At 37.3% G+C, this 72089-nt stretch overlaps 1 protein-coding gene across 1 annotated transcript; it reads right to left on the bottom strand.

The window, feature by feature from the left end:
• Positions 1-20482: 20482 nt before the first annotated feature.
• On the bottom strand, positions 20483-59396 carry Cxadr (CXADR cell adhesion molecule). The gene is made up of 7 exons (XM_026411862.2): positions 59354-59396; positions 33946-34112; positions 30606-30810; positions 23741-23896; positions 22560-22682; positions 21803-21941; positions 20483-20748 (listed from the first exon to the last, which is right to left on the bottom strand). Exons 1-7 carry the CDS (start codon positions 59394-59396, stop codon positions 20484-20486), a joined length of 1098 nt encoding a protein of 365 aa, XP_026267647.1. The 3' UTR covers position 20483.
• Between the last annotated feature and the right edge of the window lie 12693 nt (positions 59397-72089).

The following is a 72089-nucleotide window of genomic DNA, read 5'->3' as shown; positions in this document are numbered from 1 at the left end:
GTTCTAGTGCCTTAATACTAAAGTATTTATTGCTTTTTTTTAGCATAATATTTATCTAAAAGTATTTACCTTTTCAGTAAACTATAATTTATAAGCTAAAAGAAAGCATTTATGTTGAATTCTACTAGGCCATCATGTTTTGATAATTTCTTACTTGATGATTAAGAAAAAACACACGGACCCCATACATTTTACCTCGCAGAGTAGCCATTCTATTTTACCAATAGTAAACTGTAAACTTGTTTTTATTACTATGTGCCAAAATTTTGTTCAGTCCTCATAATAACTACCATTATTTTCCTGGTTCAGCTAAGGTCTCTTAGAAAAGTTAAAAATGCCAAAGATGATAGAAAGCTAAGTAACAATTCCTGATTTAGAAACAAGTTGGGTTTTTTTTTAAAAAGCCAGTGCTCCTGCCTTGGCACCATGTTGTTTATTATCTACAAAATTTATCAACTCTTGAAACTTGTGAGAATGTTCAATATCAGATCAATATTTCATCCAGAGGAATGAGAAGTTATGCTCCATTTGTGTACAATGTCAAAATGCATTCTACTATCATGTACAACTAGTTAGAACAAATTAAAAAATAAGATTCATCATATTTGGAAAAAAAAGAAAAAAGGACTGATGCAAAGGTTATATTGAATGAGAATATGAGACACAAAAGTGTCCATATTACTAATAACAGTTCCTTATTATAAAATACTCTGGTATTTCTGGAAAGGAACTAATAACTTGATAACAATTTTATTAACTTAAACCATAAATCAAATTGCAGTATAGCCCAGTGGACAAGAATTGAAATAAGAAAGCCAACTCTATAAATGATTCATCAAGGGAACTAGTAATTCCTAGAGATCTAGTAATTTTTGTAATATCCAAATTTATCAATCTTTAACTTATTTTTTTAAGTTATCAAGTATTTTGTGATTTAACATTGTGCAGTTTCATCCTGCTTATATTCCAGTGGGTGAAACAATAACACTGAAGTTCTTAGGGAAACACAATATCTCTACATTACAGATGGCATGGTATTGACATATTGTTCTGGCAAGTTGTCACACAAGCACAAGGAATAGGAAAGGCTCATGCAATTCCAGTTTAAAATGTGTACACTTTTTCATTGCAGAAACCATTACCTTCCCAATTTCATAGCTTTAGGCCATCTTCCAGGATTCTTTCATGTGTAATTTTTAAAATAACATAAGGACCCAAAATGGAAACACAGCTGGACATTGTGGCACATGCCTGCAGTCCTAGCTGCTTGGAAGTCTGAGATGGACAGATCACTTGAGCTGGAGAGTTTGAGATCAACCTAGGTAACAGCAAGACTCCCATCTCAAAAAAAAAAAAAAAAAAAGGGAAACACACTTAACCCTTAGGAAAAAGCATTAGGATTTGTAGCAGATACATCATTGCAATTAGAGTGATTTGGGATTTATTTCTAAAGCACACAATCAGCACAAATAAAAGTATTGAATTTCTTTCTTTCTACTCTCAAGAAAGGAATATCTAGCTGGGCATAGTGGCAGACACCTGTAATCCCAGTGATTTGGGAGCCTGAGGCAGGAGGATCACAAGTTCAAAGCCAGTTTTAGCAACTTAGCAATACCATAACTTTGTGAAATCCTGTCTCAATTTTTTTTTTTTTTAAAGGGAGGTTGGTGATGTGGTTCAGTGGTTAAGCATTTCTGGGTTCGATACCTGATACAAAATAAAAGGACTATCTAGCTACAGAAAGGACTTTCATATGAATTGGAAACAATCAATTTAGCCATAGCATGGCAAAAAAAAAAAAAAATTACCATGTTTTTATATGTAAAATATAAAAAATTTGTAAAACATAAATCTACAAGCTTAAAGTTATTTCAACCCATGTTAAAGTTTTAATATATTATTTCTGGACATAATTTTAGTGTTCTGGCCAATAAATATATCCTCTTCACTAGAAATTAAATACAAGTTAAAATAGAGTTGGTAATCAGAATAATACCCCTCATTTAAGAATACCCATTGTTAGGGTTAGGGATATAACTCAGTGGAGTGTTTGCCTTGCATGCACAAGGTCCTGGGTTCAATCCACAGCACCATACACACAAAAAATAATACACATTGTTTAAACATAATACATTGTGTACATGTATTGGAACACTACATGGTTTCCCACAAGTATGTACACTTCTATGTTTTTATCTATCAGTTAAAAATAAATTTAATTGAAAAATAATAATCTCCGGCTGGGGATGTGGCTCAAGCGATAGCGCGCTCGCCTGGCATGCGTGCGGCCCGGGTTTGATCCTCAGCACCACATACCAACAAAGATGTTGTGTCCGCCGAGAACTAAAAAATAAATATTACAAATTCTCTCTCTCTCTCTCTCTCCTCTCTCACTCTCTCTTTGAAAAAAAAAAAGAAAAAGAATAATCTCATTGCTGGTGAGCATATGTGAATTAGTATTCTCTTAGTGTTAGTGGAGATTTAAAGGTATATAAACTTTTTGAAGGAAGTATATGCTTTAACCAAGCAACTGTACTTCTAGAAACTTGCCTATGGAAGTACTCAAATAAGGGGGCCAGTAAATATGCTTATTGAAAAAAAATTTTTTGATGGCAAAAATAAGTAACCACCAAGATAAGAACAATTAAATAAAATATGCACATGTATTCAGAAATACTGTGGAAAATACCATGTAGCCATGGAAAAAGGAGAATATAACAATATATAAGGACTTAGAACAAAATATTGCAAGTGGGGCAATGAAAATGCTATGTCTAGAATAATGTCTATATACTATCAGAAGAAAAAATATCAAGTTTACAGTAGTTAATGTCTCAGGGCAAAGGGGACAAGTGCAGATAATTTTATTTTTCTACTTTGTACATTTTAATTTTTAGATTCTTATAATGAGCGTTATTACTATGTAACTAGAGAAGACAAAGACATTTTTTGAAATGCTTAATACAAGTTCAGTGGATTTTATTTTTAGAAAATGCAAACACAACATATCACTGAGTAACCTATGGAAATACTTTCACAAAGATATAAAAATTGGCATGCAAGAATGTTTTATGGGGCTGGGGCTGGGGCTGAGAGATAGAGCGCTCGTCTCACCTGTGTGAGGCACTGAAGTCGATCCTCAGCACCACATAAAAATAAATAAATAAAATAAAGGTATTGTGTCCATCTGCAACTAAAAAAAAATATATATTTTTGTGATTAACTTTTTAATCCAATGGTACAATGGTAAACGGTTTCCCTTCATTAGTATTTTGCCTAAAACATACAGTAATGGCATCATCTGACCCTAAAAAATACTTTTAAAAAAGAATGTTTTATTGCAGCATTTGTGACAATAAAAGATTATAACTCATTCATACTATGTAAGAGAATGAATCAATAAAAGAATGCTTTGTGTCTACTGAAGTGAAAAGATGTCCACAATATTTTATGTGAGAGGTGCAAAAGAGGAGGGTAATAATAGTTATAAGTTTATTGTAGAATGAAATGATTAATGTAAAACTGCAGTACAGTAAGTATTACATGCTGCATGAATTTTATTATGTTTACAGAAGGGGTGAAAATGAGTATGATAAGGATAGTAATAGAATCCACCTACATTTATCACAGGCTAATGTTACCATTATGGTTCATCTGTGTACATACAAATAAGAAGCATTTTATCTAGTGAATTAAGTACTGCTAAGTGCTTTTCATTCTATGGTAAACCTTTGTATATTAATCTTTACAGATGAGGAAATTAAATATTCAAATAACTTGCCCCTCATGCTCTAACCCAGCATTGGTATTTCAGGACATTGGCTTTTAGAAGGTAGGTAGAGGGGTTGTGAATACAGTTCTTTCATTGTTAGTAATGGTTACAACTTAAACTATTAATAATAGTGCATGATCATTATTTTTGTCATTTAGAAAGCAATAAAATAGATACTATTTTGGTATTTTCTTGGTTTAGACCAGATTTCAATGAAAAGAAAAATTACCCATAAAAATTACAAACCACAAGAGGGCATCAGATATTGTTTTCCAACTTCAAAGCATCAATATGAAAAACATTAGTGGTGATATTCTGAAGCACTGTGTTTTCAATAGTTTTAGGATGTTGTAGTTATTATATATCATAAATGTTTCTTTATTATTTTTTCTATTAAAAATACACAGAAGCACAAAGGAAAAAAGTAAAAATTACCTATCATCCCTTCAGAAAATGTAGCTACTATTAATATTTTAAAGAACAAAGGAGAGTTTACTTCTATATGATCTTACACTGTGTGTTATGCTATGAAAAATTCATTTATGGTCATAATTTGAAAATATGGAATATTTTTATATAACTGATTTCTTTCTTAAATTTGAGTTTTCATAGTATTCATATATATGTGCCTTAATTTATTTAGTCAATCTTTACCAGTAGACACTAAGCTATAGATCTCTTTTGAAAAAGTCTTTTCATCAAGTATCTCAGTATATGCCATCTGGGGTGAATGGGGATTATTCATTTAAGGTCCAGAAATGAATGGACAAGTTGATCTCATAACAACTGCAAAATTTTTTCAATTTACTCATAGAAAATATATGCATAATACATTTATTAGAGTCAAATTAATATGTAAAGCTGTAAAATTCAACAGAAAAAATAGGCAGTGTGATTGTTTGATTAAATTCAATGGGAAGCAAACATTGTTTTGCAGCAATATAAATCATCCATCAAACACTTCTAGAGAGGTAGTAATAAAATATAATGATCAAAAATGAAAGGGTAGCTGAGAATGTAGCTCAGTGCACTTGCCTAGCATGTGTAAGACCCTGGGTTTGATTCCTGGCACTGCAAAAAAATAAAAAGAAACTACTAAGTGAAACCTATTTCATGTTTCTTTTGTCTGGTTAATTGCAACCTGTAATTCTTTCTGCTAAAGAGTGTAAGAGAGGGGCTGGGGCTATGGCTCAGCAGTAGAGTGCTCACCTAGCAAGTGCGAGACCCTGGGTTCGATCCTCAGCCACCACATAAAAATAAATAAATAAAGTATTGTGTCCAACTACAACTAAAAAATAAATGTTAAAAAAAGATGGCAAGAGATTAAGAAAATTTCATTATGATAATCAAATCTTTCTATAAAAATTCTGATAGACTGCATTGCTGAACTTTTGCTTGCTGTGTATAAATGTATTCCTGATGTTTATAATTTTTTTGTATCTTTAAAAATAACTACACCTATTTAGGCTGATATATTAGTAAAGCTGCCATTAGGGGAAAAAAAGCACAAATATTTAGGACATAAGGTGAATAAAAGGGTGGGGATGTAGCTCAGTAATATAGCACCCCTAGGTTCAATCCTTCTGATAAAAGTGAGTGCCCAGTGATAAGATAGATTGTATTTTAAAATTTGATATTGGTAACTAAAAAAGATTATTTGGCTGAAAATACCATATCTAGAGAAAAACATACATAAGTTAAAATGCAGGATGTGACAAAGATTTGCCATGCAGGTTTACACTACAGTCCCTCTTCCCTGATACAATCAGGCAATTAAAAAAAAATGTAGATGGGGATCCATTAGATACAACAAATTCCTTAAATATTTTAAATGTTTAAACACATCAATATAATTTTAGTCACCAATTTTTGTTCTACAGATGCTCCTTATGATCATGTTACATCCCGATGAACCCATCATAAGTTCAAATTATCAAGATTTTGAAAAGGCATTTAATATACTGAACCTACTCAACACCATAGCTTACCAACATAATATATTATAAAGCATCATTTTGAGACCCCAAGGCTGACTAACAGCTGTGGCACACTGCCACTGCCCTCCATTGCCAGGGTATCATATTGCATATTGCTAGCCCAGGGGGCAGAAAAACATTTTAATTCAAAATATAGTTTCTGCTGAACACTTAATCAATTTTTGTGGGTTTTTGTTTTTTTGGTTTTTTTTTACCTATCACTTTATGATGACACCATCATAAAGGATGCACCATCATAAAATTGAAAAGTCCTAAGACAGACCACCATAAATCAGTGGCTTGCTGTAAAGAATGTTTTGGGTCTAGGCATATAGCTTAGAAGTACAATGCTTGCCTAGTATGTGTACAAGGCCTAGTACTTCAAGTAAAGGGGGGGGGTCTATTGTTAGAAGTTTATCTGTTTTTTTTTCTGTAATCTCCATCCATAACATGGATCCTCACTTGAAGTTTGGTTTCTTTTAGGTAGAGTGAAAATTTAATATACTTTTAAGGCAATATGACAGCACAATCATGTTCCCCCACCCCCAGTGCTGGAACCAAACCTAGGACCTTAAAGCACTCTTACCACTGAGCTATAGACAGCCCCATTCCCAGAATCAGAATTTTATTTTTCCTTAGATATGCTGTCTTCATCATATTTAGCATAGTTGATATGTACTATTTACTTATATTATGTAATTATAACAAGTATAACAATCACAAGCAACTGGTACCAAAACAAAGGTTACTTTCGTTATATACACCCCACTGAGGCCACCACGGATATCAGAAGAGTTGGGTTCCTAACACTCGATGTGTCCAGGGTAGCAATGACCATGTTTCAAATAGGGGACAGTAGGCACCAGTTATGAGGGTCAGCTGGCCTTCTCTCTGGCTGGTTTTGGCAAGGGGAACTGTGAGAGGAATCAAGAAACCTTACACTATTCCACTCTTTCCTATCAGTTTTCATAGGGACTAGTGCCAAGAACTCAAAGTTCCTAGGAAAATAGTAGACTAGAAATCAGGAGACACGGATTCTGTTTCTAACTATGTGGCCTTAGGAAATCAAAACTTTTCTAGATCTTGTTTTTTTTTTTTCATAAAATGATATTGAACTAGAACAATATTATATAGTAGTTTTTGTTACTATATCATTCTTAGTGATTTCAACTTCTCTGTATCTTGTTTGAAAAACAAACCTGCCTCTAAAATGCCATTTTTCATCAAGTAAGCATTTTCTTTCCAAAGCATTTGTTCCCTACTCTAGCTTTGTCATCTTGGGAGCAGGAATTTTAATTTTCACATTTGCAAGTCCTTCATGGCAAAATCTGAGAGTCTGCAAGATAATGACCAAGGTAATGAAAGGATGACACAACATGTACATTAACCTCTGCCACAGTACTCTATTCTCTTAGAAGATTATCTTCACATCCCTATTACGGACCAAAACAAGTAAGATAAAAGCTAAAGCTTCATCTTTAATAAGAATCACCACATATTAATGGCAAACACCAGCTAAGTGCTATGCTGGGCACATTATCGTATATATATTCATGAACAGCTAGTTACTTATCTTCTCAATGGCTGAGCCAGGATCCACATTTCCTGATCCCTACCTCTTAACACTTATATTTATTGCTTCTAACTGAATCCTTTGTAAGTCACAGGCAAGCATAAACCTTTCCCTTCCAAGTTGATTGCATTTAAAAAACAAAAAAGCCAGGAATAAGGCCAGGTGCGGTGGCACACATGTGTAATCCCAGCAGCTCAGGAGGCTGAGGCAGGAGGATTTCGAGTTCAAAGCCAGCCTCAGCAAAAGGGAGACATTCAGCAACTCAGCGAGACCCTGTCTCTTAATAAAATACAAAATAGGTCTGGTGATGTGGCCCTCAGTGGTCAAGTACCCTGAGTTCAATCCCAGTACCGCAATCCCCATCCCCGCAAAAAGCCAGGAATATGAATTTCTCATTGGAAGCCTTGAAAAACTCCAACTTGTAGCATGACGAAGCCCTTTCTAGCACAGCAAAAACAAAACAAGTTAAGATCTAGGTGAAATGCTATACCTATGAGCAGCCCTAATTTCCTTGGAATCCATTGCAGGGTTTTTTAACAGATGAGACAAGATCTTAATGTCTTTTTGGTTGCTTCTGTAAATTGTTCTCAAAGAAAGGATCCAAAAAGGATTCTCATGAAATAATTGGGGTAGTGCTGAATTTTTAAAACAATTTTCTTTGAGCAAATGGGAATGGAAGAGATAACTTTATTTCTTCATTAACATCTGAGTATTTTAACATTAAAATAGTCTTACTTTAATTCTGCAGAGCCGAATGAATTTTAAACTGTGTGTCAGCATACCAAATCATCTGTGGTTACTTTGGAGAAGACACTGTATTTTAAATATTGCTTTGGTACCAAAGTAGATGTTGTGTGAACACATAAAATGTCCCCTCCTAGTCAGATTAAAAGACTGGTGAATGTTGGGAGATAGTAGTTTTCAAACAGTTTACTGTTTTTTACTCAGTTTACTGGTTTTAACTATCACACTCTGTCCTCCCAGAATTGTAGGGTCATTCTACTGTTCCATAGAAATGTTCTTATTGTTGACAGTTCTAGGACTATGTGAGAGGAAAGATGTCCTACTTCGCAATATTAGAAGAGCACAGTGCCAGCAGCCAACATTCAACTTGGAATAGTATATGACAGCTGACCTAACACACGTGACCTAGAGGCATCTTCTTTTTAGGTGTAAGAAAATTTATTTTCTTCATTAGTTTAGTACTGATTCCATAAAATTGTTTTAGGTGAAAACTCCTACAGCTTGAAAAAAAAAAAAAAAAGATGAATGAGAGACACTGCGATGTGATGGGGATAATGTGACAGTAACGTAATAAGTACATAGAACAAAGCTGTTAGAATTATCAACAAAGTTTACTGAGAATCTATTATATATTGATATTTAGATGTAAAGATGTCTCCATCTTTGAGAAGTCTGACATCTGCTCAGAGAATTGAGAACCTCAGTTTCCTTGAGGGTACAAGGAGGGAGAAGTCAGATTGAATCAGAACAATATGGAAGTAGCTTCTTCGGTAGTGGGATTTAGGGAAGAATTAGGATTGTGTGGTCAAGAAAGGGCAAAACCATAAACAGCAAAGTAGAAATAACAACCTGAGGGAGAAAAAATTAAAACTCCTCCAAGTTAGCAGAATAATCATACAAAAGAAAAATGGGCAAAGGATACCAAACCAGTTCTCCAAAATAGAAATACTGTTCAGACAAAGGAAAAATTGATCAAGTGAACAAATACATAGAATTTTAGACCACAAAATCATTATCTCCTGAGATCAGGAAAGATCAGAAATTTGGGTAGAATATTGATAAAGATTGGAGATAAGCACTCTCATCCACTGAGACCATAAATTTCTACCACACTTTAGGAGAGTATTTTTACAATCAAAATACTGTACTTATTACCTCTCCTTTCAGGCATTTATCTTAAGATATTTTTATATATATGTAAAATGATATATTTCTTTTTTTTTAAAGAGAGAGAAAGAGGGAGAGAGTTTTTTTAATATTTATTTTTTAGTTTTCGGCGGACACAACATCTTTATTTGTATGTGGTGCTGAGGATGGAACCCAGCGCCGTGGGCATGCCAGGCGAGCACACTACCGCTTGAGCCATATCCCCAGCCTGACATATTTCTTTCTAAAGAAAAAAAAAATAAACACAGGTATGTGCAAGTGTTAGGGCAGAGTAAGTATGAGAGTGGAGTCAGTTGTAAAAGTGAAAAGCCAAGATAAGGTTTGGACTCTAGGGACTAAACCCAGGAGCACCCTACCACTGAGCTGTTTCCACTCCTTTTCTTTTTTTTTTTTTTTTTTTTAATTTTGAGGCAGGGTCTCCCTAAGTTGTCCAGGCTGGCTTGAACTTGCAGGCTTCCCTTAGCCTCTCAAATAGCTGTGAGTATAAGTATACACCACTGCACCCAGCAAAGGTTTGGACTTTAAATTAGAAGTTAGATAGAAAAGCTTTTGAGCAAGAGAGTGCACATAATGTTTCAAGAAAATAAACCTGGAAGCAACAGTTTTAATCAGCTTTCATCTAGGAGAACTTATATGTCAAATAGTCATCTATTTGCTTCTATAACCAGGTGGGGTTCTAATTTCTAAAGTGGTCCATGGCCACTTCATGCCTTCCTAAAGTCATATGCTTCCAAATTCTCCATAAACAGTAGAAAATGAATAGGAAAGTTTGTTACTATTTATAAAATAGAAGGAATGAAACAAATCATGCCTTTATACACTTTTATCGAGCACTTACTCTTTGCCAGCAAAATGTACTATGCCCTGAATAGGCCAAGCCTAATGAATTTATGATCCAAATCTTACCAGCATTCTCAGGACCATTCCACTGGAACTTGTCTGTCATGAGTGATATCATTCTCAAAATAGTTTCTTTTCAGTTCTCTTGTGCCCTGGGTACTCACTTGGGTTCTCATCTCACTCTACACACTCATTCTTGACTATTTAATCCTTCTTATGGATTTAACCTGTGTCTTTAACTTTAAACCATAATTTAAAAACCATAAATTTTCACCTGACACCTTTAAAAATAAAGAAACAAAAAGCCCAAAAGATAAATGTTGATAAAAATATGGAAATTAATGGAACCCTTGTACACTTTTGGAAATGTAAATTGGTGTAGCCATTAAGGAAAACAGATCGGAGGTTCCTCAAAAAGGTAAAAATAGAACTACCATATGATCCAGAAATCCCACTTCTGGGTATTTTTCCAAAAAGAAAACGAAATCAAAATCTCAAAGAGATATTTCCACTCCTTGTTCACTGCAGAATTACTCACAAGAGCAAAGATGTGGAAACAATCAAAATGTTAATACATTGGATAAAGAAAATGTAGTATATGCATACAAAGCAGCATTATTTGGCCTTAAAAAAGAAATGTCCTTCATATGTGACAACATGAATAAACCTGGAGGACATTATTCTAAGAAATCAGTCACAGAAGGACAAATATTGTGTAATACCATTTGTATCAATTATATAAAAAAGTCACACACACACAAATTGTAAAATCATGGTTGCTGAGAGCTGGGGAGAGGGAGAAATCAAGAGTTGTTATTCTACAAGTAAAATATTTCAGTTATATATAAAAGACAATTAAGTTCTATTAGATAACAGCTGTACAACACTTCCTATAATTAACAATAGTATATTGAACACTTAAAATGTTATTACTACTGTGAATTCATGTTAAGTGTTACCATAACTGGGATGGGGAGGAGTGGGGCAAAGAAAAAAAAAGAGAGAGAGAGAGCCAGACTTCATTTTTCTCCTTACCAGGTTCCTTCAATTGTGGTGTACAGATCATTGCATCAATAAAAATGTAGCTTGTCTAATTGTCTGGCATGTTGTGAAAGCATGGTCCCCAACATAGCAAGGTACAGAGGTAGGCTTTTAGGCAGTGATGAGAGTTATAACCTTATCAGTGGATTAATCTGTTTGAAGGATTAATAGTTGGGACTATTGGGTGGTAACTACAAGTAGACTGGGCATGGCTGAAAGCTGCAGGTCACGGGAGGTATCCCTTTTGAGATTAGATCTCATCCCTGGCTACTGGTTCTCTCTCTGCTTCATTTTTTTTTTTTTTTTTTTAATGCCATGAGCTGAGCAGCTTTCCTCTTTCACACCCATTTGCCATGATGTTCTGCCTCAGATCTAGAACAATGGGGTTGGCTGACCATGGACTGAAACTCTAAAATCATGAACACAAAATAAACTTTCCTATTCTACATTGCTCATCAGGTATTTTGGTCTCAGTGATGAAAAGCTAACATAATGTTAATGGGAAAAATCATATATACATATGCATATATGTATAAATCATACACTCCAGTATCTCCACCTACATACTCTAATAAACTCAAACTCAATATGATCCTTTGTTTAACTTTCACACATTAGAAGAATCATAGCTCTAATTTCTTTGGTTCAAGTCTGTGATTCACCTGCCAACTATCATCTTCCCTAGATTCTAACATTTTACATGTTGCAAGGTTATAACAGGACTCTTTCTACTTTAAAATTTACTAATCCTATCTTTCCCACCTCAATTCTCTACTCAATTGCTCCAAACAAAAACCTAATATCCCTTTATCCTTCATGAGCAATCCATTCACATTAACTTTTTAACATTTAATAAATGTTCAGGACAAACTCAAAAACACAACGTGTGTGTGTGTACAGAACATCCCCAGAAGGATAAAATACGATTGATCATACTTTTCACAATATATTCATACTTTTGAATTTGTGTTCTGTGAATAGATAACCTATTAATTAAACTTAAAAAACAATTTTGTTATGCCTTTTGAAGGGCAAGTGGTAACAGAAGCTGAAAACATGAGTGGGGAGGGTAACTTACATTCCATTCTATACTTTGTGCATTATTACCTTTTTGAAATACTAAAAAACTATAGAAAAATATTTAAATCTATAAAGTTAAACCTATGAATAACTTTAAAAACCTATGAATAACTTTAAAAACTTCTTGAAAGCTGTCCTTCCCTGAATAAGTTTCACTGTGTCAGCAAGATTCATAAAAAGAAGTTCATAACCATCAACTACTCCTTTGTCACTTGACAAGCAGATTCGAGGTTTAAAAAGTGTATTATAGTCATCTATACTTGAAATATAAGCAGGATACTCCTAGAGTGAGGAGGAGACAATTTAAGGTCATGATGTAACTTCTGGTGTTGATATTTTTTTAAAAAATATTTTTTAGTTGTTGATAGACCTTTATTTATTTATATGTGGTGCTGAGAATCGAACCCAGTGCCTCACACATGCCAGGCAAGTGCGCTATTGCTGAGTCCCAGCCCTAGCCCTGGTGTTGGTATTTTTATTATATCACTGAAAATTAAACAAACAGAAAACTATCTGGGTATGTGTTCCACACCAACTTTCACTATTTTTAGTCCCTCTTCATAATTTGTACTCAATTACTGTTGAGTTGAATTGTCCCCACCATCCTAAGTTCCCATATTGAAGTTTTAATCTCCTCAGTAACTGAAAATATGATCTTATTTGAAAATAAATTTGTTACTGATACAACTGATTAAGATCAAGTCATTAAGGTGAGTCCTAATCCAACACAACTAGTGTCCTTAAAAGGAGGAAAATTTGGACAACTTTCATAGAAGGAAGACAGTGTGAAAAGAAACAAGCCATCTACAAGCAATAGATCCTTCCCTCACAGTCCCTTGGAAGTTACCAACCCTGCTTGATTTTGGACTTCTAGCCTCCAGAACTGTAAGACACACTCAATTTCTGTATCTAAGTCACAAAGTTTGTGGCAATTTCTTATGGTAGCCCTAGCAAATTAATACAATTACACATAGAAATGACTTGTAAATGAACAGTCATTTCATATAATTTGCCATTTTAAAAGACTTGAAAATAACTGATACAATACTGTTGTTTTTGAAAACTAAAAATCTTCTAAGAAATGGTGTTTCAGGATATCTAAGCAGGTTTCCCTAATTTCTGATACCAAAAAATATTACTCTACCAAAAATTAGGCAACAGTGTGTTTTTCTTCAAACATACTACAAATATAGTCAGATATGTTTGCAAGAAAAAAATATTTTGCCATTAGTGACTGAGCTTGGAAATCAGTTATCTGAATTTCTTAGATCAGTCAGAGGTTCCCAAAGTTGCAGATATTGAAATAATCTGGCAGAGAAGAGTTATCACTGACTTCTCCCCAGACCTACTCGGTTGTAATATCTAAGGAAGTCTTTAGAAATCTGTAAGATACTTCTCCAGATTTTGTAGTAATAAATCCTATTTTAGTGACAGCTCCTATTCAATCAGATCACCCCATTCTATATTTGGGCAAGTTCACCTTTTAAGCCAAGTATAACGTTTTCCCCCTATGTGTACTTACTCACCCTTTTTTCTCATGAAATCGCCTTTTAGAGACCAGGTCAGGCATTTTGCTGACCCTATGACACCTAACTTAATAAATGAATGCCTATCCCTAAGTGTTCATTTCCTTATTAAAAATCAATTCAACATTAACTATGCAATTTGCAAGTCATATGGTCAGGCATTGGGGGCTGAGGTACATAAACCACTTTCAGACTCCTGAGAGGTATATTAAGCATGTGGAACAATTAGAATGCCAAAGACTTTTTGTGAAATAGAAGACTTCATTGGCAATGAAGAGGGCCCAGAAGTTCCCCTGCTTTAGCTATGGGCTCAAAAAGTAGAGGTGTGAATCAGGAAAAATGACTCAAAAGAGTATTTGAATTTAAAAGTTGCAGGGCAAATATGCAGCGGGCAAGAAAAAAAGAAAAGGATGCTACCTGGTTGAAGAAGTTGCATGTTCACAGAAATAAACTATAGCCCCTTAGCTATTGAGTACGACTATCACTCAGTTCTATGTGGACATGTGGAGAAAATAAACCATAGAGAAACATAATGAACTGTGAGAAGCATTTTGTGTCATGTTAAAATGATCTTGTCTTTAATATGATCATGTTTACCTTTTAATACAATCTATCCACTAGGACTGGGAAGAATGGCTGAGGACAAGCCAAGATCATAACAGCTTCTAATACATTGTTTGGAATTGACATCAAACTCCACAATTTCCTGTATTTTTCTCACCTCTCCCATTCACCATTACAGTTAGAATTTTCATAGCTCAGCAATAACAAAGAAACTGATCAAGAACTTAGTCCTTGGTTACCTAGATTGAATATTTAATTCTCAGCTTTTCATTAGCTTTAGAGATTCTTCTTTTAATAACCTCTTTTAATAACCATGATCAAGAACATAATATCTTCTCTTTCTGTGGTTACCTTAGGGTGGCAACTCTTTTCCCCCCATAAATAATTAATAAAATTAAAATTTTTAATAACTTAAAAAATAATTTAAAATTTTAAAATATAATTTAAAAATAATTTTAAAAATTAACACTACAGTGCATTTGATTTATACATGAGCTTAGTTTCGAGGACTGGTTTCCTTATCTTTTCATGGCTGTCATGATTGCATCTTAAAAATTCCATTTAATTATGTATGCCTCTGACATACACTATAATGACAAATTACTTCTTATTCAATGTCATCTCAATTTAATCAGCTTTGCTATTTGTTACCTAATGAACCAGAAATATGATCTGGTATAGAGCTACGAGACTTTTAACTATGATCTAAATTAATGAAATTAAATTATACTCAGTAATTTCACTTAGCATATTATATAATCTTGATTCTTTTAAGTCTCTGTCATTCACATTTCAGCTATCAGGAATAAATACAAAGAATTTTCCTTATTACACTAATTCTGTCTCTACAATTTTTTAATGTCCCGTGTGGTTTGGTAAATGTCCTTGTGTTATAGATATTTTTATCTATGTTTTAAACACTGAGAAACTGAAGTAAAGCAACTAGTAATAAGCAATTTTCAAACACTTCTAAGTCCTGTGCTTTTCATTTCTTAATCCCAGAGTAGAAAAATTTCACATTAGTGTAAGCCACTGGCTCTCAAATGGAAGTGATTTGCCTACACTGGGGGCACATTTTGACAATGTTTGGGGACACTTTTCATTACCACAATTATAGGAGTAGGAACTAGGGTGCTACTAGCATCTAGTGGGTAGAAGCCTGAGGTGCTGCTAAATATCCTATAATTTACATTACAAATAGTTCCCTACAGCAACAAAAAAATTATCTAGCCAAAAATGTTGGTAGTGCTGAGGCTGAGAAAACCTCATATGAACAAAGCCTTCCTGAAGATGTCTTCTTACAGAAGCATTATTAATATTCCATCCTGGGTTGTCCTGAAATCAGTGTTTAAAGTCAATCAGAATAGCTTAATTTAAACTACAATGAGATGTTGCTATGGTCTGAATGTTTTAGTTATCCCTAAAACTCTTATGTTGAAATCTTAATACTCAATGTGATAGTATTAAGAGATAAGGGCTTTGGGAAAAATCAAGTCACAAGGGTTCCACCCTTTTAAATTAACATCCTTACATAAGAGACTTGAACCTTCTGAGGACACAGGAAGTGGTGCCATTTTTGAAGGAGTGAGCCAAGCCCCCACCTGACACTTAATCTATGCATGTCTTCCTTTATCATGTATCCCAGTAAATTTCTGTTCTTCAGTCAGGCAACGCAGCACAAGCCTGTAGTCCCAGCACCAGCTAGACTGTGGCAGGAGTATTACTTGAGCCCACAAGTTTGAGACCAGCTTGGGCTACACAGTGAAATCCCATCTCAAAAATGGAAAAAAAAAAAATCTGTTATAAATTACCCAGTTCAAGAGATTTTGTTCAATTATGCATTAATACATAACTGTGTGCTTATTTTTAATTCAGCTGAAAAACTGAATTTATATTATAAATTCTGAAGTGACATAACTTTGGAGGGTCCATCTCAAATATATACATACCATCATATAAAGACACAGGGGTGAGAAAATAAAAATGTGTATTTGACACATATTCACTGATATATGGTTGTTACAATCTTTATTCTTCCTGTTTAAAGGATACATGGGGGCCGGGGAAAGGAAACCTCCATGTAGAAAAGTAGGAAAAAAAAAAAAATAACATATTGAAGCTTTAGTACACATTTTGAAAAAGGCATAATAAAGCCACACCACAAGGCAGAGAACTGCTTTCTTGGTTTTATTTCAAAAGTACACAAGGTCACAAAACTATAAGAGCAAGTTCTTGGTTTTTTAAACAAGTTTTGTTCTTACAAATTTCAAAATCTGCACCATTGGATATGTAAGCCAGAAATTTTAAATACAAAATCTGCAACTGATATTACCAATGCTCTATTTTGCAAATGTGAAGTGTCAAAATAGTTCTCAGTAGTACAAGTGTATTTACCATTAAAATTCACAGTTAGGGACAAGAATAAGTGCATCAGTGAATTGTGGTTCTCTTAATACTTGTGTTGTTAAAACAAGCTGGCAGAAAACAGAGCTCGCTCTTCTTTGATGGAACCTTTAGAGTCCATGATGAAAACCAAACCCAACTTATAATCGATGTCTTCTTAAATTACAAAATAGGATACATATTTTGTAAAATTGGATTTTAATTAATAGACCAATGTTAATATCCATAAGATAAATGATCAGCCTTCCCTTAAGAGAAATAAACAGAACCACAATTCACAGAATTTATTTATCATTCTTCCCTGCTTCTATAACAATTATGAAAGGAGTTTGTGCTCAGTTATAGACTATTTTAGTATTGAAGCAGGCAAATAAGTATGAAATCCTATTGCAGAACATGTTGCCTTTATTGCTGGAATATCCAAAGGCGTTTGAAATATTAAAACTTGCCCAGAACATTTATACTAGTGAACACAGAAATGTTATAAAGATATATATATATACATATATATAATATATGTCACAAGCCACTGAAAATCTAAAATTGTGCCAACATTTTCTACAAACTACTCCATATGTGACACACCAAAGCATTAACCACAAAAAATATGGACTTTTCCTGTTTACACTAGAATAAGGCATCTGAAAGCCCTAAACACTGTTGAAATGAGAATTAGAAAAAAACTATAAACATTCACATGTAACTTCAAACTTACATGCTGCACACACACAAAAAGAGACTGAGAAGTTATTTTAATAAGCCACATATTACAGAATTTGATAGCCAAGTTCATGCAATGAGTTTTTCTTATATTTATATTTAATCAAAATGTTTACTTGCCCCTTTACTTGATCCAAATTTCCAGAACCCATTCTAAATTTTTTTAAATTATCTAACAGAAATCAGATATTTCTTTGTATCTGTAATCTATATGGATTTTTAAGTTTTCAATTAACTTCCCCCTATGATACACTCAGGCTGTGTTTCTACTGTAACAAATCCTTGGCAGACAGCTTAAATATAAAGAAAATTTGCCCACAATAACTGGTAAATATAATCAATGAGCCTTTTTTTAGGTGGGTAGGCTTTCTAAGGAAAATATTAGTTACACTTGTCGATAATAATAAGAATACCTATAAACTACTCCATATTCAAAACACAGAACCATATTAATCCACAGTATCGTTTCTCTTCAAATTATCCAATGTAACTTATTTAAAAGATGGTACTAAAGTCTCTCAGGAATAAAGTGGAATCAAACAGTTTTGCTTTGAAGATGCAGTGTTGTCCTTGACTGATATTACTATGCTCCTAGTTGAAATAGTCTAATAATTTTTTTTATTGAACTACTTGATCATCATGAGTAGTAATTCTAGAATAAATAGTTGATATCTGGTTCAATTAAAATTTAACAGTGAGAATTATTTGGGAAATTACTAGTACTATCTGACCTTTAGATCAAGTGAAATTTACAATAAAAGTAAATAAAGAAAATATCAAGCCTAAAACTGAGCTGGGTCCTCTAAACCTAATCATACCTGAAAGGTTTGTTCAGGTTACACAAGTGATTTTTCACAAGCTTGTTTTTTGGATTACAGTTGCTATGGATCTAAACTAAACTACTTTTTGGAAGAGATTCTGATTTACTTACAGTTAAATCCAATACAGAGTTTAATATAAGGAAAACCTTACACAGGTATACTTTCCATAATAATTTTTACTTTGATTAATAGCATAATTTTCACTATTTAAAAATCAGAAATAGGACAGGCCAAAAATCTTTTGTTATTAAAGTCTGTGTTCTGTTTTAGTCTCCTAATGTCTTTAAAAAACAAGCCAAACATCTAGCATTCAAAAATAGTTACTGTTTCAAAATCAGAAACACAGTCAAAGAGTATTGGGGATATTAAAGTTTTTAAATTTTTATGAAGAATACAATTATTTAAGTTACTTTGAAAAAGAGAAGAAAGGAAGAGTCAAGATTCAAAGAATGAGGGTAGAAAGGTGTCACAGTGATGTGTTTTCAGAAACAGTACCTTCACCTCTAAGCACCTTTCAGGTAGGTGATAGCTAGCTCATAGGCACCAGATCATAATAGAAATTAAATTACCCAAAAAGGCACAGATGAAGATGTTAACACAAGTATAAAAAGCAACTTTATGTAAGGTTAAAAATCTACTTAAAATGTTTCCAAATATGTAAAACTGTACACTAATCCATTATGCAGACATTCAGCTTAAGTTTACTATTAAAAAGTATACACAACACTCTTCCTAATTGTGAATACATGCCAACATTAATTCATAATGTAGCATTTACCACCACAGCACCCAAAGAGATTAACAGAAACCAACTCCCTACTAAAATCTAGGGAAAAGGCTTTAGAGCTAATGAAATAATTTATTACAGACCTTATATACTATAAAACTGTTGGCTCATTCTACTATGTGCACATTCCCTCACAATCTTAAGGGAAATACAATAAATCCACTTTCTTCTACTTAAACATTATTGAACACATTTGGCAGGCAGGAGTATTCCCTTTACTCCATTTTCTTTTCTTTTAAGAATAAATTGCTCTCACAAAACTTAAGACTCAAATTTTTTCAAAGCTCAACTTGATTTGCTGAAACTACACGATGACATGTTTGGCCACACAACAGCAACTGTACATCCTCCAAAGTATGCAGTACAGAATTGATGGAGGATCTTTATTTGTGTAAAATGTATTGAATCTCTGAGTCTATGATGAAAATACCCTCCAGGAATTGCATTCAAGAAGGTAAGTATATATAATATGCAACACCATCCCCAAACAAAAAATACACCAAAACAAATGAAACACCACTTAAATTTTAGTATCAATAATTAGGGAATTTTCATTTATAACTGTCAAATAATAAATGAATTACAACATTATCTTATTAGAAAAACATCACCTAAAGTGGAGAGCTAGTGTTTAGTTGGACAATGTGAAATACATCTGGATCTGGTCACCACATGCAGATGGCCATAGGCCTCAAGGCATCAGACCATTCAACACTTAAAATCTGCCCCTACTATTAGACCAACGGTGCCAACTCTATATGTAGCTGAAGCAAATGTTCTAACTGAATCTGTTGATGCTTCTGTTCTTGAGCATACAAGAGAGGTTATGATGGCCCTGTTGCCTGTAGCAGTCTATCAATTAAAAATCATTTCCTACCCAAGGCTTATGAATAGCTTAGCAGTAAAACTAGTCATTTCTAAAATACTGTAGTGTTTTCCATTATTGGAGATATTCCAAACATCTTTAGTGTTTTCAAAGAGGCTAGAAAAACAAGTATAAACAAACATGAGTATTTTTGCCATGGGTATTTCTTTACTAATTTGGGAGACATTGTTGAGTCATAAATAAATGAGACAAACATCTTTAAAATAATGGTAGAAATTATAAATTACCACTTTCAGATGATTCAAGTATCAATCTAGTATACATGTATGTTTACGAATTTCTTCACCTGTGACTTAATATTCAAAGTGCTTATATATTAATACTCAGATACCTTTGAAATCAACCTCTTTAAAAAAAATCCACCTTTTCCAGATGATGAATTCGTCTTTACTAACTATATTAACTTTATTGTTTCAATATAACCAAACAAAACTTTGTGAAGCATATTTCTTACAGTTTCTGGTTAACTTTTTTTTTTTTTTTTTTTTTTTTGAGGCTGGTAACAAAATTTAGACTAGAATAGGTTTTACTATATCAAGAGAAGAAAAGAAACACTGAGAACAAAGAAGAGAGGTAAGAGGCTCTATACTATAGACCCGTCCTTGCTCTGTGCTGGAATCATCACAGGAACCGCTCCCATTCGACTTAGATTAGGGGCAGCTACCTTAGCAGGTGGAAGAGTCGGACTCTGAGGAGCACGTTCAAAGTCTTCGCTTGGTACTTGATTATACTGAGTCTTGGAATATCCTTCCATGTTGGAAGGAGACATAGATCCCAGGGATGAATGATTGCTGCCAATGTAGCTTCTGGCAGTAGATGTTCGGCTCTTTGGAGGAGGCACATCTTCCCTGGAAAGCAGAGTCCGCAATGCAAGTTAAATAAACAAGTTTTTAAAAATCTACTGTTGTGTAAGATATGAATCATGCGGAAGGGCCTCTGTTTAAATACAAAGTATATAAAATTGTGTGACACACACACACACACACACACACAGAAAAAAAAAAACAGAACAAGGCACAATGTCATGAACTGTGTATTTGAGCCTAACTGATACGCTTTATTGATTAAAGAATGTATAACTTCACAACATGAAATGTGATTTCTACACAAATGTGTATGCTTTTATAAGGCTCTATTTATTAAATCTTGAATAGCTCCATATTCTAGTATCTATGATGAAGAGAATCTAATTATAGTGATATAATACTTTCTAAAAGTATTAATACCACAGATATAAATTTTATCCCCTAAAAAAAAGGGAGGGAAAAAACCTTTTAGCTATGAAAATTGTCTAGCTGAAAACCTTGCAAATCTAAATCTGTAAAACCTGGGAATTGAGACTTAAGAATTTTCATACCAACTACCAACAAAGGACATATATCTGAGTAACTTTTAATGTACTTTAAAAGTGTAAGTGCTCAAACCCCACCCCAGACCTACCAACTGCAACTTTAAGGGTGTTAAATTATGTCCTGTATTATTATTTTTTAAGTTTCTAGAATCCAATATGTTATCTACTGGTTAGAAAAATAAAATTATACTACCAACAGTTCAACAAACTATCCATATCACTTGATATAATTAGGTCAAACCTCAACATCTGCTCCATTCCTTAAAACTTCATTCCTGCCATCTTATTGTGAAAAGGCAGGCAAGGTAGTCTTGATATTTTGCAGTAGTTCTCAAAATGGGATACAAGAAAATCTGGGCAGAGAATAATGAAATATGGTTGGGCCAGTATATTTGAAATTCAAAGTAAATGCTCTGAAATGTGTTATGGGAGGAGCCAACACTTTTACTCAATTTTCAGAAAGAAATAGCATGCTGCAGATGCTTAAGAGAACTAATTCTTCAGAGATACAGGTGATATAAATCTGTCAGCCCCTCTTTTCACTTAATTACCTGATATCATGGTGAACTTCCTTTTCATATTTTTCTTCTCTGCGCTTTTTACGACAGCAAAAGACGATGAGACTAATGAGCACGAGCGCAAGCAAAATTCCTATGACAGCTCCTGCAATTGTTCCAGCTCTATTTGAAGCTAGAATGAGATGTTAATAAGAATATTTAAAAAAAATCTATTGATATGGAAAATGGGATATATATATATACACACACACATATATATACATGTATATATATATATACATATATATACTAATTGATTGATTTTGTTGCATATATTAACTTTTAAGAGACAAACTACTTAGCCATTTGTGATCCACCAGGAAAAAATCTATTAAAAGACTTTTCTTCTGAACTGTATATTTCGAGCATAAAAATGGTAAAACCAGACTAAAATAATATTCAAAATTATCTTTGTTGGCATATAAGAATGTTCTAACTGGGCATGCTGGTGCAAACCTGTAATCTCAACTACTTTGGAGGCTGGAGGATCACAAGTTCAAGGCCATCCACGCAACTTGGCAAGACTGTCTCGAAATAAAAAAATAAGCTTGGCTGGGAATGTAGGTAGCTCTTCTTAACATAAGATGCAGGTTTTATCAATAAAATGTACTTTCCCTCTCCATGGGCTAGAAAAGGTAATAACCCAGCCAAAGTGTGTTCTGATCAAAGTTAGCATCCCCATGCCCTCAATACACCCTTGCTGACAACTAAAGAAGAATGTAAAAAAATAACAAAACAGAAAGATACTTACGAGGGACAACATCTAGGCGCAGCAGGCACTTATCAGAGCCCACTCTGTTTTTGACTGTACAGCTGTATGTCCCAGAGTACTCAGAAGTGGCATTTTTTACAGATATAACAGGTGAAGTCATTTCTATGGTAGAGTGGTGGGGGGGGGGGAGAAGAAGAAGGAAAAAAAACAGTCTTTTTCTTTGCTGTGCTGGGGATGGAACACAGACCTAGGCAAGAGCTCCACCACTGAGCTACACCCTTACCCACAAGCAAACTCGCGTTTACAGTATGTATCACTCTGACCTTTTTAATAAAGTTAAACCCTACCAAGTTTGACAATCCATCTGAAAGGAAGACAGAAAATGCTGGGCGCAAACAAAATGCCCTGAAGCCACATGCACATCTCTAGAATTCAAATAAGCATGCCTGACACTCCTACAGCCAAGGCAAAAGTCTCCACAATCCCTCATCCACAGAGCCTCAGCTAAAGCAAGGGTGCTGGTCTACTGTGCAGCAGCGACAATCCCATTTTGGGTCACATCTGATTATTAAAAAAAGAAACAACTTATTCCACAATGGCTCTTTCATTCAGCAGGAAAATATGCAAGATCTATTTTATCGCCCTAGATGGAAGAAAAACATACACATGAAAGTCAGAAGGCATCATTCACACAGTTTGGCCTCTATTTTGAAGAAAAAAAAAAAAAAGAGAGAGAGAGAGAGAGAAGGGTAGAGAAAACCTACTGGAGATCAGAGTGTGGTGGAAAGGAAGAAGGTAGAGCATGGTAATCAGTTTGAACTAATAGGTCAATTATAATAAACAGATGAGCAATCAGATTTAGACCATTTGTAACTTTCTGGTTTACTGTAGCATCAACATGAATCTAGGCAAAACACTCCAGATCCAACTCTTGCTGTACTTACTTTAGCCACTAAATAATTTATGGTCATGAACATTTACCACCAATTAAAAATAAAATGTACCAATGTAAGTAATTATAATATTCTAAAAAGTAAAATCATTACAGAAATTATTTCTTCATTTATGACACTAGGCTGTCATTATAAAGCACTGAATAATTCCCATGGAAAATTTGTTCTGGACAGAAAAGGGAATTAGTATGTAAATACTCATACAAACCCTACTGGATTTAAGTCCAAATCAGTGGCACATGGTACAGTTTGTATCATCAGCAGTACCTGCTAACCATGAAGTGGGCATTTTCTGGGAGTCAGATAATTTTTGCCATTCATATCGCAGTGGAAGTGAACCTTCTTTTGGTTCACATTTTAATTTAAAGTCATTTCCAATTTCTTCTGATCCATCAATGAAACATCTTGTACCTGAAGGCTTAACTAAAAGAAAAAAAAAAGAAATTACAACTTTATACAAGAGAAAGGACATTATCTTGATAACATGACTTAAAGCACACAGCATGGGGTGTACAACCACTGACTCATCAGTTGGTCCTGGGTTCAGAAGTGACAAAAGAATGAAAGATCACAATAGGCTGTCAGCACAGTTTATCCAGCTCTATCAAACACAAAACAGGTAATAACAAGCTCGGGAAAGCAGCCATTGCATGAGGAGGTCGGGCAACATCTCAGGCGCAGCTTGGTGCCCTCCATTCCATGAGGCACATTTGATAAAAAAGCAAGGATGATGCGGGCTGGGCCACTTGAGACTCTAGAAAGCTCCCACTTCCCTCCTTACCTACTCTCCGTCGTGCTTGAAATGTAGCCCTCTTGGAGTATGTGCCAAGTCACATCTCTTGGTGCCGTTACCCGACAATCAGGGGATTTATAATCAATAATGCTGATAACAGGGACAATTCACTTAGTGCAGCAGAGACATTTAACAGTCTATATTTATATTAGCTCAGATCCATTGAGAGAGCAGTGTTATAAAGGTAAATCAGAGGCTGTCATCTGTATCTCTCTAAGTAACTCTTTAAAGTAGCTGCCAACCCATTACCCCAAACCTGGATTAACACCCTGGCATTACATGCCCTCCTGCTGAATTGCATTAAGGCATAATATTTAAATAATAAAATTAACATGTGTTAGTCATGTGAGTTTAGCACATTTAGCAAACTTTATATACATCTATAACTTGGTACCTGTGGAGGAAACTGCTTCCAGAACCCAGTGTAGATACCAAAATACTACAAGACTCAAGTGCCTTATATAAAATAGCATAGTATTTGCATATAACCTTCCCCTGCAGACTTAAATCATCCCTAGGTTACTTATAATATTAATACAATCTAAATACTACATAAATAGTTGTTATAATATATTGATTAAGGAAAAATGACAAGGAAAAAACCCTGTATGCTTTCAAAATTTTCTTCAAATATTTTCAATCCATAGTTGTACAATCTGAGGCTGTGGAAGATACAAAGGACCAACTGTATACCCAGTCCAATTCTCTCCAAAGACAGTTCCCTCATGCTGACTGTAGTCGATCTCAATTCAAAACCCTGGTTCCAAGGCATCCCCTAATTTGATTTCTCTCCTTATAGATTAGTTCTGCTTCTTCTAGAATCATTCGAGTGAAGAATAACATTACAGTATGTACTTTTTTATCTTACATCTTTTGTTCAGCATGTTTCTGTGACTGATCCATGTTGTTGGATATGTCAGGAGCCATTCTTTCTTACTGCAGATTAGACACAATGAATGGCTATAGCGCATGAGCTCTTTCATTTACCTGCTAATGAACATGGTTTCCAGTTCGGGGGTTACTGTTTAAGTCTAATTGGCCAAACTGACCAGGAGCAAGTGTGTCATCTGTCAATATCAGAATGACCAGAGAGGAAGGCACTAGGAGGCTCTGTGGAATGCTACTTGGCCAGAGGGGAACCTGTGGATTTTAAGGAGACTCAGGAAAACAGCAGCTCTTGATCAGCTGTTCCTGAGGAGCGATTAGAAATGGGAACCAAATGTGGAATGGATGCTGTCAGTGGGTAGGACCCTTCAGTAATTAGCACCCTAGTGGGGGATGTGTAGTGCAAAGGGAGTCTGGGAACAACATTAAAAAAACAATTATAGTCAATATTTTGCTGCTGCTCTATGACCTTGAGAGAAACGGTGTTTCTTGTAAATTCTATAGTTGACTTCATAATTCTTCTTCCCAGCCCAATATCTGCTAGGAATGCTTTTTTTCTTTTTCAGTCTAAGTTGGCTTTTGTTCTTACAGTCCTGGAAGCGTTTTTATTCCTTCATTACTATGAAGAAAGATGAATGGGGTTTATAGTTTTGCACGATTATGAACACCACTGCTTGAACACTCTAATATTGGCATATATTTTCCTTTTTCTTGGCAACTGCTTGAGTCATATGGTGAGTATATGTTTAATTGTATAAAAAAAATGCCAAAGTGTTTCCCAGAGGCAGACAACAGGATGTCATGGTCCCAAGGCATGGGACCATGCCAGTGGGGTATCTTCAAATAAGGTTGTCAATCATGATCAAAATTTCTTACTACTCTTAGCAAATTTGATTTCTCCCTTTTATGTCCCTTTCACTACTCATATTTTTTAATTAATAAGAATCCACAGATGTACTTAACTGCATTATTAATTTTTCTAAAGTGTTTTTTTTTCCCAGACTGATCAGTTACTCTAGAGACTATATCCATTGAACTTTTAAATAAGTTTGGTAAATTATTTTATCCTGTGAATCTTCAATGAAATGAGTCTTATTTGTCTCCATTTCTTTGAACTATCAATGAATCCTTTATTAGAATATACTAACAGAAAATAAGACATTAAAGCAATGTTTTGCATATCAAACAGCTAGCGGTAATACAGTATTAAAACCCTAACTCAAATCCTTATCTTTTCTATGGTAAACTTTCCTCTTTGATATACCAACACTTCCAATAATAGGTGGCTATTTAAAGTGGCCATTTAGGATATTCAGTGTCTCTGAGACAGTGAATCAAAAAAAAAAAAAAAATTTTATCAACAGTGGTTTCTGAGCTTTACTTAGGAGTGGCCCAACTCCTTTCCAATGGAGAAGAAAGTCTTCTTTTATGCCAATTCCCAGTCCTTACACAACAGGGAGAATTACCTCTTCACACATGACACTCGGCACTGACATGGAAGAAAGAAAACCACAAAGGCAACACAGTTAATGTCTTGCCCTTTGTGTGGTCTAGGCTTCCAGAATATCTGTTCATTGTCCTTGGAACATTTGTCTCCATGACTGTCAGTGTGGCCCTAAGATCACTGCGACCACCAAGTTGCACTTGGCCATAGTATCCCATCAACCTAGTAGTGCTGTGCTCTACACTGGTACTGAATCATCCTCCCATGTTAGTGGCCACCGTAGCCTTCAGGAAATACATTCTAAAGCCTTTCATGGGACAAATTACACTTTTATCTTACGTCATCCTTCTAAGAATGCCATTTCTGCTTGATTTAAAAATATCCAGACTCTAGGCAAAAGTCATCAATGCATACTAAATTCAATAGGCAAAAATTAAGAGAAACAGGATATTTATTCACATAGTACCCTTAAGATATATATATATATATATCTTAGTATCCTTAAGATAGAATCCTCTATCTATCTACATATATTTTATATTTTAATCAGAGAGAAAAATAGCAACTTTATGGTGGAGAAACACATCAGCTAAAACCTAAACCAAGAAACTATGATTAACAATAACATATGACATCATGTACCCCTTGACATGACTGGAGGAGATTAGGAGTCATAAATGCAACATGGATTCTAGACTTCATCTTAGTATAAAAAGGACATTAGTGAAAAACTGTGAAATTCAAATTAGTCTGTATTTTAGTTAATAGTATTATATCAATGTTAATTTCTGAGTTTGACAATTGCAAGGATTTTGTAAGATATTAACATTGGGGGAAATTAGATGATGGTTATATTCTCAGAAACTCTCTAGTATTTTCCCAACATCTCTATTAAATAAAAATTATTTCAATTAAAAAGAGTTAGGGAGGCCCTGGCCTGTATCAATGGCTTGCAAATCCTCCAGGGCATTTATGGTCAGAGTTGACTGAACCACTATACAAGCTACTGCCAGTGAGTTGATAGCATGGTATTGTTTATTGTTTACATCTAGGAGACCATCAGTTATGTTTACTATACTCTTAAATAACTCTTCATATAAAAAGATCTCCACAAAAGACCTTTCCAGAGCTCCAGGGGAAGGCATTAGTGATATAAGACCACAATATCAACCTTTACCTCTGTGATCATTACCCATTTCAGCTTCTTTACCTTATGAATTTTGTGGCTATCTGAAAAAGCAGGGCAGGCTCTGGTAATGTGGTTAAGTTATAGCAACATGCCACCCTTCACATCCAGTCCAACTAAGTCATGATTCACATGGTTCACGGCCACACAGAATACAGGTTCAGTGAATGAACTACCATTACACCCTGTGAATGTCATGGTGGCGATTCCTTCAGAATCAAAGGATTAATAGGCAGAGCCACCACCAGCAAACCAAGTGAGAGCTCCTATGTACTACCACTTAGCTGGGTCACTACAGGACACTTCATTTGTCCACTGCAGAATTTTCAGGCAAAGCTAACAGCTAAGCTTCCTTCTAGTTCTTACTTTCTAGAGAAAACAATTCTGGTGGTTTCTCCCAGCAGAGGTCATGACTCATCTAAAAACATGCAAGAAAGAGTTATGAGAAGTTCCTCTCTGGATCTGTGACAGCCTCATGAGATCACAGCATTAGTCATCCCTGCTTACTTTCAGCTACCACTTCCTTCTCTCTCCTCATATCCCCAACTTACCCCCTCTCCATGATTTGAATTCAAAGGTTACTTGACTATAATAATCCTCCACAAAGCTAACAGGACAGTTAGTGCTTCTCACTTAGCCATTCTGAGGAATCAGATGCTGATTCCATAACCAGGTATGATCTGCTTGTATATCGTGAACCAATTAAAAGACCATATTCACCTTCATGTTTCCCAGAGAATAGTAGTGAAAGAAGGTGTGGTCAGAGTTATAATCTCAGATACCTCTAGTCCTAGGATAAGAGTTCAGACCACGGCTAAAGAAACATTCACCTGCTTACACATTTATTTTAAAAACAAAAGAAAAAAAATAAGGTTACTACATGTGTACAAAATACAGACCGAGAAAGCTAGGATTTCCAATGTTACCCCGGACCTTCCTTGGGTTTCTTGTTCAGTTCATCTGCTTTCATACCACAGGAAACATTTTAACTAGTGCCATTTAGTATAGAATCCTTTTTACCAGGAACCCCTTAGATGTCCACTCAATGAGGCTGCCAGCAGAAGCCCACCTTACCGACCAAGACAATCCCTGTTCTGATACTCATTCTTAAGAGCTGGTGTTCAAAAGGAGTTTGGCCCCAAACACAACTATTTACTTCTCTATCCTACCCCTAACCAGATCTTTTTTTTTTTTTTTAATATTTTTTAGTTTTGATGGACCTTTATTTTATTTATTAGTATGTGGTGCCAACAATCAAACCCAGTGCCTCATGCATGCTAGGTAAGTGCTCCACCACTGAGCCACAACCCCAGCCCCCCTAACCAGATCTTTAAAACAAAAGAATATGGTAACATTTGACATGGGAAGACACTCCCTGATTTTTTATTTTCTGGGTATGCTAAACAATTCTAGCAGTCACCATTTCTTACAAAAAGTAGATCTCCAAATGACATCCAGAACAAAATTAGAGGTCACAGAACAGGAGGACTGACAGGCTCAGAATAGAGAAATGGACAGCTGTATTTTTCTACATGGTAGCCATCATACATTTTGTGTAAACAAAATTTTACAAGTTTATTTATGCGCTATAATCTGAAATTTCAGAGTTTCTCAATCTGAAGAGATTAAAAATGCTTACACACATTATCACACAATCTGGAGTCTTGGACAGTTTAGAAAGTAACTTACATTCACCTTCTTACCAAACAAACCTCAAGACATTCTAGCAACTGTCTAACTCCTCCACCTGAAGGATGAAAGACATTGATACAGGGGGTTCAAAAAACTACCTGATGTTTAATGGCCCTGCTCTAATTCAGTACTCCTGCTACCATACTGCATTATTCTCCAATTATTCATTATCATAGAAACCTCATTTATTCTTTGAATAACAAAGGTAAAAACTTTAAAGCACAAAGAAATGACTTTGAACTGAATGAGATCTGATAGACTTAATAATTAAAACTTAAGGAAATGTGCAGGTTCTATTTAACTATGAGGACAAGGCAAAAAAACTTATATCTCTTAACTCCTGGTTTAGGGTTTGTCTTAGTCTGTTTTCTGTTGCTGCAACAAAATACTTGAGGCTGGATAATTTATAAAGAAAGGAGGTTTATTTAGCACACACATTTCTGAAAGTTCAAGAGTATGGCATCAGTATCTGCTTGGCTTCTACAGAAGGCCTCATCGCAGAAGGAAAATGGGCATCAGAGGAAAAAAGGAATAGGGAAATGAAGATGACCCATTTAACAACCCACTGTCATGAGAACTAATCCACTACCATAGGGAGTACCTGGGGAGCCTCCATGACCTAATTAACTCTTAAAGGTCTACTCAGCTCTCACATACTGTTACATTAGGAAATTAAGTCTGTGAGTTTTGATGGGACTAACCATATTCAAACCATAGAAGAGTTCTATCTCCTGGCCACAAGATACTTCCATTGATTGAGCGATTGACTGACTGACTGACTTGCAGTATTGAGGATCAAACGCAGGGCCTCACATGTGCGAGGCAAGTAATCTCCCAATGAGCTACATCCCCAGCCCCTTATTTTTAAACTCTTAAGAATTTCACAAGTAAGTGGGACACTTGTTATTTTCCTTATCCTAAACAAAGGAAAAAAAAAATGAACAAACCAAAAAATCCAATACTGGGTTTTCTGTCTTAGGTTCTTTGAGAACTAACATTAGAAGTAGTTCAAATGTTTAAAATTGTTACTCTGTGAAACTTAAGCTTTGTCTCACATAAATGCTGCGACTACAATACTATAACCACTGACTCTAAAACCAAGTAACCCGTTAACACAAATAAAGCAACTTACCAAGAACTGTCAGCAGAAATTTCTTATTTGCAACACCAGGAGCTTTCTTCACTTTGCACTGGTATGTGCCAATATCCGACAACTGTAAATTTGTTACATTTATTGATGCATCACCAGATTTGAGATCACTACTTGTAAAATGTACTCGTCCTTTCAGATCTTGATAGTAGTTGTCATATATTTTGTCTCCAGAATATAAAATAATCTAAAAGAAAGCCAAAATAAAAACAGTGGGACAAACACCTGAATCATTAAAGGATCTCTGCATACACTATGACATTGTAGGATCCAAGGACAGAAAAAGAAGAAAAACACTGTATTAAGACAAAACTGAACCACCATCCAAATGACAGAATGAGGAAATGGAAAGAGATCAATGGGATCCTTGAATATAGTCCCATGCTCCCATTTTAAATGGAGGAAAGCAGACTCAACATTACTATATAACATACTCTTATGCAAGAAAGAGATTTAGTGAAATTGCAAAAGGGTGCAAATTTGTTCCTTCCTATGTACTCTATTTTTCCACTGCCTCGAAGGTTAGAGTGCGTCAGTTTAGGGTACAAATCAAACATATACCGCCCCTTCCCCAAAAGATTTATCATAATTTACCTGTAGAATCTAACAAAAAAGAAAACTGCTTTTCATCTTAATAGTTAAAAGCACTTGAGGGTTCTAGACTCTAATATACAAAAATCATAAAAGGAGGATGAGATAAGTGGACCCAGGTTAACAGGACCTGGCAATGAATCTTCTGTGACTAAAAGCAAAGACCATTTCCTATGACATTGCATTTTCAGAGCAATGCACTCTTATAGGTTTTATTTATTTTTTTTAATTTTTATTTTTTAGTTCTCGGCTGGCACGACATCTTTGTTTGTATGTGGTGCTGAGGATGGAACCCGGGCCGCACGCATGCCAGGCGAGCGCGCTACCGCTTGAGCCACATCCCAGCCCCCTCTTATAGGTTTTAATGGGAACCACTAAAAGCTAGATTTAGAAAGAAAATCTGTGTTAAATTTGGTTTAGAAGCAAACTGTGGTAACCAACTCAAATAATCTCTAAAATTAGTTTAAAACATTTCATAATTTTTCACATTATCACTTGGAGGAACTAATGAATTCTTTCTTTTAGTCACGTGAGACTCAAGGGCCAGAGAGCAGAGAGTGCCAAACTCAAATAATAATCAAGAAAACAAGTATAACTACCCTGCAAGTAATTTTTTTTTTTATCTGAGATGCTGATTATAGGCAGTATAATCAGAATAAATGCCATTTAAAAATACCTTGTTTATTCTTTAGGAACCTCTTGAATGGAGGAATTTGGATTCTTTTCTGTATTTTCACCTCCCCTACCACAATGATCCCATCCTTAATCCCTTAAAGATCTTTTACTTATACACCAAGTATCTGCAACTAGGATGAACTCAAACCAGTTTGCTAAGTAAATATAAAAATCAGGTGGACGGCCCCCAGCTGGCTCATGCTGTAAACACACACGATTACTTTATTCGCTCCATCCTCCTGCCACACCCAGTTGTCAGCAGCAACACTGTGAATCCCACAAATGGACTGCTCTAGCATCCTTTGTATTAAACTACTGGCTTATTTGCTGTGAAAGGCCAAAAAGTTCAATCTATTCTACTTTCAGTAGCTCATTTTGCTACATGCACACTTTAGTAAAAGGGCCTGGCAAACAAGATGTGTCCTCACTGGTAGTTATCTTGTAAACTACCTTAGTATCTTCCCAAGAAGGGGTCACAAAGTGAGGAATTAATATTTATTTACCAGGCAATTTTACATGTCCTCATGTATTAGCCTAAGGAGAGCTAGGGGCTCGCACACACCAACTTCTACCCAGTAACACAGCTAAGATGTAAGCCTGATCTATTTGATGTGGCACAGTACACAACTGACATTTCTGGATCAGCCCACAACATGCCTGTGCATACAGTATCTCAAAACAGCCTTGAAATGGTAGGTATATCTGTCCCTGTTGCACATATGAAGAAACAGAGGTTTATGTAATATGGGAGGCAGGAAAGGCCAGTGCAATAGGTTTTTTAAATAAGTGCAGGTGTGAGAATAACAGAGACCTAGATTAAAATCTCTACCGTATCTATGGTCACTTATGTGACTCTGCGCAGGTTTCTTCAAATTTCCGGGCCCCTTTTTCCTCCTTTTCATATGTACAATAATTCTCACTTTAGGGCTGGGGATGTAGCTGCATGGCAGAGCTCATGCATGAGGCCCTGGGTTCACACCCAGCACGGGGAAAAAAAGGGGGAAAAAAACCAACACGACAGGGCATTGTTTTAAGGCTTAAACAATATAAAGTCACAAACTACATAACAATATTTCGGTCCACCAGAAGTGCATATACACAAAGGTGATATCATCAGATTATTTTACCGCCATCTCAAGTTTCTCGGAATATATGCTAGATGGGCAGCCATGAAGGACTGTACAGAGCATATCAACCCCTGCCTTGCATGCAGCTCATGCTAACTGCTAACTGAAGTAACTGCACAGGAGTAAGGATGAAAATTTCTCCAGCCCAGTCCTCCAAATTCTCATCTGTAACCATTGTCTACTAGCTTAAATAAACAGAGATACACATTCAGCTAACATAATATATACCTGAAATTCTTAATAATTCTTAAATTATTAAGCCTCTTCTCCTGCAATCGCTCTCTAACCCTTCCACTTTTCTTTTAGTCAGATCTTACTGTGTTTTAGGTTTGAGGCTAGGTTTTTAACCCAGAAATGGACACACTAAAGGCCGAGCACCCAATTTCACACCCATCTCACAACTCCTGCGGAGAACAAGGCTGTGTCTGTCACTCAGCCAGGAAGAGCTGGGTCTTCCTTCCATGAGGACACTCCAGGCTCAGGTGACGCTGTGCTTTAGTCTCTGCACACACTCGTCACAGGCTTCCCACATGTTGTGTGCCTCAGACAGAAGCCCCGAAGCCCACACTCTCCTGTCTTGCCCACACCATCAGAGCAGTGGTCTGCCTACCCCAGGCACCTCTCCCTATGCCCTGCCTCAAACCCAAATCTCTAGAATTTTCACAAGTTCCTCTTCCTCTCTGAAGCCTTCTTAAAGAAATCTAGTGACTGTCCCCTTGTGTAATCTTAGGACACTTATCCATTCCACTCCATTTCAGAAGTCCTCAGTGTCCACCAGTGTCACCGCCTTCCTCATCTGCACCCAGTTTTTTGGGCAGTTAGGGGCTCTCTTCCCAGCTGCCTACACCTCATCTATGTGATAAGCAGTGATGGACACAGGAGACAGAGGCACAGACATCCAGTAGCAAATAAGCACATATCAGACTCACCACTTGATCCACCTTCTGATTATCGGATGGGGAGAGCAGCCATTCAATATCCAGTGGTCCCTGGTCTTCTGGACTAAGGGTAAATTTGCATGGCAAATATGCAGTTTCCCCTTTGGCTTTTTCAATCGTCTGTTCAGGAGTGGTGATACTCAGACTTCTGGTGAAATCTGTATAAAGAAACACACACACAGAACTGAGCATCTGTGATGATTCTGACATATGGCCTTGCAGCCACTGAAGGGAGCACAGTGATGTGAGGGACACAGGACAGGGTTTGGGTCCAGAAGGATGGAGCTCAAATTCAGCAGTGCCATCAGAAAAATGGAATGACACTATTAATATTATCTGACACCATACAATTCCTTGAAAGAGCACTGTGAACTTTGCAGCATTGTGTAAAAATTAAAGTTTCTACTAACAGAGGGTCTCTACACACCAGCAGATGTTTAAAAATGTATTTAGGCAGAGTATCTGAAAGGTCAGTTATGTCATCCAGATTCAAGGCTACATTAATTCATGTTTGCCAAACTGCCGTGAAGCACTGAGAACTCATTGTTCATGGGGCACAAGCTGATAAATTCTGACACATTTTCTGCCTTATTTAATTCTAAAATTTTATTAAACTCGATTATCCAGTTTCCATTAAATGCTTAAATATTTACAAGCAAGAAATTCCAATGAGGACAATTCAAAATGAAAGGAAACACTCGATTTATACACAGTTATGCACTGCCATAACTATTTTAGTCAGGTGGGCTGCATATCTGACAGTGGAGCCATAAGATTATAACACAGCTGAAAAACTCCCATTACCTAAAGTATTTTTACTGTACCCTTTCTATGTTTAGCTACACAAACACCATTTTGTCATAATTACCTACAGTATTCAGCACAGCACTATGCTATACAGGTTTATAGCCTAGGAACAGTGGGTACAACATATAGTATGGGTCCATAATGGACTGTACCTTTCAGATTTATGTAAATGCACTCTTCATACAATGACAAAATCAACTAAGAATGCATTTTCTCATAACATACCTCCATCATTAAATGACCCATCACTGAATTTTTTTTAATTTGCCAAATAATTAACTTCAATATTATCTTTAAGACATTTTGTACTGTTCCCCCCTTACTATTTCTTTCTAGAAAAGCTACCAATCATATTTAAAAAGACATCTTCAAATCCCATAACGTATTCTGAAATTTGTATTCTACAAAAATTCCATTTACATCCTAATTAAGAGAAAAATCAATGCTAGATGGCAACATTTGAAAAATATGTAAAATAAGATATCCTAAGCTACAAAAAAAATTACCATAAACGTTTTTCCAGTTAGCTTCGTTAAAGAGGTCTTAACCTGCAATTAGGCAAGATCTCACAGTCTCCTCCTTGCTAATAGTTTATTTTATATACATACATATATATACATATATGTATGTATATATATAAATTATTATATGATAGTTTGTTACAAGTGTAATATATTATTATATATAACTACTGTATGTAATAGTTTATTATAATACTAGTATATCTTAGATGCATAAAGTGTAGAAATAAACTATAAACAAAATTATTCTAGTTTTTCATCTATAAGAGAAAAATAGTTTAATAAATTCAGTTCTGTTTTACAAAAGAAAAGTAATTCAATTCATATCAATTTGCACTTAAAAATAGGTGTGCTCAATACCTATCTTCAAACAAGATCAAACATTTGAGCAAGCGATATTTGATTTGAAATACAAATTTAGTCTATCCATGAAATCATATAAAACATGTATTTTTTACTCTTTACAATATGAAAGTATGCACAGCACGAACTGTCACATCTATGGTTCCTTGTCATAACCTAACATCTTCTTAAGTATAAACTCAAGCATCTAATGTGTACAGAACCCAAAGTTCCATCATTTTCTGTTATTAAGCAGCACTACCACTTGGACCGCCTTGTAGCCTGACACCGACATTCATGGCTGGATGATGAGCTGGGAGAGGCCCAAGGGATAAGCTGATGGTATGTATGGTTCCCTGCCTCTCTTTCCTTCCTGTCCCCCTGCTTCCACCCATAAAAATAAACACATCTGCTGGGCACGGAGGTGCACTCCTATAATCCCAGTGACTTGGGAGGCTAAGGCAGAGGCATTGCTAGTTTGAGGTCAGTGTGGGCAACTTAGTGAAGTCCTAAATAACTTACTGAGACCCTGTCTCAAAATAAAAAGTAAAAAGTGCTGGGGATACAGCTCAGTGTAAAGTGCCTCTGGGCTCAATTTCCAATACCAAAATAAAATAAAGAGTCTGACCTTGCTTTAATCAATAAATAGATTGTGGCCAGAGTGCTGTGTGAACTGAGACTTCAGTTCTCAAGAGCACTTTCTGTGCTCATCCTCCCCTCCTCGGACCCCAGCCACTACGTATCAAACCACATGGGAAAGAACTGCAGTCTGACCAACAGCTTCCCCCACCCAAATGTAGCCACCCTAGAACACGCAGCCCCAGTTCAGTTCACTATCTGCAGGTCCCACGCATGAGCCCAGTACTTCCAATTCCAGCCTAATCTAGCCGAGCATTGTGCAAGATCATGAATACATGACTTTCATGTAAAGCCTCTTAAGATGGGGCGGGTTTGTTATACAGCAAATATTGATGATTCACCATCCAAACCCACTGGTTCAGACCAAATCACTACCAAAAGTCCAAATTACTCCATCTCCTCTTCATACCCACATATCTTATTTAAAATTATGTTACTTTATACTTATGTGTGCAATTGCAAATGTTTCTGAACCAATATTTAAACCTCTGAATTAATTCTTTTTATCATTTCTAATAAACTTAGCTCCATTCCTACCATATTCTCTAGGCATTCGTCACTCTCCACCTGACAATGATTTTCTGTCCTTCCTTCTATGAATGCTCACAGTACTTTACAACATCTGGGTCACCTATTTGGCACTTAGCATATGGTTACTTGGATTCTTCTCCCCTCCCCCACATTTATCAATTTTATGGTGAAGTTGACTTTGATTGCATCCAGGGTTTTGTCACATCTCCTAGATGTTGATGAGCTTATCTTCTTCCCATTATCTTCCTACCTTGTCTTCTTAGGAATTGGTTTGCCATTAAATCATTAGCTCCATTAAGGCTGGGAGAAATCATGGATACATCTACCTATTAAGGTGGTTCCCTGCATTCAGTGGAAAATAACTGGTAACCAGATTATATAAGTTTGATAAATTTTAAAAATGTTTTCTAAAAGCATTAACATACCATAAGAAATTCCCGCTACTTCAAGTCCTTTTAATAGCTACTAGAATTTACTGTCTGCATTTGTCTAGTATTAATATGTACCAAGTAAGATAAGAATACCATAAGTACACTCCAGAATAAAAATTCCCTTTCAAAATGAATCAAGACATAGTCCAAAAATATGAAGGGAAAAAACCACATAAGTGAGAATGCCAAATTACTATAAATAACAATTAAAACTTCATGGTCACAATATGTTTTTGGAGTTTTCATTTTATAGAAATCAAATAGAAAATTTAAATGACATCGATTAGACATCTAAATGTATAACCGTTCAAAGTCTAATTCATGCTCTCAGTACTTAACACTATACAAAGTCATCAGAATAAAATGCAACCTAGTTTGACATTATCTTTCATTCTTTCTTGTTTAACGTAGAGAAAATACTTTTATTTTGTACAACCACCTTAAAAAAATATTATGTGTGTGTGTGTGTGAATTTCCCATTGCTGTAATAAAATACCTGAGATAAACACTTACAAGGAGAAAAGATTTATTCTTATGGTTTTCCATGGTTGCTTTGGGCCTGTGGTGTGGCAAATCATCATGGTGAGAAACACATGGTAGAGCAAAGCTGCTGACTTCATGGTGACGAAAAAGAGAGGAAGCAGCTAAGGTCACAACATACCCTTCAAGGGGACGTCCCCAGTGACATAACTTCCTTCCACTAGGCTCTGCCTCCTAATATTTCTACCACATCCAAACAGCAACAGAGTCTAGCCAAAAAGCTTTCAATTTGTGAAATTACGGGGAACACTCCAGATCCAAACTATAACAGTATCTGGATACAAATCTGTAAAAATATAGGCTGAACTGATTACAGCAATTAGTTTTGAGAGCTGAGATTTTGAGAAAGGGAAATGTCCATTTCTACTTTTTTGTGAAATTTTATTTATATACAGATGACCCTCCACCTGTGGGTTTTGCATCCACAGATTCAACTATTCTTGGATTGAAAATATATATTTTTTAAAATTACATCTATACTGAATATGTGCAGACTTTTTTCTTATCCTTATCACTGAAACAGTTTAAAAACTATTTACATAGTATTTGCAGTGTATTAGTTATTATAAGGAATCCAGAGATGATTAGAGTCTACCAGAGGACATGCTTCAGTTACATGGAAATACTATGCCATTTATATAAGAAATATGAGCATGTGTGGGTTTGAAAATCTGTGAGGGGGTCCATTGGACCAAACCCCCACAGATATCAAGAGATAACTATACTGCTTAAGAAATTGTAAACAGATTTTTAGATGATTGTCAGGGTTTCTTTTTCAATGTTTAAAACATTCTACTGCTCTTGTGTTGAACTAAAAATGAATTGAAATCTCAAGATCGTGCAAAACAGTTGGGTTTCCTAGCAACAATGAAAGGTCTCTTCTCACAGACACACACACACACACACACACACACACACACACACATATATATATATATATATATATATATATCTTTTTTTTTTTTTCCAACAGTCACTAGTTGTATGAGACAAAGGGCAGACACTTGGTCTCATGTAGTGTCCTGAGGCTTCTTTCCAAATACTGCCCAATTTTATTTGTGCAGCAAATTCAGTGATAATTTAATTTGCAAGCCACTTGCAGGTTCAAACATGACTTGAAAACTAAATCAATTATCAAATCTTATATTATTATTCAACCTCACATTCAGAATGTGATGAAATATGTAGCACATACATAAGCTATGTGTATTTTAGAGTCCAGTTAATAAGTGGTTCATATTGGAGTATATAAACAAAGTGAACCACATCCCACATTGGCAATGGTTAAAATAACATCTACTGGTTTTCTACTTGCTTTTTAAAAAATCTCAAAATACCAAATCATTTGGCTCTCTAGAACTACTCTGCTGTCTAGTCTGACTTCTATCTGAGCATCAAAGTGACATGAGTCCATCAAAGAGTATTTTTAAGCCCTTAAAGTCCCCTCCTACTAAGACCTTAGAAGCTTGGTTTCTAAACTAAGAATAGAGTATAACCTGGGACAATGAAAGGAGCCAGTCCTCTGGAAGGCAGGCAATATTCTGAACAGACAACAAGCCTTGATTTCTTTAACCTGATTTTCCAAGTTTAAGTTACTTGTTAACCTAGATGATTTAAAGGATCTTTTCCTTCCAGCCTTAAAATCAAAGTAAGTTTGGCAATTATGGGTTATAATTTTAGGAATAATTTTAATTTCAGGAAATTTTGTGGTTGCTTCTTAAAAAAGAGACCTCTTTGTGATACATCTCATGTGAGAATTTTTAAGCGTTTTGAGAAAAGTAGAAAAGAAAAAGACAAAAGGAACCTATGAAGGAAAACCAACAATCTGACTATGATAAACACTTTCAATTAGAAAATCACCATTTAGCAAAATCATAGTTATAACTGCTTCAAGCAAGATGCTGAAAATTAGTGTGTAAGAGTATCAGAAAAAGGATGTTTTACACAATGTCAAAAAAATCTCACAAAATATTTATCAATTACAGAGAGAAAAGTAAAAACTTCACAACATGAAATTCACGTAATCACCACCTTAACCAAATGATCAAAGTTACCTTCAGAACAAATGAACATCATGTGCCTCCTAATTCAAACTTATACTTTCGTGGGAATGCACACCAAACAAAAAAATGCATAATCTAGCTATGACGACATGAAAGAATCCTAAAGTGTATGTTACTAAGTGAAAAAAAAAAAAACCAATGGGAAAATCCTACATTCTGTTCAATTACAACTATACAACATTCTAGAAAAGGCAAAACTTACAGACACAGTAAAAAGATCACTGGTTGACAGGGGCTAGAGAGGAGAGTGGATGAAAGGTGGAGTCAATGATTTTTAGGGCAACAAAATTCTTCTATATGACACTGCAACAGTGGCTACATGTCACTATGATTCATCCAAATCTATAAGAATCTGCAATAAGAGTGAACCTTAGTGTAAACTATGGGCCATGGGTAATAATAATGTGTGGATACAGGTTCATCAGTTCTAACAAATGTACCCCTTGAGAGGAAATGTCAATGAGGGAGGCTATGTGTAGAGGTGGTTATAAGGGGTTATAAGAGAATACCCTAGACTGTCTACACAATTTTGTAAACCTAAAACTGCTATACAAATTTTATATTAAAAAAGACAATGAGAGAATATGCAACCATATTCATAATTGAAGAAATATAAATTCAAACAATGTAATATTTTATTTCTCATATAAAACTCACAGTGTTTAAAAATTTTAATAAGTCAGGCATGATGGCATTGTCCTGTAATCTCAGCTACTTGAAAGGCTAATGCAGAAAAGTTTTCTAGTGAGATCCTATCTCAAAATAATAAAATAAAAAGCCCAGTGTTTGGCTCAATGATGATGATGATAATGATGAAGAAGAAGAAGAAAGGCAACCTTGGCAACTCTGTTGGAAACTGTGGCAACATGGAAAGTCAATCAGTACAACCCACTATCAACAGAAGGCCTGGGGAATGTTGACAGTTTTAGCACAACTTGACAATTGTGGACTGAACTCCCATGATGAAGAGTTCACATGAGTGAGGACATCATTTACCAACACAGTCTTATTTCCTGATATATTCTGAAACAAACAAACAAACAAACAAAAACAATCTAAATTTCAAATAACAGGCAGGAAAGTTAGGGTAAAAATAATCCAAGCTCATCTTCCTGTGATAAAAACCTAGAATAACTATATCAGGGTAGAACTCCTCTCTTCCAGCAAAAATTTGGCTTTTGGCTTAAGCCATACAATATACTTCCTTCATATTAATGGAAGTAAGACAAAACACTGCCACTTATGATTTACTTCCATTCACCTGACAACAAGATGAATCATCTAATTAAATTATATCTTTCAAACAAACAAACAAAAAACACATGGCCTTAAATATATAATAATGTGTGATAATAAACACACTATTATAATAAAAATACTTATGGGAGAGAACTGTGTTATGGGCCGAATGCCAGATTCATATATGGAAGCCCCAATCCCCTACATGACTGCATTAAAGATATGGCCTTTCACAGGAGAATTGCATGTTAGAGGCCTGTTTGAAGAATTTAGTGAGACCCTATCTCAAACTAAAAAATTTAAAAGGGTGGGGGTATAGCTCAGTGTTAAAGCATTCCTGGGTTCAATCCCCAGTGCCACAAAAAATTAAAATTAAAAAAATATATATATATGGTTTTCAAGTGATTAAGGTTAAACGAAATTATAATGGTGGAGCTCTGTACTGACAGAATTGGTGGAAAAGAAGGCACCAGAACTCTTTCTCCACCTGGAGAGGACCAAAATGAGAAGGCAGCTGCTTAAAAACAAGAAAGAAACCAAACTTGCTCATATCTTGATCTTAGTCTTCCCAGCCTCCAGAATTATAAAATCAAGTTTTTTATTTTTAAATTATGTAATTTTTTTATTACAAAAACCAATACCATCCAGTGTATGGTATTTTGTTATGGCCACTTGAATAGCCTAATATACACTACCTTGTGTATTAGTTCCTTGAAAGAGGTATACTGTTCAACAGGACAAAAACTCTCAAGAGGATTTAAACATATTGGAAATTCACAAAACAATGGGGAAATGTACTTATCAATCCATAGTCAAATCAATCCACAGCCAGTAAAGATGACTGTGAGAGAATTCCTTAAATAAGCCTTCCAGGCAAGGAAGTAAAAATAATTGATAATTATTAAGGTATAGAGTATATGAAAATTTAAATTTACCGCTTATGTGTAAGTAGGCACTATCAAGGAGCCTTACATTTATTACTTCATTTAATCTTTTTTTATTTGTGCTTTTTAAAGATATACATGACAGTAGCATATATTTTGACATATTATAGGTACATGGAATATAACTTAAATACTAATTAGGATCCCATTCTTGTGGTTGTACATGATGTGGAGTTTCACTGTCCGTGTATTGATACATGAACATAGAAAAGTTATGTCTGACTCATTCTACTATCTTTCCTATTCCCATTCTTCATTCCCTTTATTACCCTTTGTCTAATCCAATTAACTTCTGTCCTCGGCCCCCCACACCTTCATTTAGTCTTTACAAAATATATAAAATAGGTATTACAGACAATGACACCAAGGAACTGTTCATGTGAAATCTGGGTAAATGTTGAATAACACCAGTTACTTATTCCAGACCCATAAGAAGGAGAAAAGGGGCGTAACAGATAATAAAAAGTCACTGGTATAAGAAAAATGAGAAAACAAGGCAAGAAAATTCATAAGCAGGAAAAAAGCAAGAGTGATCTTTGTAGATCCCCTAAGGATCTAGGATGAGGAAAGCGCAACACCACCAACAGTTTTAAAAATGGGCTAGAAAGGGCTAGGGATGTGGCTCAAGCGGTAACGCGCTCGCCGGGCATGCTCGGGGCGCTGGGTTAGATCCCCAGCACGACATAAAAATAAAATAAACATATTGTGTTCACCAAAAACTGAAAAATAAATATTAAAAAATTCTCTCTCCCTCTCTCTTCTCTCTCTCTTAAAAAAAATGGGCTGGAAGACCCTTTATGGTGTAAGAAAATGAGGTTAATTTCAGAACTCAACCCACAGACCTGACTTGGGGGAAAGGGGCCCAGTGACATCAAGTGTTTTCCCCCAGCAAAACACTGAATCTCCTTCATGCCCAATCTTGGTGATGAGACCTACCACCATCACCAGTGGCAATCAAGCCCTGGGTAAGATCATGGATACAAGAAACATCTGCATTACCAATTGATTTGCATCAACCTGGAAATAAAATTAAAGGGGCAGCAACATTCACTTCCTTTTTCACTCTACCAAATATTACATCCTGTTAATTCTGCCTTCTTAATATATTCCAAATCCAACCACTTTTATCCACATGCAGTCCACTATCACCTCTCCCACAGCCTCAACAGAGCCTGCTATTGGCTTCCCTGTATCCATTGCTTCTCATTCAAACCTATTCTCCATACTACAAAGTGTTCTCGAGTGCTTTGTATGTTTGTTTTTTAAGAGATGTCACTGTCATGTCTGAAAACTTCCAATGGCTCCACACTGCTTCAGGTACTTGACTTCTCCTCCAATGCCCTGTGTGATCTGAAACTCTCCACCCTTCGTTTCTTCCTACTCCCACTCTCACAGTATGCTACATTTCATTCCCCACTGTGCATGTGCACATTTTTAAGATACCTCCTCTGTTCCATCCTATCTTTGAGGATAACTCCTACCACCACAGCCACAGTTCAGTCTTTTCTCAGAAAGCATCCCTTGTGCCATATGTGACTGAACTAGGTGTTCCATGTACTCCTCAGGCCAATGATAATGCCACCATCACAAATAGAGATCTCCAAAAACTGCTTTACTCTGTCCACCTCTAGTGACCATTTCACATTTGACTGAAATCAGAGACCATGATGGTCTTTATCATCCCTGTTTTCCTTTGGTACAGAAAAATTTCAAGTACTCAGCTAGAAGTCACCAAATACTTGCTGAATGAAAGTTTTCTTTGTTTTATCATAAGGAAACAAACAAAGGAATGTTTGGAAACATTTTCTATGTTTTTACCTATCTAATCAAGATACTAAATGGGAAATCTGGACAGTGATGGCTTATGTACAAGGATTTTAAAGAGTATATCATGTAGAATTCAAGCAGTGACAGGTGACATCTTTTCACCTGGGTGCAGAAAGGGGCTATGAATTTTGAGATAAGCAACTATATAACCTGTCTCGAGAGCTAAGCAATCAAGACAAAGTGCTTATTACAACAGAATAAAACAGCAACCAAACAATTTTGAATGTCTAGAGGTAAGCAGATAACACGTTTGAAATATGTTGAGGGAAGAGAAAGCAAAGCTTAAGTACCTTCATTAAAAAAAAAAAAAAAACAGAAGATACACTATAGAGATGAAAGATGAAATATTCCAAAATGGTGGGGAGGAAATTAACAAGATGAAATGCAACCAAAAGTAGACAAGAATAAGTTAAGTCCCTTCTCTACTAAAGCTGTAACCACAATAATAAAAATGTTCTGGTCTAGGTCCTATCTTTGAGGGAATAAATCAGAGAAAGCATTAAGGGAACAAAAATAACTAAGTCTATAGTTGTGGAACACCCATGTTGGTATATGCTCTCTTTTTTAGGTCTGAAAGGTCTATTTTTTCCTTGCTCTGTCTTCTCCAGCCATTCACTAAAGTACATCAAACCTGTCTTCTCCCCTTTGAAGTTTCCCTGGTTCCCAAAAGCAGTGTTAACTGCTTCTTCCTCTGCATTATCAAATTTCTCCATTACAGGTAATTGTTTCATATACCTCTCATGAAGCACATATTTAACAAGGTCTTGGTAATATTGTTAATATTGCCGAGTTCACCTCTCGAGGGGGCATGTCCTAAGCCTCATTCAATGGGCCTGTGGACCACGCAAGTGGATAAAACTTCTAACTAAATTGCAAATGGAAGGAAGGAACTCAGAGCAAAGGGAAGGTGAAGTGAAGGAGCTATTTGAAAGAGGAATGGGGATGGCAGAGAGGACCATCAGACCTTGCAGGGAAAGAAAAGAAATCAGTCATGACGTATGGCTCAGAGGAGCTGAACAATCCTGGTCACTGCTGCCTGCTATACATGGAACAGAATACTTACTATTTTTACCAATAGCTATTTTTAACAGGAGAAATGTGTTAAGAAAAACGTTTGCATGAAGTTATTCTAAAAGCACAACTACAGATAAAGAAAATTTGTGTGACTCTCTTTCAACTATCTCTAACACAAAATGAAGCACAAAGAAAAAAATTTTCACATTTATGCAAAGTATCTAGTTATCCCAAAAATACTAGCAAAAGGGAAAAAACTAGAAATAATAATAAGAGAACTTTACATTCACATTCCAAAAGTCTTGCATATTTTTTTTCAAAAGGATGTTAGAATGACTTCAATGTCAAGTTTTACGTGAAACTTACTTAATATTAAGCTTTTTGAGACATGTCAGAGCATGTCATCAGTGTCACTATTTTAGAGAGGACACATTCAGTAATATTGCTGAGTTCAGATCCCAGAACTTATCAACCTTAATATCAAACCATAATTGTGAAAAATGATTCACCAGGGAAATTTTAAGAAATAAATTAGAAAAACCAGGAACTAGTATTTTTAAGGGACTGATAAGGACAAGGACAATTTTGTGTGCGTTTGACTACAAATACTATAGATGTCTAGGTTGGCAAGTTGCAGACATTCCAAACCTATGCAAAAAGAAGCACAGCAGTACTATGTCCTTTCCCCCTCAACCATCTGTGCCAACTTGCTCCTTACCAAATTTGCTTTGGGATTAGATATTTGTGAACGTTACCTAAATGGCAAATGCTCCTATTTCTATTAATCAAAAAGAAAGACACTTTAAACATGTTAATATAATTAACTACTCCAACGTGGCCTCTAAATATTTTTAAGGGAGATAAGAAAACAAGGGTAGGTAGAAATTAGGCCCTCTGCTGTCTAGGAGTTTTAGTGGTTTAATTCCCATATGTACAATACTAATATGTGCTCAGAACTAAGAAAATTAACAAGTAAATTACTAACAACGAGTGAAATGCCACAAGGATAGTTTTTGTTTTTCTATGTACTTTTTAAAAATGTCAACTCCTGGCTCCCTATCCACAATGAGAATCAAAAAGCAAGTGCAACGGGGCCAGGATTGTGGTTCAGTGGTGGAGTGCTTGTCTAGCATGCGTGGGGCACTGGGTTCAATCCTCGGAACCACATAAATGTAAAATAGAGATTCTGTGAACACCTAAAACCCAAAAATAAAAATATTGAAAATAAAAAAGCAAGTGCACTAGAAATAAGCTGAGATGGAAGTGGGGAAACCACCACCTCAACAACAAATAGTAAAGCATTTTTCAAAATACCTTGTTCACACTTCTTTCCATTCTCATAATGACTCCCTGAAAGATGTACTACTGGTATTATTCCCATTTTAGGGGGTGGAAAAAGAGACAGTGAACTAATGGAACAATATTACAAACCCAGGCAGACGACTCCTCAGCCACATTCATCCTGGGTGTAAGAGTCAATCGGTGAACACCCCACAGAGATTTCATTTCTGAAATCACTATAACACTCAATGAGTACACCATTAGAAACCCCATTCCAATCACCATAGTGGAGGAAGGTCTAGAGTTTACAGCATTTTTCTTCCACACTAGATTTCTAGGTAGCAATTTAGGTAGAGTTGGGGTAATAATTCTTTTCTTCTTCTTCTTTTTTTTTTTTTTTTTAAAAAGAGAGAGAGAGGGGGGTGGGAGAGAGAGAGAGAGAGAGAGAGAGAGAGAGAGAGAGAGAGAGAATTTTAACATTTTATTTTATTTTTTCTTAGTTCTCGGCGGACACAACATCTTTGTTGGTATGTGGTGCTGCTGAGGATCGAACCCGGGCCGCACGCATGCCAGGCGAGCACGCTACCGCTTGAGCCACATCCCCAGCCCCTCTTCTTTTTTCTTAACAGAACTAAATATCAGACTAGAAATCTATTGTCAAATCGATCACAAACAAACAAACAAGCTCTGAATCATTTTGGACAAGCTGCTTCTCTAGGGCTCAAACATAAATTAAGGGTGTTAAGCTAAACTACATATTTCAGACCTAAATATGTTCTAATTCTAGGCCATCAATCAGTCAACTAATAAGAAGTCTTTCTGACACTGTCTCTTCCCCTGCCCTCCACACATCTCAATGGCATTAACAGCCCTCTGAGTCCCCTTCCCCCCAAATGAGAACTTTTCTTAAATACTGGCATCCTGAATTATGGGAGCAGTTCAGCCCATTAGGAGTGTGGGTTTGACTGGCTGTGCATGCCTGTAATCCCAACAACTCAGGAGGCTAAGGCAGGAGGATTGAGAGTTCAAAGCTATCCTCAGCAACTGCGAGGCCCTAAGCAACTCAGTGAGACCCTGTCTCTAATAAAATATACAAAAGGGCTGGGGATGGTTGCTCAGTGGTTAAGTACCCCTGGGTTAAATCCCTGGTACCAAAAACAAATAAATAAATGAAACTTAAAAGAAAAAAAAAGAAACAGTATAGATTTCTAAGTCAGATCCGAGTTCAAATTCAAATTAAACATTTGGCCACTGGCAATTTCTAGCCTCATTATGACCACGTGTTTTCTTCTGTAAAATGAATACCAACAGAAGGATCACAAGTTCAAAACCAGCCTGGACAACTTAAAAGACAAGAAACCTTTAATTAAGAAGAGGCTGGGGGCATGGCTCAGTGGTAGGGTGCTTGCCTAACATGCTCAGATGCCCTTGGGCTCCACCCCCAGCACTCTAAAACCAAATAAATGAAAAATACTAGAGGGAGAGAAGGACCTAAGGATTGGTACAGTTATGATTAAGTTCACATATTGGGGTTCAAGAAATTAAGGGAATTTATAGCTGCAAAGCTCTATTTTCTCTGTGACAAAGGAGGCAAACTATATTAACTTAGAATAAAGAGAGCGAAAACTCCAGTCTCAGGACTTAGTGGTGTCTTAATTCTGTCTTCCGAGGCACCATCACAACATCTTGGCTATATGTTTGTGTTATAGTACATATTTACCCTGGAACTTCCACAGGGACTGAGGTGGCTTCTGAGAAATATTTAGTATTTCTTAGAAAGCAGGACTAGTGGAAATGTAAACCCTAATGGAAAGCCAGAGAGGGAGTTAAAGTACACAAGCAGACAGATTTTCCACAAGCATCTCCTGAAATGGAGATCCACCCCTTCCCTATTTCCCCGGAGCAGACATAAATCTGAGGGAAGCATTCAACTCTCAATTCCAATCCAAATTATCCTAGTCCTTCATTTCAATCTAAACAGTAATATTACCTCTCCCTTGGCCTCTCATACACAGATGCTAATTTCAGAATTCTCTCACAAAAAAGAAAAAAGAGAAATGCAAATATGGTGCTTTGCATTATGGGTAAAGCAGACCAGTTGCCATGGTGAATATTTTCATCACCTTCATAGAATATGTATCACTCCATTTTAGGAAATCTTCCTTTGCTTCCTTGCTCATAAAAACCTCAGCTTACTTCTCTTCTTTTTTAATTAACATAAGAGAAAAAAGTGACTTTTTGCGCTCCCTGCCCCCAAGGAAAAATGCATTCACATAAAATAAGTATCTTATAAATCACAGAAAATAAGAAACCTCAGAAATAGTAAAATGAGTAAATAATGTGTCTCCTTATAAAAAAGCCTGAAGTCAACACAGAAATGGTTACTTACAATAAGAAAATCATGCCCACTGGGAGCATATCTCAATTCATTGCTTCAATCTTGGTATAAATTCCTTTTTAACATACTATAGTGAATTCAAATCTCCTCAGCAACCATTAGGAGGGCCATTCTATCCTGTTTATTTTGCACCTCTACAGAAATGCATTTTCCCCCGCTATGGTCAAGTTAAAAATACGATTTCTGTGCACAGACTTATTTTTTTTTTCTGCCTTATACTTAAAATGTGAATGTTCCTAACTATTGATAAGGACAGCTGATATAATTTTGTGTGCATGTAACAAATTCTCTCATGATTACAAGAAACTAAGAAATGATAGACTTTAAGCTCACTGCCAACAAGGAAATACTATATGACATGAATAATCATTTTAGAGAACCCTCACTACAACAATTCCAAAGGCATGTTCCATTGGACAAAGCTGTTCTGAAGGCACTGTGCACCCATGCCTTTTCAGATTAGACATTCTAGGACTAAACAGAAGTAAAGCTCCAAGTTCTAGCCCAATGCTGACCATTAAGGCAGCTGCCCAACACTGTAAAGAGGGCTGTCAAACAATAAAATGAGCGGTTTTAGCCAAGTAAAACACTGACCAGATTTCAAAGATAGCATGAAAACTAGAAACAGCTCAGTGTTTTTAATTTGACTACTTATGTAAATATATATATCTTTTGTATAAATTGGGTTAAACAAATTACATTCAAATTAATTCACCTCTTTCCTATGGTCTTTTAATGTGGCTACTAGAAAATGTTAAATTACACCTGTGGCTTGCATGATACTTATGTAGGACAACATTGCTTTACACTATTGCCACATCATGTTGGACTTAGGTCTTGGCTTCAGAACATGGCTTCAGAATGTTCAATAAGAACATTAGACTGTGTCATTCTTGCCCTGAGGTTGTTGAGTGGATTCAAACATGATTTGTATGAAATCATGTTAAAAAAATAAATAAATAAGGTCTGTTAACTGCTGAGCCCAGACTTAACAGTTCATTCTAGAAATATCAGATTTCATATTGTACAACTGACTTAAGTTAGAGTCTTCTCTATTCTTACTGAAGAACTACTCTGGCACAAAGTCAAAAGTTTTTGTCTAGTCCATTAGAGAAATCCTATTTGAGAATGTTCTGGTATTCAACAGTTCAAGACACTTTCTTGTAAAGACCAAGGTGGGTCAGCGATAGTCACACTTTGGATTTAACAAAGACATGGCTCAACAAAGGTGGTTCCCTGTATCTGGATGTCCCAAGGGATTCCTCGAGAGAACTTTTGTCTATGCAGACTGACCATCTTTCTTTGAATAAGTCTGTAAAGCTCACATAGAAAACATGTCTATACCACAGGATGATACAAAAGTAACCACAACTTTTTGTTTCTTTGAGAAATTCAAACATATTTTTATTTCTTAGAAGTAAATGAAGTAAAAATCATCCCCAATCCAATTTGTAAACTACCTTTGAAGACATCAAAATGATTTAATGGTTTCTGAAGAAATTTGCCTTTGCTCAGTATATAAACATGTTGTTCACTTAACTGTTAATCCTTCTTCTCACCAAATACCAAACAACAAACCAAACCCTGCCACTGATTTCATACCTACCCTAAAAACAGACTGTTGTTATTACCTCCCTCTCTTCTCCTATCTTCACTTTGCCCACAGAGCAGGAAACAGTCTTTTTCTCCTATAAGCACTCTGCCAACTAAACTGCAAAAACTGCTGACTTAAGTTACCTGTAAGACTTTAATTGCCTAATTCCTTATTCTACATCAGAATGGGTTAGGCTGTGAGGTGGAGAAGGGTTTTTAAAAAGACAAATGGAAACTCACAGAAGAGCTAAAATGTTATTCCATTACCATGTTGTCACTGATTACAGAAACATGCTTAACTTTTTCTTTTGCAGTACGAGGGATTAAACCCAGGGTAACTTAACCACTGAGCCACATCCCCAGCCCTTTTTAAAGTCAGCCTTTTTGCTGCTGTGACTAAATGACACAACCAGAACAACTGGAGAGGAGGAAAGGTTTATCGAGGGGCTCACAGTTTCAGAGGTCTCAATCCACAGGCAGCAGGCTCCATTCCTTGGGGCTCAAGGTAAGGCAGGACATCTTTGCATAAGAGTGTGGCAGAGGGACATGATTCACAATGGCAATTAGGCAGCAGAGAGCAAGATCTCCACTTGCCAGATACAAATACATACCCAAAGCCACGCCCCCAATGCCCCGCCTCCTCCAGCCACACCCCACCTGCCTTCAGTTACCACTAAATTAATCCCGTCAGGTGATTAATTCACCGATTTGTTTAAGGCTCTGATAATCCAATCATCATCTTTCTGAACCCTGTCGCATTGTCTCACACATGAGGTTTTTGGGGACACTTCACATCCAAACCATAACATTCCACCTCTGGTCCCCAAAAGCTCACACTCATCTGACAATACAAAATACATTTAGTCCATTCCCAAGAGTCTCCACAGTCTCAAAAGTTCCAAGAATTTGCTCAAAGTTCAAGTCCAAAGTCTTCTCTGAAATTCAAGGCAATCTCACATTGTGAGCGCCTATGAAATCGAAAGCAATTTACAAGTATACAATATATAATAGCACAGAGTAAATTTTTCCATTCCAAAAAACAGGGGTATAGAAAGAAGTGATAGGACCAAAGCAAGACTGAAATCCAGCTGGGCAAACAAGTCCTGTAGCTCCATATCCGGCACCTGGCATAGTCATGTTCTGTCAAAGGGGCTTCTGTAGCTCCACCCCTGTTGCCTTGCTGGCTGCAGCCCAATTGGCCTTTCTATTGGCTTTTCTCTGATCAATTCCTGCACCTTTCCTAGGATGACGTCCTACATTACTACTGGCATTAATCTTGGGGATCTCCACTGCAGCTTTGGCTTCCTCCTCACATCTTCCTGCTTCACCCTCTCGTAGGCTACCTGCAGGGACTTCAACCCTGCTGCACTTTGTCTGGCCTCCCAGGCCTTCCTTCCTTTGAAATCTTGGTAGACGCCTCCAAGACCTCCTAACTCCAGCATCCTGTATTCCAGCAGAACCAGCACTATGTGGTTGATGCCAAGGTCTGCCACCATCTTGAACAGAAGTCAAGGTTCCAGGGACCCTGGCTGCACCAGCCTCTGAGTGTCTAGGTGTCTGAGCACTTTGAAAAAACTTCCCAGGCCCTCAGTGCAAGATGGATTCCCCACTGGTCACTTCTCAAGAGGATTTTCACTCTTACTCCCTCCATCTTGAGATGGGTGCCATCTTGCTAGCTTTAGAGATCCCCTCAAGCCAATCTTTCCCATTGTCTCCAGGCAAAGTCTTTAGCATTTTTTTAGTGACAGACCAGTCTTTAACAAATGCAACTACTTTAGCCCCAGTTTTACTCCTACCTTTAAAGTCTTATGTTTTCAAATCTTTCTGCTCTGCTTTCTGCTCCTGATTATCACAATAAATTTGGCTAAAAGCTTCCAGCCAATATTCATGCCACTGCCTGAATTCTATGCTGCCTAGATATTTCTTTCGCCAAATTAAGAAGTCCATTGCTTTTAAAATCAGCCTCACAGAAGGTCCCAGGACACGGGTATAATGCAGGCAACCCCTCAGCCAGAACATAACCCAAATGGCCCCTAGTCCAAATTCCAATAGAGTCCTCCTGTGAACCCTCTTGAGCCCTTTCTTCAATGTCCACAGTCCAATTGGCATTCTTATCTTCTGAGTGCCCATCGGAATCATCCATTAAGCTCTGCTTACAACAATCTAAAATATTTTCTGCTTTCACTGCTAAGCATCTCAAAACTCCTACCACCAATTCCAAAAAAGCTCAAAAAGCTTCTCAACCCCACGGTCAGGTTAGTAACATCAATGACCCCAACTTGGTACCAATTTCTGTTTCAGTCAGCTTTTCTGCTGCTGTGACTAAAGAACCCAATAGAACAATTGTAGAGGAGGAAAAGTTTTTTTGAGGATTCATGATTTCAGAGGTCTTAGTCCACAGAAGGCTGGCTCCATTCCTCAGGGCTCTAAGTGAAGCAGAACATCATGGTAGAAGAGTGTAATGGAGAGAAATGGCTCACAAGATGATCAGGAAGGGGTGGGGGGTTGGAGGGAGAGGGAGAGAAAGAAAATATATCTCCAGTCTTCAGATACAGTCTCATTAACTTACCTAGGGCCTCGCTAAACTGCTGATGCTGGCTCTGAACTTGTGATGCCCCTACCTCAGCCTCCTAAGCTGCTGGGGTTACAGGTTGTGTACCATACGCAGCAAAAACAAAACAAAATTCCATGTTTAAATTCTGAACATTTACAAAGCAATACAAATAACAGAGCCCCATACAGACTACCAACACAAACCATGACGTAGGTGCCAGCTTCTTGAATGGATCTTCCCCATGCCAAGGTGACTTTCTTCCGTATCCCTCACATACTGCCATCTGTACTTCCAACCCCACTGGAGAAATCAAGTAGAAAACGTTAAGAAACCAGAACTCAAAAAGGTTATTCCTCTTTACTTTCTTCTCTTATGTAGCACCACAATCCATAGAAAACAATCTAAATCCAAACCAATCCAACAGTTATTATTCTAGAGTATGAAATTTGTTTACTTAAAAAATACAAGTTAGATGAAAATCAGATAAAGCCCTAAGGTCATTTTGGTTAGATAATATTTAATTACTTTCTGTATACCTTTAGTAATTACTTTAAAGTTCACATCTACTACTTGCTGGCCACCAAATCAATCCAATCCAAAACACCCAGCCCCTATTATTTTCTTTAATTACAGAAAGGATCAATTTTCACCCAATAATGACTATGTATGAAAGAAGAAATGCTGAGAAGGGGAGGGAAGAGAACTGACTGCAAACAGGAGATTAAAATTTGAGACTGGCATTGAAATGTGCATTCACTCCTTTCCTGAACCCCTGACAAAGCCAACGTACACAAAGCTGACTGTGCATGATACAGAGCCCAGCCTTGCCCATCTCTTCCAAGATGTGCCTATTCTTGATCTACAAATGTTCTTTCCCCTGTAGATCCTTTCCAAGCCACAAGCATATAGATTCCTGTCTAGCACACCTCTTCCCATACATTCAACGAACATCACTGTGCCATATGCTGGAAACAAAATGTAAACAGTCCCTGACCTAATGAAATGTAGCATATGGAGAGAGAAAACAATTACAATAAAGGCATGTTTGATAAGTGCTAGGACATGCTGCTGTAACAGGATATGCCTGGAGCAGGGATGAGCTCACTTGATCTGAGGCCAATTATGAAAATACTTCAACAAGAGATGGTGGTTTAACCTGGATTACAGGTAGTGGCTGGAGGGATACAAGGGTCTTCAAAATTGGATGGGAGCAGGTGGGAGTATAAGAAGAGTCAAATCTAAGACCTGTTTTTCTGCCTGGGCATTTTTTGTAGCTGAAAAAGCCACTTAATATGAGTGGGAATAATGTGTAAACAGGTTTAGTTGGAGATGCCCATGATAAGTCTAAGCAGAGATGCCAGGAAGATGGTTTGATATTATTTATGGGTAAAGCCTGGGAGACAGAAACTAGAAATAGACTGCAGGCTATCCACACAAAAATGGTGAATGAAACCATAAATTGAGGAGCCTGTGAATTTATAAAGGGACAACGACAAAAGAAGATGAAGAATAGGTCAAAGGGGAAAGTGTTCAGCAGACCTATTCATGCTGAGAGGGTTTTAGGAGGCTGAAGGCATGAGGTGCCCATTGGAAAATTGCAGTCTACAGCAAAGGGGGTGAAAATTCTATTTCAAAGAATGGAAGAATTCGCAACAAGAAAGGAGATAATGGAGTCAGTAAATGCAGGCAACTCCTTCAAGAAGCCTGGTTAAGACAGGGGAAGTATGAGCAGTGTTGAAAGGAGAAGGGCTATAAAGAGGAATAAATAAGCTTGCTGAAAGTTGATGAGATGGAGATTTAAGAGAGGAGAGAGAATGACATCACTGAGAAGCTGAAGGGTTCAGGAACTAATCTGAAGGAGAAATACAGTGTTCTAGGGGAAAATTATGAGGTGAATAAGATTATAGGTCTAAAAGGAGGAAAGTTAAGAGAGTCCTTATTAGCTAGCTTCCACCTTCTTTCTTGGGGTATGCACTGCCCTCTGGGATTAAGGCCAATGGGTGGTGCCTCACCATCACACTACATGCAAGTGCAAAGTACAGCACATCTTCCACTAACCTGATATGCAGTCAACCTACTGAAATCCAGCTCTTGCTCTCACCAGTACAAAAACTGTCCCTCCTGTGGAATCAATAACTTCCTGAATTTCTCAATAGTCGCCAGATGGTAAGACCAGCCTCATTTCTCCATCAGTCTTTTAAGACACTGTCACCTTCTGGTTCTCCTATCTTCTTGCTCCTACATTCCTCATTTTGTGTCTACTTCTTAGAGGTTGGTGTTTCTCCTGCCTCATTTTCACCTTATCTACTAGTCCTACCTGCATTTCCAGGTTAGCCTCACACAGGTGAATCGTAACAGCAGGGATTTCTCAATTCTGCAACACCAATCATTGCCTCTCTTTTAAGACCCAGTCCTTTGTTTAAATCTTTCTACTGGTTTTATTTATTTTTTTTTTAACTTCCAACATTCTCAGGCACCTCAAATGCTAAGTTCATTGCTCCCTCCCTAAAACCTGCTCCTCTTTTATGTATTCCTCCTGAAGGTCAGTGACATTATCATACACTCAAGTCAGAAATTCGATTGCTTTTCTTCAGCTTTTTCTTGCCACTCATTCAAGCAACTACCAAGTTCTACTTCCTCAGACAAGCTTTCCAAATCAAAAGAAAGCCTAACTTTGCTCGACTGTGTTTCTACAGGGACTGCTTATGTCCATCCAGATCATCCCAGAGGAACTCCTGTGTTAGATCCATTGGTTCTACTTGCTTCCTGAACTGCTGCATTAATACCACTCAAGAGAATAATCTTATTTCTTCATTACCTCCATAGGCTTCTTGGTGCCCTAGGGGTATGGGACATAGTGTGACTGACCTGTCATTTCCTATGGAGCTCTCAAGCACAACTTTTAGCTCTTTGCCCACATGAAATGAGGTCAGCAGTGACATCACGTGAAACCTGTTAAAATAAAAAAATCCCAGGCCCCACCCGAGTCCTCCTCATAAGAATGACTCAGATGCATATTAAATGTCTGAGCAATGTTCTTTAGATGCTTTATATACACTGAACTTCTCAACTCTCAAGATACATCATACCCTTCACATCTTCGTGTCTCTGCAAAAAACTACCATCTACCTGGAAAACCACACCACGTGCAATTTGCAATGCCATATACTATTTTAGAGGTACCTAGCACAGGGCCTAGTACATAATAGACCATAAAGTGCTGGGTGACTGAATAATTTAATAAATCAACTAACAGATGAATTCATTTTGGGAAACTTGGAAAGTCTAAGGTACTCAAGTACCTCAAAAACTGACTATTAGTTGAAAATAGTAGCCCAGAAGTCAAAGTAGACTTGGCTGGAAATATTTTCACATAGTTGCGACTACTTGGTGGTTACAGTGATGACAGAGAAGGTCATCCAGGGTTAAGATTGAAATTGAGAAGAGGGTTATGGGCCAAACCATAGGAAAGATGACATTTAAAGGACCTGTTACAAAAGGCAATTAAGGGCAGGTTAACAAGGTTGAAAAGAACCAAAATAGGTGTCATGAAGCTCCAAAGATATAAGCACATTTGGTACATGAGTTATTATCTATGACAACTGGGGAGTGGAGGGCATAAGATACAACAGTAAGGTCAGAGATAAAGCACTGGGGAATAACTATGATGTAGCTAACTTGTGCATTATCTCATACTTATTTTTTGTGGTGCTTCCAATCTACTCTCAGCAATTTTCAAAAAAAATAATATGTTGAAATATTTTATCCTTTGACCAAACCTCCCAAACACCTTCTGCAGTATCTCCATTCTTGACACATAAAGCAAATGGAGCACATAGAGAGGATAGTGGCCTGGTCACCATCAAATAGCTAACATTTTTTAGCTATTGGCTGAACATTTTTTAGCTCCCACTCATTGGTGCTATGAAAACCAGCATCACCCTATTACTTTAGCCAAGTCTAATAATGATGCCTTAGGCATGGGCCACAGTTTCCAACACCAGTCTAAGCTCTGGAGAATATCCTAGAGCACTCACAGTGCCTGAAAGTATTCACCTAAGATCATGAAGTTTAAAAGTGAATAAGAAAAGTCGTTAATAATTGGTATCCAATCAACCCAACAACAGGTTCTTAATAAATGACAGGTGGCCAATGGCAGAAATTAGGATTTCAATTAGAGGTAATCAAAGAGAAAAGTGGCTGTTTCAGACACAAAATAGCATAGTGATAAGAGCACAGACTGGAATGCAAATTTATACCCTGACAAGTTTAGTTACATAACTATTCCATGCCTCAGTTTCTCTGCTTACACAACAGGAATAATTATAAGAACTACCCTCAAGGGTTATTTAATAGATTGAGTGCATGTAAAGTCCTTGGAAAAGAGTTTGGCACTTAATAACTGCTGAATCAAGGGTTTAATACTACAATTGCTTCTGCCACTACTCTACTGTTGCTACTATTCATGACAGTCAGACTTGCTGCCACACAGGCCTTAAAAATGCACCAGAGGGCTGGGGATGTGGCTCAAGCGGTAGCGGTAGCGCGCTCGCCTGGCATGCGTGCGGCCCTCAGCACCACATACAAACAAAGATGTTGTGTACGCCGAAAATAAATATTAAAAATTAAAAATTAAAAAAAAAATGCACCAGAGAGGGGCTGGGGTTGTAGCTCAGAGGTAGAGTGCACTTGCCTCCCATGCGTGAGGCCCTGGGTTCGATCCTCAGCACCACATTAAAGAAATAAATAAATAAATATAAAGATACTAAAAAATAAAAAGGCACCTTTGCAAAAAAAAAAAAAAAAAAGCACCAGAGAGTCCCCTCACTAGCTACAGTATACCACAAAACTCAAGAGACAAATCTAGATGAATAGCTGTTATATAGCACTGTAATTTTAATATGCGAGCCTTGTTTTGCCAATATAGGGCAAATGAACTTGAGTTCACAGCAATGCATTTCTACAGTGGTCTGAAATATCTAAAGAAATGCTTGAGCATTTATCAATTACACAGTTTCTGAGTTGTTTCTTAAGTCGCAACACTGGGGGGAAAAGAGTTGTCCTGTTTGGCAGAAGACGTTTATCTTTTAATAATATAATTATTCACTGTACCCTAATGTACACGTAGGTCATGAACAGAATGACTACATAGTATTAATAAATCCTCAACTGGGATTGTGCCTACCAAAGTGAAGTATTCTGGGGGAAAAAAAATTAAGTCTAATTACCTGAAGACCCCCCCACCTCCACCCTGGGGCGGGGGTGGGGGTATCTACGTGGTGGTTTATATTCTGCTGGAGATACAGTCTAGGACTTTTCTTTTTTTTCCTGACAACACAAATCTTATGTTCTCAACTTTAACTTCAGTTTAGGCCTTGACAAAACAAAGGTGGGAAAGTAAACTGGTTATTTGACCTTTTTACTTTTTCCCCCAGGAGATTTCAGCCCAGCCTAACTGATATGTATCAAAAAAAAAAAAAAAGTGGAGGTAGTGCTATAGACTCAGATCGAAGATTAGACTTGTTAATAGAATGTTGATCCCATGAGTAATGCTCACAGCTGTGGCATCCAACAATGAAATTAACATTTCAACAGGAAGCTGAGAGCCATCCCAACAGACCAGGCCACCCGATATTGCTGCAAAGCACTTTGAAAGAAAAAAAAAAATTCTTCCGTAGGCTACATAAAGTATGCCTCTTAGAGTCCCACCTATGGATTTTATTTTTTAAAGAATCATTCAGTTACAAAAGGCCGCAAGTACTTGGGCTAAGATCAGGTGGTTAAAACAGACATGTGGAAACAGATCAGTTTTTGCAAGTGTCAAAATATTTACGCTGTCTAATGGTCCACGCATATTTTAAATGCCTTTTCTCCTCCCAGAAAAAAAAAAAAAAGGTGCAGTCAAAAAATGTACTAGGCGAGTCCTCTAGGAATTACCCCGTACAAGTTGCCATATCTTATCTTTAACATGAACATCACAAACTCAAACCAAGGTTATTAGATTTTCCCTTGCACTTTGCCCAGGACCGCACAAATCGATACCACATTTTTGCAGGCACCTACTTTTGATTTCCCACGGTCTACTCCCAATTTCCCCTCTAGGTAGCAGCCTCTTCTAGGAGACTACGAATGTCCAGGCTAGTGTTCGTCCAGCGCCTCTTTCCTAGAGGTAGCTTGGAAGACTCGAGGTTTGGAACAGCTCAGTGTCCATTGAATAATGGCGTTCGTAATTCAGCCTCCCGGCTTGGGCTACTCGACACCTGAAACTCGCAGCCCAAGGCTTGGAAATCGGGTAACGCTGGACCAGGGTTAACACCGGCATAGGCAGGAGCAAAGAACGCAAAGCAGTACCCGAGGCAGAGAACGCTCTGGGAGACAGACCAGGCGCGCGCGGTGCGCCGCGCCCACCCCTCACCACCTCGCTCGGTCCTCAGCCCTGCCATGGCACCTCAGGCACCCCACTCCCCAGGAGCTGCTCCCTTCTGGGCCGTCCCACCCACCCGGCTCGCGCGCTCGGCATTGCAAAATCACTCCGGTGCAATTGTGCCCACCCGCCAGTGCCGCAGCGACCCCCAAATCTCGCCCCCTCCCCCACACCCATTGTTCCCGGGTGGCCGCGGGCAGCGAGCGCCCCCGGGCTGGGAGCGTGCTGGAAACCAAACAGCGCCCACTCACCCGCGACTCCGCACAGGAGCACGAAGCGCAGCAGAAGCGCCATGGTGGCTGCCCGGCCGTGGGCGGCGGCTGCAGGTAGGCGGCTCTAGCTCCGGTTCTGGGTCTCTCGGCGCCTCGCGCGCTCCCGACTGGCAGGCGGCGACGGCACCTCTGCACCCCCGCCTTCCCCCGCCCCCTCTCGGCAGGTGAACTAGCGTCACTTCCGGCAGCAGTCGGAGCTGGGCAGTAAGTGCCTGCAGCACCAACCGCGTGGGGTTGCCATGGCAACCGGGTGCTGCGCGCCGCCGCACGGGGGACACTTCAGGAGCAAGTACTCCTCCGACTGCATTGCGGGCGGTCGGGAGTCGCCTGGTAGCCTCCTCCCACGCCCCCAAGCTTAATCCCTGGACCCAGCCTTCATCTCAGTTAAATCGGTGTTTGTGCCCTGGGATCGGGCCGGGCAGCTGAAACTGCAGTCACGCCCTCCCTTGGGGCGCGGCGATGGACAATGGTTGCATGCCTCTCCCCAGGCCTGTCGGTCCGCCGGCACCCTCGGGGTGGTAAGGGGCGCAGGACTCCAGTCGCCGGTCCCACCTTCCGCGAGGTGCTGCGGGAAAGCGAGCTGGGCAGCCCTAAGCCTTAACTGTCTTCTTACTGACTCGGTGGGCTGATGTAAAAGGCGCCAGAAAAGGCTTTTTTTCTTTCTCCAGTAATGACTGAACCTATCAACTGCGGCTAAGATTTGGGAAACGCTCAGTTTTTTCCTCATTGCATGTGTAGGATAGTTATCCTAGCCCTGAAATTGGCCAACAGGGACCTTTAAAAGTGGGACTAAGTGGGGGCAGGTCAAGGTTTTAGGTAAGGTGGGGTGTAGGGAGGTCTGGAGAATTAGGAATCTTCAAAGTCTCCTCAACCCTGCAGTGTCGCTCCCGCCTCCTGGTGTGCTCCACGGACTCGTTCTTGTGCTATTTTGTGGCTTGTTCTTGGTTGCTTTTCCCAGATAACGTTTATTTATAACTGCTGAGAGACTGGATTGCACAATGGTCCCATATCAGAAGTGAAGTAGAAAAAAGCTGCACTGTTGCGTCATGGTTAGAAGAAGCTTGCACTCCTTGTGGGCAAGTTATCCAGAAGTGGCACCCACCTGGGGATTGAAGGGAACATTAAATGAGCTAATAATGGGCGTGCCCTATCTGGCACTGCACCTAGTTAAGTATTCTCTGTAAATGGAAGCTAATAAAAATAACAGTGGGACATTCTTTTTATTTATTGAATCAGAAAGGAGAAAGGGCAAAGTAAATAAATTAGTTATCTAGAAGACCAAAATTGCTCAGCTTCAGTTTATCCCAGTGGGTTGCAATCATGGGTGCACATTAAAATTATGTGTAGAAATTTTCAAAAGTATTCTACAATGCCTAAGCCTCACACTAGTGTTTACTATGATTTGAGTGGAATCTGGCTTACCTTAAAATAAATGCAAGTGTAGATGTGAGAGAACATCAATAACAGGGACTTACTATTAACTGAGGAAACAGGATTTCTACTGGATATAATTGCAGATATATAATATTTGAAATTCAAATTTTTACTAATCACATGTTATAGCTTGGATCTGTAATGTCCTTCAAAAGCCTTGCCTCTTCAGCAGGTGGTGCTATGGGGGAGGGGTGGGGCTCTGGAAGTGGGGGGCTAGTAGATCAATGGGGACTTTGAAGGGTTGTGGAAAGCAGACTGGGCCCTGCTCTGAGTTACCCATGATATAGAACAGTAGTTTTCAAGCTGTGCCTAACCCTGAGCAATTCTGTTTTGTGAAAGCATTAGCTTGCCATGAGTTACTCCATTCTGAGTAAGATAGAATGACTCTACACCTTGCTTGTACAAGTGAACAACGCCTATTTGCCTACCACAACCATGAAGCGCAAATTAATAAATAGCTTATTCATGTCAACTATCAAACTAAATGAGAAGCATCTGGACAGTGATTCTAAATCATCAGAAACACAGGAGTTTATTAGCCTTACCTGTTGTAACCCCCTCACTTAAGACCCATAAAATCAGGAGTCCCCCAAGACTGGACATGGCAGCATCCTGACTTCATCCTCTAGTGTCACTTGCTCAGGACAATTGCCACAGCAATGAGACCTGGTTCTGTCCCTCCAGGCTTCCGCACAGCCCAGTCTCTCCTGCTGGTGACACATAGGTCTACTACAAGCTGCCATTCCAAACTGACACTTCAAATTGACACTCTGAAACTAAAATTGCCATCCCTCCCTCCTGACCTCTGCCTTGACAACTCTGCAAAACTGGTTTCCTAAAATCCTTATCTGACCACCTAGTTGACTGTTGACTCTTTGCATTCATATCTACCTGTGCTCTTGACACAGCGTTCAGTAACCATACACCAGAAAGGGTTAACCCTTTGCTCTGTGTAAAGCATGATGTGTAAATTAAGTGCTACAGATACCAGAAATTAAGAATGAAATGGAATAAAAGAATTTGTCATTGCCTGATTTATGACTATCAGGTGATATGTAAGTATTCAGTGAATCACAACCACTGAAAATGGTATAACTCGTGAATCTATTGTTATTAAATCCTGACATTGTGGAAAGACAAAAACATGTTTGGTCTACATTAATGGCATAGCTTGCTCATGACAATTATGTTTTGTTCCCTGGTCTTTTCTCTCTTCCTCTCTCCCGATCTCTCCTCCTTCACTTCCTCCTCTTTCTCTTCATCTTCTTCATCTATTCCTTCTCCTTCTCTTCATCTTTGTCCTCTCCTCCTTCTTCTTCTCCCTCTCCCCTCTCTCTTTGCCTACCAGCCACCTTGCCCTATGCTCCCCATCATTTTATTCTACACCACCAAAAGCTAAAATGATGTCGGCCAAGCAACCATGGATTGAAACCTCTAAAACTATGAGTCAGAATAAATCTTTCCTCCCGTGGCACACAGGTCCACTACAAGCTGCCACTCCAAACTGATACTTTAAATTGACACTCTGAAACTAAAATTGCCATCTCTCCCTCCTGACCTCTGCCTTGACAACTCTGCAAAACTGTTTAAATCAGGTATTTTGTCATAGTAGTGGAAGGCTGACACACCACATTATACTTTATAAATAGAAAAGATCAAGCATTAAAGTTGTTTCTCTCCACAGGTTTCTGAAAACTTTCCTTAATATGCACTGCTCCATAGAAGCACACATTTGTCATAATGTTGCTAAGCTTAGGTCTCCAGAAGAAATCAAACCCACTCTTCAGGAGTCATTCAACCACTTACTAGAATAAATCTTAGAAGTTATCCAAAAGAATTTTCATTTTACTTCTCTTCCTGGCATTTTTTCTTGTAATCCTCACATTTTGCCTCCTTCTGTAGTAGGAATTTGCATATCTATTACTCATTTCTCTTACTCTAAATATTTCTAGAAAGCAAGAAAAGGCATATTAGGCATATTATTCATTTCAATTGGAAATTGAAATGGAAGCACAGAGCATCTTAGGTTCTCAAGTGTTTGTTGAATTAAATATTTTCATATATTAAAACATTTTTATATGTTAATATAATATCATGTTTAAGTATTTATGCAATTGCAAATCATTACATTTGATGTATCTTTTGAGAATGTACTTCTTAACAATGTAAATTTTATAAACTTACTGTTTTCTGCCTCTTGCTGAATGCAAAATTTTACAGTTGTATCATTCTGATATAAGTAATCATAAAAGGAACACTTTGTCTTTTAGAGGAGTATTGTTCTTTGAAAAGTTATAAGAAATTGTCTTTAGTTCTTGGATTGTGACTAACATTTCATGTAAATAGTTGCTAAAATTATGCAGTTAGGTGAGACCTATTAATGACACCTTAAAAAGGTTTTGTGACTGTTGTCAGCTTGGAAAATATGTCTTCTGGAAGCTATAATGAGATTATCTCATTAACCCTGGAACAGTCAAATTATTCACTGTTTTGTGTGCTTAAACCAAGCTAGAAAATAGTGCACAATCATTAAATGAATTTTCCTTTCTTAGTAAAGTACCCAAGCACTCCACGTTGTGTAGCCTCTAAACCAACAGAAAGGTGATTCCTGGTCCATCAACACAGTAGTAATTAGAGAGACATAAATAACTCTGTGGTTAATAAAGCATCCATCCTTATACAAATTTGTCAGCAGTAATGGATCTCTGAACACACCCACACCACAGGTAATTAAAATTCTATAAGTACATTCAAAGGTTAATTTATATTTAAGAATTAAAGAATTATCACCTGTCCCCAGCCTAAACTATGAAGGCATATTGAGTCAGAAACTTTTTTTTTGGGGGGGGGGTACTAGGAGTGAATCCAGATCCAAGGGTGCTTTACCACTGAACTACACCCCCTAGTCCTTTTTATTTCTTACTTTGAGACAAATTCTTGCTAACTTGATGAAGGTCTAGCCAACTTGCTGAGGCTGGCCTTGAACTTGTGATCCTCTAGTCTCAGTTTCCCTCCATCCACCCCCAATGCTGAATCACTGAAATTACATGGATGTGTCCCCACTTCTGACTCTAAAGTCAGAATTTTTATATATTCATTTTGTGTGTGTGTGTGTGTGTGTGTGTGTGTGTGTGTGTAGTGCTGGGAATTGAACCCAGGGCCTTGTGCATGCAAGGCAAGCACTTTACTGATTTAGCTATATCCCCAGACAAGTCAGAAATTTTCTATCACACATGACACTGTTGATTTTTATGTTTTTGGGTGTCAGGGACTAGAAGGAAATTCTCCTTCAAAGAATAGCCTGACAGCCCCTTGGGAGATATCCTGCCTGGGAGACATCCTGCAGCTACCTATCTCCCTGGAACATCCTGCGGTTATCAGGATCATCAGACACCCTACAGCTGGCAGTTTTACCACCCACATCCAGCAATTGCTGATTAGAGAGCTACCCCATCCCCAGCATATAAATACCCCTGTGTGAACAATAAATGTTTGCAGCTTGATCAGAATTCCTGTCTTGCTGTCACCTTTAGTGTCTCTTGTCCCTTCATTCCTCCCCATCTAGGTTCGCTGCCCACGTTGATGTGTCCTGCCGGTAGGGACATTTGGGAGAAACCATAGTGCTGTTTTAATAAGGAACCAAAGTTTCTCACTTTACTAGCACTTACATTACTAAGGACATTGGTAATACCATCCAAAAGCTATGTAAAGTAAAGTACCAAGTATCCCACGTTGTATAGCCTCTAAACCAACAGAAAGGTGATTCTTGATCCATCAAGAAGGTAGTATTTACCCCTAAGCAATGATTTTGTAAATATATACAATTTTAGTTTTATGCCATATATATAATGTTTACAAATTAACCTTTAACCAGTGACCCAAAGTCTTTTAGATTCCTGTAATACAGACTGCAAAAATGAATACACAAAAGTGATAAATTTATACAGACCAAAATTGAGCTTTTATTTTATATATCTTATCCAAGAAAAATCTATTTCTTCTACTTTGTATACAACCAGAGATATAAAAATTGTGCTCTATGTGTGTAGTATGAATTGTGACGCATTCTGCTGTCCTATATAACAAATTAAAATTTAAAAAATGAAAAAAGATAAATCTGTTTCTTCATATTGCTTCCCTCTCTGTTTCTTGTCATTTCATACTAGTTTTCTTCGTCAGATTTCTGGTAATTCATGGATTTCTGTCAAACAGTTAAGATAGTATATGAAAAAAAAGAAATATGGAAATTCTGGTCTTGTAGGCATTACATTTTCAATGTGGCCTCAGATTAGGTCTTTTGAAGGAGGACCCCATAGTAATTAATTAAAAAAAAAATCCGCTAATTTCCAAGCCTCAAGTATAAACACAGTTATAAACACAGGATGGCCAATGTTCTGGAAAGAAGACTGGAAAAGGATGGGAGCATCAATTTAAGTACCCATTTATGAACTTTTATTAATCCCTATGTATTCCATAGGGTACTCCCCCAACTGACTGGTTTGATGACTCTTTCTCTGAAGACTTTCTTTGTGGCACTGGAGATTGAACGTGCTAGGTAAATACTCTACCATTGAGCTATATTCCTATCCCCTAATCTCTCTTCTTTTCTCATTTCACAGAATAAACATCCAGTCTTAAGTTACAGTGCACAAGGGATAGAGATGAGATCTCCGTGTTTAAAACTATTTTTAAATTAACTGTGAGTCAATCTCCTTCTGTTCAGCCTTATCTCCATCCACTCTCAAATATCCTGATACTACCAAATTCTAAATCTCTTAAAATGTTCACTTTGACTACTGCTGGCTTAGAATCCGTTTCCTTGAGTATGTTGTCAGAAAATAATCATCTTTATGCATTCTAGTCCCAAACTTTGATATTATCTTTTGTTCTGTTTTCTTTGTCCTTTGCCTACAGGTCTTTTGAAAACTCCATTTACTATAGTTTTGTTTTTAGTGTTGAGGATCAAACCTGGAGCCTCATGCCTACAAGGCAAGCACTCAACCACTGAGCCATATCCCCAGCTGTATTTACTGTAATTATAATGAAGTTTTTATGAGAAGTGGAGGTGAATGTATGTGTTTGAATCTTTACTTCTCCACAGAAATCTGCCCTCAAATGCAGTGAAATGTCCCCATGCATATTTAAAATTTAAAAGTCTAGAAAAGAATGAACATCTTCATTCTTCTGAATCTCATATTCCTCTCCTGATTTATATTGTAATTTAACGTGTTTTCGGTCTGCCTTGTGAATAATACATTGTCATGTTTTTTATATAGTCAACATTCAGTTAGATTTTACTATGTGTCTTTTTTCACTATTTCATTGTCATCTCAAACCACTTCTTGATCATTTTCCTTCTTTCAGAAGTGTGTACTTTCCAAACTTCTTCACAGACAATCTCTTTAAAGTAAAAGATCTGTGTTGCTTATGTTGGTCTAAAAGTATCTGTGTTATCCCTGAATTCTGGAGAAATCTCAATATTCAAGTTCTTGCTGAATGTTGCTTTTCCCATATTCTCTAATTTCTTCCTCTGGGATACCACTTAGGTATATGTTACACCTTCTCAGTATATCTTATTTTCTTTTATTTTGCATGTATTTTATATTCTGAGCTGAATTCTGGGTCATGTTTGCAGTTTTTTCTACTAGTTAACAACCTTGCCCTTCAATTGTACTGAATATTGAATCTATACACTACTTTTTGTGGGTTGTATTAGCTTTCATTACTTAAGAAAATACCTGACACAGCCTACTTTGGGGGAAGAGAGAGAGAGAGAGAGAGAGAGAGAGAGAGAGAGAGAGAGAGAGAGATTGAGATTGACATTGATTTAGTTCACAGTTGTGAGGTTCAACGTCATTAGTACCTGCTTGGTTCTGGGGAGAGCCCTGTGGAACATGGTGTATGGTGGGTAGCAATGGAAAGAGCACATATCTGGGATAGGAAGTTACATCTCAAACCAGAAAGCAAAGAACTCTGGGTGGACTTTAGAACAGGCTTAGACTTAGTGTGATGGCAAAAGCAGACCTAGCTATGAAATGAAATTACAAAAACATTGTGGTAAGAAACTAATGCCTGGGGAAGGGATCAGTTCTGTTCCCCTCTCTCAGTCTTTCTCCAGGAAGCCTAATGAACCATGGTTCCCTACATTTTGGATTGTAAATAACTGCCCTGGGAGTCTGACTACTCCCTCTTGAAATGTAACAGATGCCTGTGAAAAGGGCTCTTTCTGCTTATCTATCTGTAAACATGCTTTATATTAAAAACCCTGCACAGGGCCTTCAGCCACATAGATTAGGAATTTTTTTTTTTTTTTTTAAGAAGAAAAAGCCCAATGATAGGATGGGTCTCAGATGATGTCAAATAACCTATGCATATTGTGAGAAATTATGGATCAGGGGTCAGAATTGGAGTTTTTGTTTTCCTCTGGGCCTGTAAAATAAAGTTTGGAGTTCTCTTCCTCTCCGAGTGCTGCTTGCTCAAGTCACTCTCCGTAGCTCACTACAGAAGACTGGTATTCCCTTCTAAGAGCAGCACCCTCAGGACCTAAGAACCTCCCACTGGCCCCACTTCTTAAAGGAGTCCATCGCCTTCCAAGAGTGCCACCCTAGGAGTCAATACTTTATAATAATCACATGAATGCTTGGGAGGAACAAATAGTCCATAGTCAAACCATAGCATGGGTTTTAATTGAAATTATATTTTCATAGATATTTATTCTTATTTTCACATCTATTGATTTCTTATTTTCTGCTCATACTACCAATTTCTCTTCCTCTTCTTAAAACACAGCAACTGTACTTTCTATATAACATACTTTAATGTAAATATATATTGTACATATATTACGTACAATAATCGTCTGAAAGCTTTCAGTGTCTCACTTTGTTTTTTGTTGTTCACACAGATCCTTGTTCCTCTTTTAGTGTGTTTTATGATTCTTTTTATTGTGAGCTCATGTTTATGGAACTTTATCTGTGTGCTTTATTTGAAGGTTTGAAATTCTCCTTGAGAGAGGATTTGATTTGGCTTTTGCCAGGATCCTAGGGCACTGCTGACCAAAGTACATTTCTAAGTTTGTATCAGAAATGAGCCTGAGGAAGGACTTCTACTTATAAAAAATTCTCAAATGAGATTCTTCACCCTCATTTTAAAAAAAATTTTTTATGGTACTGAGGATTGAACCCAGGACTTCATGCAAGCTAGGCAAGTGCTCTACCACTGAGCTACATTCCCCAAACCCACTTTCAGAGATTTTCTACTAAAGTTGGTAGTGAACTTCATAAAGAAAGCTTAAAGAACAAGTCATAACGCCTGATGTTGGTGACCTGCACACCTATAGGGCATTTGGAGACTAGATGATTTAATGTTTGCATAGCACTCTGGGCATTAGAGATCAAAGATACTTGGTTTACTCAGCACTACACCTATTTAATTTATACCCAGATTATAAACTTATATATTACAGAAGTGTATAGAGTCTTGTGTACTTTACATTCCACTGGTCTCTTTTTGGCTGGAGACAGCTTTCTGTCTGATAATAACAATGCTTTACATTTATAGGCAGTAAAGCATCTTTCATCCAAGGAGTTCAAAGAACTCAGTAATTATGACTCATTGTTCTTTAAATTATCTCTACAAAACTGGAGGTGGTGTAAGTATTGACCAGGCACTTCAGGAGTCAGAGATGGGATCCCAGAATAAATCCCCCTTTCTTTGATTATACTGTAACCAACAGCACACACTCCCTCCCTGTAAATGTCTTCAAGGGTTTCAATTACATTTACAAGAAAGATAATAATTCTTAACTCTGAAGAGTGCAGTGCTTACCTGCCTTTCCAAGTTCATCTGCTACAGTAACTACAGCCCCTTTGCAGATGCTGTTCCCTCTGCCTGGATACCTACCACTTATCAAGTGGCTATCTCCTAGTGGATCCTTTCGCCTTTCAGTTCATTGTCCCTTCCCAAAGTGGCACATGGGCAAGTATACTTCCAATTAATTCAACTTCTAGCATTATTGTTTCTAAAGCATAGATGGATGATGGAACGTGGATTGTACAAAGGTCAGTTGCAGATTCTATCGGTGGAACTGGTATTTTGGTTTTAGGGTATTTCCCAGTCAGAACACTTGCCACAATTGCAATTCATATTTGAATGTATTCATTGTTGGATTGTTTTATGAAGGCCTACGTCACTCCCCCACCTGCAGACTCCATGAAGACAAGGAGCATGTCTGTTTTTTCCTTACCATTGTAACCCCACCATTAGTTTAACACTTTGTGCTAAATATGGAATTTACACAGATTTATTACTGAATTAATTTGTATTCTTAGGGAAAAATGTTTTTTTTTTTTCAGAATTTGAATCCAAATCCTGGAACTTCAACTTGAAATTGACACTCTAAATTATCACTTTAACATATTTTAATAAAAAGAATGTGTAGAATATATATAGCAACTTACTTTCAAATGAAACCATTCAAACTCGAGTAAGTTGAAACAAATTAGAAATGTGGTGAAAGCAGGAGAGTTCAGAAAAACTGAGATTGAGGAGAGATACCATAACTAATGGGAAAATTATCTCCGGTCCTTAGAAATAAGAGATTAGACAAGAAAGCTACTAGACTGTTTCTGTAACAGGAGGCCCCACTGGAATCCATGAGGTGGACTCCTCTCTCACATTCCTTTAGCTCCTCTGTAGATTTTCTTTTTTTAGGGCACTTGAGGTGAGAAGACTGAATACATCAGAGCCGTCTCCTCTCAGGCCTTATTGAATGGTTCACATCTGAGGCTCCTGGAGATCTACAGTCAGCAGATACCTTAGTCATACTGTCTGGGTGCTCAAGTGTGACAGAATGGGCAAGAATCCCTTTTCTTCTGAAGTCAGGCTCTCGGGTTTAGTACAAATAACAATCCACCTCCCCACTCCTCTTGGCACAGGGGCCTATCATAATCCTATCTGTGACTTGAGAAGAAAACTTGAGAGGCAGTGTGAAAGACAGCTCGCAAGGGGATGGAAAGAAACCAAAGGAAGGAAATCAGTGGAGAAATCATTGCCATGGTCTCAGTGAACGCAGGTGGGTCTGAACTCAAGTCCTGGCAACAAATGAGGTCTGAGAGGATTTGGGAGAAGGACTAGAAAGATTTGAGCCCAGGTGGAGGTGGGCAGTGAGGACAAGGAGACATCCAGGCTGTCTCAGGTTTCTAGGTTGGGGCAATCCCTGGGTAAGTGTGCTATTAACTAAATAGGGAAGAGCAGAAGAGCAGGTTTAGTGGGTCAAAAGTTAGGTTTTTGGCGCCCGGGGGACATGCAAATGGATCTGCCAGAAAGAGAGAAGACCTGATTTAGGAACCTAGATTACACTCCTTTGAGGAATTAGTTTGTATTTTATATCGGTGGTAAACCTTAATTCATCTCATAACAAATGTGGTTAATTTCCCATGGAAGCCCACAGATGCCCGTTCAGCCTCTAGTTTTCCTGAAAGAACATGATGAAATGTCATTTGTAAGAATGTTTCTGTGGGGACTTGCATTCACCAGGCCACTTCAGTACTACAATAGAACATCTTTTCTTGCTCCGATACACAATTGTTAGTTGAGACTTCTTTGCCCAAACTTCTTCTCTTCCCAGTAACAATGGAACATAGATTGTTTGAGGGTAAGTAGCAGGTTCTATAGTAAGGAGTTAGTTCTATCTGCAGGTTTAGGGAGAAGGGGCTACATTTTCATTTAAAGAAGTAAGAGGGAGAATTGGCAGATGTTTCAGGTATGGAAAAGTGATTTAGCATGTTTGGGGCTGGTGTGATGGAGTGAAAAGTTGGAGTGAAGGACCCTGATTATTGATAGAAGAGTGAGTCATGGATAACAAAGAATGGGAGGCCTGGGAGCCACAGATCCTGGGCCACTTTGGTGACCTTATTAATGGATTTGGAAGGATACCAGTCATGCATCCTGCTAATCAGTAGTGAAAAGAAGGAAGGTGAATAGGAGGGGTACCCAGGAGCAGTGGGACTAGGCAGGCAAATGCTGTTCTGTTGACACCAGGTGACTCCCTGGTTAGAACAACCAGTTCTACAATATGTTGATTTAATGCAGGGTTGCTGGTAGAGAGAACATATACTTCTGATGAATCGGGCTCTAAAGGACTAGAAAGCTTTTAAACTTCTGATAATGGAGGAATTCTATTATTGTGAAAGTAAAAATTCTGTCTAGGTGATCTTAACTGGCCCTACTCTTACAGGTTTAAAAGTCAGTTAAGACCATTATTTGACTCAGTCATCCCACTCCCATGTTTATATCCAAGGGACTTAAAAATCAACTTACTACAGTGTCGAAGCTATATTGATGTTTATAGCAGCTCAATTCATAATAGCTAAACTATGGAACCAACCTTCAAGAGATGAATGGTTAATGAAATTGTGGTATATATACACAGTGGAATATTACTCAGCCTTAAAGAAGAATGAAATTATAGTATTTGCTGGTAAATGCATGGAACTGGAGAATATTATGCTAAGTGAAATAAGTCAATCCCAAAGAACCAAAGGTGGAATGTTTTCTCCTATATGTGAATGATAATTCACAATAAGGGGGAGGGGAAGAATAGAGGTACTTTGGACTAGACAGAAGAGGGTGAAGGGAGGGAAGGGGGTATTGGGATAGAAATGATAGTAGAATGAATCAAACATTATTACCCTAGGTGCACATATGATTACATGACCTGTGTAACTACATCATGTACAAATAGAAGAATGAGAAGTTATACTCCATTTATATATGATGTGTCAAAATGCATTCTACTGTCATTAGAACAAATAAAAATAGATAAATAAAAAAATCAGTTAAGAATTTCTTATTCAGAAACACTTGAAGCCAGTGTGCTGATGTATACCTGTAATCTAAGCTATTCAGGGGGCTGAGGCAATAGGATGGTTTGAGCCTAGGAATATGAGACTAGTTTGAGCAACACAGCAAGACCCCATCTCAAAAAAAAAAAAAAAAAAAGAAAGAAAAGAAAAGAAAAAGTACTTGAAAGTTGAAGTTCCCTTATCATTAAAAAGCATTTGTGTTGGTGTTAAGCATCATGATTTCATTTTAGTATAAAATTTGAAATTTATTGTTATTTTTAGGTGGTTGAATTTTTTCTTTTTTTGTGTGTGTTTTCCTTTTTCCCCAATGCTATTGTTGAGCAATGACAAAATGGAGGAAGGAATCTCTTAGGAGGTGTCACTAAAGGGAGATGAACTTCTGCTGTGTCAGTGAGTCAGATAAACTTCCCATTTGG

Source organism: Urocitellus parryii, chromosome 2, assembly GCF_045843805.1.
Source record: "Urocitellus parryii isolate mUroPar1 chromosome 2, mUroPar1.hap1, whole genome shotgun sequence".
NCBI classification, from domain to species: Eukaryota; Metazoa; Chordata; class Mammalia; order Rodentia; family Sciuridae; genus Urocitellus; species Urocitellus parryii.
The sequence above is the reverse complement of the archived record's forward strand: the minus strand, read 5'-3'. Positions and strand labels throughout refer to the sequence as shown.

Bases quoted from the DNA above. Each gene is read 5' to 3' on its own strand.
- Cxadr (XM_026411862.2), bottom strand. From the start codon at position 59,396: ATGGCGCTTCTGCTGCGCTTCGTGCTCCTGTGCGGAGTCGCGG. The intron at 22,683-23,740 runs GTACTGCTGATG...ACTCTACCATAG, and splicing joins GCCCACTTCATGGTTAGCAG to AAATGACTTCACCTGTTATA. The intron at 20,749-21,802 runs GTAATTAAGTGA...TCTGCTTTCCAG, and splicing joins GAAGTTCACCATGATATCAG to GGAAGATGTGCCTCCTCCAA.